Below are 72089 nucleotides of genomic sequence, written 5' to 3' on the forward strand. Positions count from 1 at the left end.
GTGATAAAATGTAATAAATGAAATAAATATTGTATATTTAATAATACTAAATAAAATAAAAAATAAGGGTAATAAATGTCATATGGAATAAACCCATATACGTAAATAGATCTCATATACGAATATTTTTTTTCAGTGCTGGGGCTTGAATTCGGGCCCTGGAAACTGGGCTGAAATTCTTGTCTTCAACGACGGTGAGCTTACTCTCCCCAACAGTGCCACAGAGTTACCCAGACCTTGAGTTCAATTCCCAGGCCTGCCAGAAAAATGTTTCAAATTCCAAGCCAGAGCCTTGATTTTTTTGGCCAGGACTGGGGCTTGAACTCAGCTTGTGACAACTCTGCCTCAGCTTCGATCATCCTAGGCTGGGGTGCAGCCTCTGGACCCACAGCCTTTCCTGAGATCCTAGGACCAGAGTTCAAATCTTGGGACTGGCAACAAAGGAGAAGTGCTGGGAAAAAAGCTCAGTAATATAGTGATTGCCTTGCATGCATAAAGCCCTGGGTTCGATTCTTCAACACCACATAAGCAGAAAAAAGCCAGAAGTACCGCTATGGCTTAAGTGGTAGAGTGATAGCCTTGAGCTGAAGAATTGAGATACAACACCAGAGCCAGAGTTCTGGCCCCAAAACCGAAAAAAAGAAAAAAAAAACAGAGGGGGGAAAATAGGAGAAGTACAAAACTGGGAAGTTCCAGAAGGTAGTATTACATTGTTTTATCCTTTGCATTGCAACCATCCTGGGTCTAAATGACAGGGCCCAGATAGTGTACATGACCTTGCACTGCTGAAGTTTGGTGGGCTATCAGGGAAGCCATAGCCCAAACCAACAACCTAAGCCTGGGGTGCGAATCCCAGGACTGCCAACTATGAATGGAGGGAGATCCTAAGAAACACATTCCGATATACATCCATAAGAATGGAATGTTGTAAAGTAATAATTACATTAGTAGCTAGTGTATGATTATATTATAAAATTATACACAATAATTATAGTACATTGACTAATTTTCAATTAATACTTTGTTATGTATTTAACCATAATATTTAAATAAATAAATGAATAACTTATCGATAATTGGTAGTAATATAGTATATATAATTAGATAATATACCGGCATCTCTGTCTTGTTTTATACATATATATATATATATATATATATATATATATATATGCTTACATATATATATGTATATGTAACAATCTACATATCTATTTCTACATTTGTCATTCCTGGGCTCAGTGGTACAGGGTTTGCCTCAGTATATGAAGCCTTAGGTTCAATTCTACACTATCAAATGCACAGAAAAATCTGGAAGTCTCTTGGCTGCTTGTTTTAAAACAAATACACATTAAAACTTTTAAAATCATATGGCAATTTATTCTTAATGCAAGAACTACAATCACAATTCAGCAAACAACAGACCACCCAAAATTATGCAAGAAACACTATTTTCCCCCAAATCCCAATATCTCCAAAGACTTGAATTGTTAGGGACGTTAACATACCACTTTCCCCACTAGATAGATAAATTCAGAAAAACTCAACAGAGAAAACGCAGATCTAAAAACCTGCATAGATCACCTAGATTTAACAAACATCTACGGAATATTCCACCCAGCAGCATCAGAATATATGTTTTTCTCAGCAGCACAAGGAATATTTTACAAAATAGACCATATTTTAGGCCACAAAGCAAACTTGTCCAAATTCAGAAACATTGAAGTTATACCTTGCATTCTCTCACACCACAAGGGAATAAAATTAGAGCTCAACACCAAAAGCCACCAAAGAAAATCCTGTAATACATGGAGGCTGAACAACACACTGCTGATTCACGAGTGGGTCATGGAAGAGATGAGAAAGGAAATGCAAATGTTCATGATATTCAACAAAAATGAATATTCAAATACCAGCTTCTCTGGGACACAGCAAAGGCAATACTCAGAGGCAAGTTTATAGCTCTGAGTTCCTACATCAACAAATTGGAGAGATCTGAAACCAACAATTTAATGAAACATCTGAGCATCCTTGAAAAAGAGGAGCAAGATAAACCCCAATCCAGTAGACAGAAAGAAATAATTAAAATTAAATCATAATTAAATGTATTAGAATCAAAAAATATAGAAAGAATCAACAAACCAAAGAGTTGATTCTTCAAAAAAATTAATAAAATTGACAGACCCTTAGCAAATGTTATCAAAAAAGAAGAGAACAAACCCAAATAAATAAACGCAGAGATAAGAATGGAAACATCACCACAGAAACAACCAAGATACAGAACATTATAAGGGAATACTTCTAAAAATTTTATGCTAATAAGTTTAAAAACTTGGCAGAAATGGAACTTTTCCTAGCAAATACTGACATGCCAAAAAAAAATGAGTTAAAGCATTTTAACAGGCCCATATCAAGGATTGACATAGAAACAACAATAAGAGACTTCCCATCTAAGAAAAGCCCAGGACCAGATGGTTTTACAGTGGAATTCTACAAGGCCTTCAAAACAGAGCCCACACCAATACTTCTCCAACTCTTAAATAAAATTGAAAGAGAAAGTTCACTACTGAACTCATTCTATGAAGCTATGAAAACCCTCATCCCAAAACCAGGCAAGGACTCATTAAAGAAAGAGGACTATAGACCCATTACTTTGATGAACATTGATGCAAAACTTCTCAACAAAATTTTGGCCAATCGTCTTAAACAACGCATCCAGAAAATCATACACCACGATCAAACAGGATTCCTTTCAGGGATACAAAGCTGGGTCAATATTCGCAAAGCAATTAATATAATTTATCACATAAGCAGGAGCAAGGATAAGAACCACATGGTTATCTCAATATATGCAAAAAAAAAAGCATTTGACAAGATCCAACACCCCTTTCTGATGAAGGTTCTGGAAAAATTTGGAATCCATGGAACATTCCTCAATACAATAAAGGCTGTATATGGCAAAAGTACAGACAGCATTATACTTAATGGTGAAAAACTAAAGTCATTTCCTCTTAACTCAGGAACAAGACAAGGATGTCCACTATCACCACTTCTCTTCAATCTAGTATTAGAATTCTTATCTACAGCAATAAGACAAGATGAAAACATAAAGGTGATCCAAATAGGGAGAAAAGAAATAAAATTCTCCCTCTTTGCAGATGACATGATCTTGTATTTAAACAATCCCATAGACTCCACTCCCAAATTACTCAAGTTGATTAAAAACTTTGGCAAAGTAGCAGGGTATAAAATTAACCTCCAAAAATCAATGGTTTTTCTGTATGGCAACAATGAGTAAAGTGTTGATGAAATTAGGAAAGCGACTCCATTTGTAATAGCACAACAAAAAATAAAATACCTAGGAATTAACTTAACCAAAGAAGTGAAGGACCTCAATGATGAAAACTTTAAAAACTTGAAAAAGGAAATCAAAACAGAATTTAGAAGTGGCAAAAGCTCCCATGCTCCTGGATTGGAAAGATCAACATGGTGAAAATGGCAATACTTGCCAAGGCTATCTACAAATTCAATGCGACACCTATAAAAGTTTCCACCACATTCTTCAAAGAAATAGAAGAGGCAATCCAAAAAGTCATATTGAACAATAAAAGAACCCGAATAACTAAAACTATCCTCAACAGAAAGAATTGTGCTGGAGGAATATCAACACCAAATTTCAAACTCGACTATAAAGCCATAGTAATCAAAGCCATAGTAATCAAAACAGCTTGCTACTGGCACAAGAACCGACCTTATAAGCAATGAAATAGAATTGAAAACCCAGAAATGAACCTACAGACCTATAGCCATCTAATCTTCAATAAAGGAGATAAAAAATAGAATGGAAGAAAGACAGCCTCTTCAGTAAATGGTGCTGGCTTGGTTAATTACTTGTAGAAAGCTAAACTAGATGCTTATATATCATCCTGCATGAGAATCAAGTCCAAATGGATCAAAGACATCAGAGTCAAAGCAGACACTCTGAAAACATTACAGGATGGAATAGGAGAAACCATTTGTCTCCTTGGCACAGGCTGAAATTTTCTTAATAGAGACTCAGAAACATAACAAATTAAAGAAAAGTTGGACAAATTGCATGAAATTGTAGAGCTTCTGCATGGCAAAGGACATAGCTTGCAAGATCAATAGACAGCCCACGGATTGGGGGAAGATCTTCACTAGCCATACAACGCACAAGGGTCTCATATTTAAAATAGACCTGGAACTCAAAAAATTAAATCCCCCAACAACAAATCTTCAAAGAAACAACTGCCCAATAAGTAAGTGGGCTAAATACTTAAAGAGAAACTTCTCTGAAGAGGAATGAAAGAGGGCCAATACATACTTTAAGAAATGCTCAACCTCCCTAGCCATAAAAGAAATGCAAATCAAAACAACATTGAGATACCATGTCGTCCCAGGTATAATGGCTATAATCAAGAACTCTAATAACAACAGATGCTGGAGGAGATGTGGACAGAAGGTAACCCTACTGCATTGTTGGTGGGAGTGTAAAGTTGTTCAACCTCTTTGCAAAGGAGTATGGAAGTTCCTCAAAAGACTCCACATAGAGCTCATCTATGACCCAGCAATTCAACTTTTGGGCATTTACACAAATGCTTACAAACAAGACCACACTAAAGGTACCAGCACGATATGTTTATTGCAGCATTATTTACCATAGCTAAGATATGGAACCAACCATGATGACCCTCAGTAGATGAATGGATCAAGAAAATGTGATATATCTATATCTATATCTATATCTATATCTATCTATCTATCTATCTATCTATCTATCTACACACACACGCACACACACACACACGCACACACACACACACACACACACACACACACATTCACACACACAATGGAATTGTATGCATCCATCATAAAGAATGACATTGCCCCATTTGTTAGGAAATGGAAAGACTTGGAAAAAATTATATTCAGTGAAGTAAGCCAGGCCCAAAGAAATATAGGTCCCATGGTTTTCCTTATTTCCAGTAAATAGTATATGTCTGAATCAAGCAGAAAACCTCAGATAAATTTATGTTAGGGAAATGAACCCTAAATATGTACTCAAATGCTGTTTTCTTTCATGCGATTGTTTCTAACACATTTATAATATGATATATTTGTTGCTTTGTATGTCCCTCCCCCATTGTATAACCCCTGGTTTCACTGTATTTGATTTTAGTATAATTTGTGGAGGGTAAGGGAAAAAACGAATCGTTTATATAGGGATACAGGTGGAAATATTGCAACAATGAGATGTACAAGTCGTTATGTCCAAAATGAACTTTAAAACTTTGGTGGGCGGTGATTGGAGGCTTGGATGGGGGGATAGGGGAAGGATGGGATGGGAAGGGGAAACAAAGGAGGAGGCTAGAATGCTTGATAAGACATGTACTCATTATCTTGCCATGTAATTGTAACCCCTTTCTACAGTATTTTCACAATAAAAACAAATAATAATCTAGAAAAAAAAGAATTACAATCACCGTTACTATGCCAAGAAGATTGGCTTAACACTTTTATAACTTTTAAAAACATCCTAATTGTAGAACATCATTGAAAGCAAGTTACATTATACAAATAAACTTTTTAACCCTCTTTTGAAGGCCTTTTTAATTTTAATTTTAACACATACAAAGGGAAGTTTTAGCAATACTAATCAGATCATCACATCACTCATTTTAACCATGATGTTTTCAGGGTCTATCTGCAGGGAAAAGGGACAGAACAAAGATAGGCAACTCAGCTCCTCCTATGGAATGGGCACGCACCCAATCTGACTCTTTAAGGTTAGATGAACTGCGTTTGTGCTAGCTTGCCCTCTTTTACCATGTGTGGACTCTTCCCAGGGCCAGTCCCACCATCTATGAAGCCCCCACCAGGGCCGGTTCCACCACACATGACCAGCTTAACTACATTTCCACCTGTTCAGCCTCACCCCTAAATATAGATCTTAGGTAGTCTTCTAAATTTTCCCTTTTTTGGGGGAGGGAGGTTTGAATAAAATACAGTTTTAGACAGACAGAATAGCTCATGTTTTGTAACAGTGCTAAATTGACCTTTACATTTAAATTTTTAATATTTATCTTGAAATTTTAGCCAAGGGAACTAAATCCCAAACTGCCAAATCATTTTAAAATATTAAAATTTAAAATAACAGATTTTATAATTTTTACTTTAAGGAATCCTTAAAAAGCCATTTAAAAAATGTGAAAAATTTTTTAAATTTTTAGTAATGTCTAAACCTCTTAACCTTTTACATTTTAAACTTAAACTCACCCAATTTTTACAGCATGATGACAATTTTTATTTTGAACATGTTTACAAACACATAGAAAACACACAGATCTTAAATCATGCAAAAATCAAAATCAGTTTTACATAGATTTTTTTAAAGTTTTTTAACAAAAATTTAAGACAGTATTTTTTTAAACTAAGTACCTTTGTTAAGCTTCATTTTCCCAGGGCTTGCTTGTTTAGCAAGGCAATTCATCAACGGATCTTTTGAATCCACCTGTTGGAGAAGGGCTGGTTCAAGGGGTCACCTGAAACTAAACTGGCCTGAATTTTATCCAATTTTAGACAAGAGCACTTTACAAATTGTTACATTGTCAGGACTTGCTGAAAAATCCAAACCAGGTGCATAGCCTTCCACACCCTCCGCTCAGGCAGCCTCCACAAGGAGAAAAAGCAGCCCAAGGCCTGAAAGGAACCAGACTAGTCCAGCAACTTTTCACACCTCACAGTGAGGCAAGCATAGCAGGTCTGTGGCTGAGCCCAGCCAGAGCCTGGAACTTTTATTTCCCCAGAGATGTTCAAATAAATAACAAAAATATAAATAAACACAAAAACCAAGAATCCACACTTAAAACAGGTACCAATTCTAAAACAGAACTAGACAACAGCCAAATGCTGAGTTGGGGACTAATGGGCCCTCAGTTCATTCCTACCAGAACTGCACCATTCTCACTCAGCAAGCTGAATTCAGAATCTGCTGAGTGAGCTGGCCACCCTCACCTAGAATTTCTGCACCTCAAAAATAGAACAGAAACGACACAAAGTAAACAAGACAGACAAGTGGCCACAAAGACAAAATCAGATCTCCGTGAATTGGGCAACATCTCACCATCAGACGATTTCTTTTTTTTTTTTTTAGATTCCTGCAAATGTTGACCCAGGGGCCTTCCAAGGTCATCTTGGGGCAAGGGAAAAAAGACCCTGGAAGCCATCCCCTCTGACTGTCTCCCCCCCCCCCATACTTAGACCCTCTGGGCCAAGGCCCGAGGCTAAGATCTTGCTGGTGGCACTTGGTGGTCAGTGGCAGATTCATCTGGCTGCGAGTTTTCCCTGCAGGCCCCTTTCAAAGTTATTGCTAGATCCTGCAGGTTCTCCCTTTCCCCACTGCCTCCTCTTCTAGAGAATAAGTCAACCTTTGATGTCATCCTAAAATTCCAAAAGTATTAAAATGGGAGAGCGGCTGAGGTGAAAGGAGCCTCTGGCCACCCCATTCGGGAGGCTCCAGGATGCCCGCTGATCCGAAAATGAAAGTAAAATCAACAAGGAAAGGAAAGAAAGAGAGGCGCTGAATTAAAATGGCAACTACAAATGAGACAAAGAGAGCATGCGTGTTGATCTCAAGTTCCAATCCACCCCTAAGCCACGGTGGTGGAGGCCAGACGAGTTCCTGTTCCAAAGGATGGCGGAGGCCGGTAAGTCCCTACCCGGGAGGTGGATAATCTCCCTTCACCCAGAGTGGCAGAGGCCGGACAAGTCATGGTCCAAAAGACGACAGAGTCAAGCAAGACCCCACTGGGGAGGGCTTCCCCAAGGGCCCAGGGAATGTCTTCAACTTGCCTGCTGGCTACCTTGTAGCACGTCCACCAACGTTTCTTGCCAGCTCCAAAACCCTACTTGCAAATCAAACACAAAACACTCAATATAAAGCAGCTGCACCCCCTCTTATCGGCTAGCTGGACGACTCGCTGATCAAGTATCTGTGTGGCTTATGGGGGGGTCTATCCCGGACAAGCTCCCACATAAAGTGCCCAGTTTTCGGATGCCCCCTCTCAGACCACCAGAAACCATGAGTCGTTTATTGCAAGCTGGAGCTTGGTCCTCTGTGCACTTGGTAACTGGTGATGCTAAGAGGCCCCAAGCATAAAATTGACACAGCTTTTATAGTATCAAACAAACAAGTTTAGGGGGTTTCCACACAAGCAAGTTCACAAGTTCAGGGGGTTTATTTCCACCTTGATCACACTTCCCTTTTTCAGCTGGAACACCTGGGCAACTGTTCTGTTCTTTAAGGGTGGGCAGGGTTGGTGGCAACCTGCGGTTTTTCTGAGAACTATTTTTCTCTTTGGCAGCACAGCTCTCTTTGGGGGTTACTTTGAGGGCAGCAGAGCTCAGGGGGCTTGATCTTAAAACGGAATTACTTTAGCTCTTCAGTTAGGTCCTGAGTTCAAACACCAGGAATGGTGTATGCACACACACACACACAGACACACACACACCACATGGAGGCACCTTTGCCAATAATATATCATTCCATTATGTTCAGCTCCCTAATTGTCTGCCATAAGGACACTTGAATTAATTGTAGCAGTTTGTTTCAACACTGAAACATAGTCTTACAAAGACAGGATGAGTGCAGGGAACTTGGCCTGCCACAGAAGGTGGCACAAATGAAGGTTTCCTATCAAAAAAGACCACTGGGGAGAGAGATAGCTTGGGGGTACAAACAGGCCTTTTTCTCCTGACCATCAGAACCTGTGCACATTCATCCTCATTAATTGGCCCGGATGAATTGTTTGTTATGCAGCTTTACAGGAGTGAAGCTTTTTGTCCGCCTGTTCCAACAATGAAGCCAACTTCCTCTGGTAGCCTGGGGTATGGAGACCCCTCAGGCTACACTGGGAACACCATGGGAGCCCCGAAACATGGATTGTCTTGAAAGCACTCTCTGTGCTATGAAATCATTCTATTCAAAGCAAATTTCCTAGCTGGGTGCCTTTCTTCATGGCAACTCTGGATCTTCACTGATACAAATACATGCATACATACACAGACACATGGAGTTACAGGCTCTTTTTTTGTGGCAGGTCCTGGGCTTGAACTGTGAGCCTAGTCATTTTCCCTGAGCTCCTTTTGCTCAAGGAAACATTTTATTGTGTCTTAAATCATGATTACCCTAGGCTGGGGTGCAGCTTTTTCACCTACAGATGATCCAGGGATCCTAGGACCAGAGTTCAACTCCCAGCACTGGCAAAAATACATTAAACCTACAAAAATGGAGGAGGAAAAACCAGAAAATGTTACACAACAGTTTTTACTTTTGTTTCCTTAGCACTGTGACCCTCCTGAGTCTCAATGACTTGGCTTGAAAATTGTATGTGACCTTGCATGGATGACGGCTGGGGGGCTGTCAGTGAAGCCTGAGCCAAACCCAGACACCTAGGCACTGAGATCGATCCTAGAACTGCCTCCTACACACAGCTGAAGATCCTAGGAAACTCGTTCCTATCTATAGGAACATTAATAGAATATTTGACATGTATTAATTGAATTACTAACTAGCTAGTCATTCCAGTATAAGATTGTATGCAATAAATATATGTCATTGATTAATTAATACTTTGTTAATTCTTCTACCATGATAATTGGAAGCATAATTTTATACCAAATAATTGGTAGTAATAGAATATATAAAAATAAGGTACAGACAACACTCTTTATATTGGGTTATACACTAGATTCTACATAAATGCCTGTCTCTCTCTGTATATATTTATAGATGCATACACATATGTAAATGCACACACACATGCACACACACACACACACACACACACACACACACACACACACACACACACACACACAAACACTGCAATCTAAACATCTACCTGTTTATATATTGGCCATTCCTAGGGCTTGATCTCAGGTCCTCAAATTGCCCGGCCAACTTCACTTGCATCAGACTGGTGTGCTAACATTTAACCATTCATGAAGTGGGCCTGCTAGGCCCTGAGTTCAAGTCAGAGAATTGCCAGAAACTTAATCCTGTTCGAAAAGCCAATTGTTCCACTTGTTTTCTGTATCAGTGAAAGTCCTGGGTCTCAGGAATGATGTAGAATACATAGGCAAAGCTATGTCTTATGTAATAGGATGCAAAATGTTATATGTGTAATCATGCTCACTCTCAAATACATAAGAAATAAAACACAAAATAAAATGAATACACTAACTACAATATGCAATAAGCATGTGTATGTAAATATGAATCATGTATTTCAAATATATACGAATATTATTTTTTCAAGTGCTAGGATTTGAATTCAGGCCCTGGAAACAGGCCTGGCTTTCTTGTCTTCCAGCCCGGTGATCTTCCCATCCCCCACAGTGCTAGAGATTTACCCACATCCTGAGTTCAAATCCCAGGCCTGGCAAAAACAATGGCCTGAATTCCAAGCCAAGGAGCCTCATAATATTTTAAATATTTTAATGTATATATGTATGTATTTTTATTTTGTCAAGCACAGGGCTTGATCTCAGGTAGTGGCAATTCTGCCTCAGCATTGATCACTCTAGGCTGGGGTGCAACCACTGGACTCAGCCAAACCTGGGTTCCTGGGCCTCAAATGCTGACAGGAAAACAATAATAAATAATGCGACACAGAAAAATAAAAACTGGCAACTTACCAGTTTTACATTTGTTTTCTTTGCAAAGTGATCATCCTGGGTCTGAATGACACGGCTGCAAAATGTTGATAACCTGGCATTGCTGAAGGCTGGTGGGCCACCAGGGAAGCCTTAGGCCAACACGGCAACATAGACCATGTGTTTGAAGCACAGTCCTGACCCCTACCAATGAAGGGAGAACCTAAGAATCTCGTTCCTATTCATAGGATTACCGATGGAAGATTATGAATGGCAAAGTTGAATTAGTTGTTTCTGAATACTACTATACAATTAGATGGAGTGATTTTAGGAGACCAATGGATTTTAATGAATATTTTTGACACATTCAAAGAATAGTATTAATTACATGGATGCAATAGTTTTGGGACACTGGTTGCTTTATTAATAATTCATTAAGGATGAAAACAAGAATACTAATTACATGGAGGCATAATAAATACCCAAGAATTGGCAGAAATGCAGTCTATATACATAAATAATGTATAGACATCACTGGCACTCTATAAAGATCTATATTTATTTGTGTATTACCATCTGCATGTCAATCTGTTCTTATCTTGTCAGCCCCTGGGGCTCAATCTCAGGTGCTAGAAATGCTTGTTAGCTCAATATGCCCCAGGCTAGCGTCCTGACACTCACCCATTCATGAATTGGGACTTACAGGCTGTGAGTTCTAATGCCAGCACTCACAAAAATTGAATCATGGAGTAAGAATCCCATGGTGACATATGTTTTCCAATTCTTTGAAAGTCCTGGGTGTAAGGTATGAAGTTTCATACATAGGCAAATCTATATCTTATGTAATATATGGAGTAAATATTTCATGTGTAATAAAAATCAATAAAATAAATAGTAAATAAATTAATAAAACAAAAAATAAAATGAATAACTACACTAAGTGCAATATGTGGTCAACATATGGGGCTCGATCTCAGGGCCTGGGAACTGCCTGGCAGATGAATTGGCTAGAGGCTTCTGTGCTGACAGTCACCCATTCATGAATTGAGCCTTCTAGGCCCTGAATTTAGATCCCAGTAATGCCAAAAATGTAATCGAGGAGGAAGAAGCCGAGCGTGACACATATTTTCTTTTTCTTTGAAAAGTGCTCAGTGACAGGATGTATAATTCAGATGCAAATATATATGCTATGTAATAGGATGTCATAAATGTAAAAAATGTCATTGGTGGAAGAATTGTCACTACAATAAATGAAAAACAGATTGAATTAGTAGTGAATCATTCTAGGATAAAATTAGACACACTAATTATAGGATATGGATTAAGTTTAATATTTTATTAAGCATTAATAGAATGAAAATTGCATGGAAACATAAATACCTAATAATTGGTAGTAACACATGATGCATAATTTAATTATATAGACATCTGTCACATTCTATAAAATATGTAATTTATGTACAGATGTATGTACTTATAATTTTAATTAATGCTTTATTAATTGTTAACTGAGACACATGATTAAATGGAGACATAATTTAATACCTAAAAATTGGTAGTAATATTATCTATAAATTAATAATGTACAGACATCTTTTGTGTATATAAAATTATATACAGCAACCTCTATCTATTTTAACTCTTTCACTCCTGTGGCTCGTTGGTTGAGTGCTTGACTAGTAAGCACGAATCCCTGGGTTCGAGCCCTCAGTGCCACATAAAAAGAAAACCTAGAAGTTCTGCTGTCTTTCAATCAACTGAGTGCTAACCTTGAGCACAAACGCTTAGGGACAGTGTCAAAGCCCTTACTCAAGTCCCAGGACTGCCAAAAATTTTTTTAAAAAAGGTAGAATATACTCACTGCAACTATAGAAGGACAGGACATCAAATACCTCATCACAGAGAAAGCTAGGAGTCTGGTGCTGACAGCTGTCACCTAACCTGACTTAGCCAGATGTAAACTGCTGTAACCCAGCTCCATGGGTTACCCCCATCATCCTGGATTACTCTGCCTTACCCGCGACATCTTGGCTGCTTGGGGGCTTTAAATCCTGGCAGGAAGTCTGCTAGAATCTTTGAAATATGGCTTGAAATGGTAGAACACTAGCCTTGAAAAAATGTTATTAGAACCGTATCCCCATGTTTTGAACTCAAGCACCATAACTTACCTCCCCCAAAATAAAAACACCCCACTAAACTATTAGATATGAAATGTTCCTTGAAGAATGTGAAACCACCTTAATTCTAATTATAGCTTGTGGAACAGAGCTTTGTGCTGAGTCCTTCATCGAGTGATCTGTGCTGAGTCCTGCACGTGCAATGGTGCTATGTGCTGAGTCCTTCACAAGGTGGAGTGTGCTGAGTCCTTCATTGGGTGCTGGGTGCTGAGACTTTCACAAGATGCTGTGTGCTGAGTCATGCAAAGAATGCCATGTGCTGTGTCTTTCACAGGGTGCATTCTTTCAACTTGTCCTTGTAAGAGCTCCACAACTGAGATGATTATTCAGACAAGAATATTGAGGCTCAGATAGGTCCCCATGGCAGGGACCTATTACTGAAGACTAGTGAGTTGTCTCCTGCGGAAAATTGTTTTGTTTTGTATTTTCTCAGTCATGAACCTTGAACTAGGGGCCTAGGCACTGACCATTACCTCTTGGGCTCATGGCTAGCACTCCACCATGTGGAGCCAAGGAGCCCCTTGCACCAGAAGCCATGGCCTAGGGGTCTATAGCGGAGGTCTGTCATCCTGCCTTCTCAGGATGCTGAGATCTGGGGATCTGGGTTCCAAACTATCCCAGGCAAAAAGGTCCCATGAGACTATCTCCAATTCACCACTAAGAAAACTGAAGTAGAAGCTGACTGATTGACGCTCATGTTTGTCATCCTAGCTACTCAGGAGGATGAGATCTGAGGTTCATGGTTCAAAGCTAGCCTGGGCAGGAAAGTCCTGGAGACACTTTGCTCCAATGGACCACCAGAAAAGCTGAAATGGCGCTTTGGCTCAAGTAGTAGAGCACAAGACATGAGCTGAATAGCTCAAGGACAGCACCCATGCCTAGACATCAACTACTACAACAATAAAAAACGACAGAAAGAAAATAACAAACCTGAAATAGAGGGCTGGGAATGTGCCTTAGGAGTAGAGTGCTTTGTATATATGAAACCCTGGGTTTGATTTCTCAGGACCACATCAATAAAAAAAATCCTGAAGTGGTTCTGTGGCTCAAGTAAGAGAGGATTATCCTTGTACAAGAAAATCTAGGTACAGTGCTCAGGTCCTGAGTTCAACTTCCAAGAATGGTGAATGGGCCCACACGCATGCCCGCACACGTACACACACACACACACACACACACACACACACACACACACACACACACACACACACACACACACACACACACACACACACACAGATTATGAGTGATGCTGTTACACAAAATGGTAAGGTACCAGGCTTCTTCACTGAGATCATGGTCAACACCTTAGCCCCGTGTCCCCAAAAGCTAGCCACCCAGGGCCAAACTAGGAGAGGTCAAAAGTTTCAAAACCTGATGTGATTCACCAGCCCTAGAAGACAGGAAGCTTTGTGATATCAGATATGTGCTTGGATTTCCCAAGCTTGCAAAAACCTAGGAGAAGCATCATAGGCCCAACATCGCCCTCAATGAAACATTTCATGAGCTTCAGTGCCCTAGTTGTCTGCCAGAAGGACTTTTGAATTATATTGAGAACTGTATCTGAACACTGGTATATAGTCTCACAAAGGCAAGATAAGTGCACAGGATTTGGCCTGCCATGGGTGGTGGCACAAATGAAAGCTTCCTGTCAAAACAGAGCACTGGGGAGAGAGATAGTTGCGAGTACACAGTGACCTTTCTCTCCTGACCTTCAGAGCCCGCCTGCACTCCTTCTCACTATCTGACCTGGATGCAGTTGTTTATTACACAGCAGTACAGGAATGAGGCCTTTTTTCTGCCTGTCCAGGAAATGAGAGATATTTCGTCCACAAGGCCTGGGATGCAGAGAAACCCACAGGTTATAATGGGACCAGAGAAGGGAGCCCTGGAACATGCAGTGTCATGAAAGCAATCTCTGTTATGAAATAATTTTAATGAATACAAATTGGTGCCGTTCATCATAGCTACTTTGGAGCTTCACCTATAGGAATACGTCCATACATACACAAAGATATGGTGGTACAGGCTCTTTGACGGGGCAGTTCCTGGGGTTGAACTATGAGTCTAGGCATTGTCCCTGAGCTCCTTTTGCTCAAGGATAGTGCATTAACCTTGAATCACAGCCCCACTTTGGTTTTTTCTGTGATCTCTTAGAAATAACAGTGTCATGGACTTTCCTATGCAGGCTGGATGCAAACTAAGATTCTCTACATCTCAGCCTCCTAAGGAGCTGGGATTACAGTCAGCAGCCACTGGTACCTTCTTTCTCTTCATTTTTTAATCTGGACAATATGACTTCTTTTTTTTTTTTTTGGGTCCGGTTGTGAGGTCTGAACTCTGGGCCTGGGCGCTGTCCCTCAGCTCTTCAGCTCAAGCCTAGCGCTCTACCACTTGAACCATAGCACCACTTCCGGCTTTTTTCATTTTGTTTATGTGGTGCTGAGGAATCGAACCCAGGGCCTCAGGCATGCAAGGCAAGCTCTCTACCACTGAGCCACCTTCCCAGCCCACAATCTGACTTCTTAACAGGGTCATTCCAATGCCTTGAATTTATAAGTTAACTAGCCAATGATCTTTATGGCTGTTTTCAGTGAGAAGGATTTTCTCGCCTCATCTTCCCCTCTGGTCACAGGTTTGAAGCCAAAAGTGAGAAATGAATGTCACAGGAATTGGGAGAATATATCCGCAGGACATGCCAGTTCTGTCACTTAGCATTGAGCTGCAGTGAATTTACTGTCTCAGGATGAGAGGACTGAAAGCTGCAATGATTCTCATAATGTCTGCATTGTTCCTTTTGCCAATAAAATGATCTAATATTTATGAGTGTATTGTGTCTCCAACCTTAAGTATCTAGAACACACTAGAAACATCTTCATATATCACTTTTCCTCTAGTGCCTCTCAAGATTTACAATAAGGTTTTGTGTGGAGCAGCTCCTCTGTGTATCCTTGAGAAAAGCTGCTTGAAGCCTCTTCGGGAAATCGCCATTCAAAGTCAGCCTGAGCAGGAAGTCTGTGAGACTCTTATCTCCAATAAACCATCAGAAAACTAGAAGTGGAGCAGTGGTCCAGAGGGAAGAGCTCCAGCTTTGAGAGAGAAAGCCAAGCAGGAAACACAGGCTAGAACAGTCAGGAAATCCTGGGAGGTGCTTATGTCCAATTAACGACCAGATGGCTGGAAGTGGAGCTGTGGTGGCGGTAACACCTCAGCCTTGGGAAAAACATCCAAGGAACGCATCGAGCTTGAGTTTAAGCCCTGGAATGACCACAAAAGTTTTCATAAAGAGAAGGCCAAATTTATTTATCAATGCCCTACCTACTTATGTGTGTATATTACCTCCATGAGTGCAAACAGACTGTATGCAATACTTTTTCTTTTATTTACTCGTTCATTTTTTCAAATATGCTCCTAGTGCATACTGCACCATTTTCTTCATTTCAGACCCATGGCTTTTCTCTTCCAGGTTTGCAGTCCTGTGTCATTATATGATGCACACAGCAGATCTCAGCAGCCTTTATTTACATTAATTATGAGGCCAATGCAGGACCAGTCACAAATCAGGCAGGGGAAAAGAATATCAGGTTTTGTAGAAGTAACCAGTATTCAGAAAATTAACCTAAGGGACTTAAAATGGTAGCATACTTATGTTTAAAAACTACCATTCAGGAAAATATGAAGGGGCTGGGAATGTGGATTAGAGAGAGAGTGCTTGCCTAGCATGCAAGAAGTCCTGGGTATGATTCCTCGGTATCACATACAGAGAAAAAGCCAGAATTTGTGCTGTGGCTTAAGAAGTAGAGTGCTACAGACAGTGCCCAGACCTTGAGTTCAACCCAAAAACTGGCAAAGAGATACCTAAGTAGGTAGGTAGGTAGATTAGATAGATAGATAGATAGATAGATAGATAGATAGATAGATAGATAGATAGATAGATAGATAGATAGATAGATAGATAGATAGATAGATAGATAGATAGATAGATAGATAGATAGATAGATAGATAGATAGATAGAAAGATAGAAAGTTGATAGATAGAAAGTTGATAGATAAATCTGGTCTTGGATGTCAGGAGGAAAGAAGGGAACACTTCCCATTCATGAGGCCTTCTGCAGTGTGCTATGCCACCAGCATCACCTTCACACAATTACAGAGCAGGAAGACTGTCTCTTTCCCACTTCTAAGGTAGCCAAAGGCCCCAGAGCCACGAGGGCAGAGCTAGGTTCTAATTCAGGGGCTTGGAGACAGAAGAGAAACAGCCATGCCTCTAGTTGGTCTGGGGATTTGCATTAAATAAGTGGAGAATGAAGGAAGGAGTATGGACTGGCAGAGGTAGAAGAAGGGCTTCAAATCTGACAGATGGAGAGTCAAAAACCCACTCCCTAAGACGAGAGAGCAGGGTTTTTCTACTCTGTTCCTCCCCTCTCCCCCAATAAACTGGCTCTCTATTGGTAACCTAAAGATAGCCTGAGGCTCCCTTCACTGAAGGAGGAAGGTTAATTAGTCATTGTTTGAAGAGGCTGAGAAAAGCCTGACCCTGGTGTAACTAACAAATATTTCAGGTTTCCCTTCATTGCTGGTTGTTCCTGGAATGAATGAAGTGGTTTTGCAGCTCACTTCCCTGTTTAGTGTGTACATTCTGCCTCCTAATCCTGCAGGCCTAGGTCTCTGCACCTAGCCTGGCTTTTGCAACTGTTTTCTGTCCTTCAAATACAGTGTTACACTGGAGTTCATCCTGCTAACAGGGCTAGAGCTTGGATCCTGAGAACTTCATTTGAACCTCGGATTGGTCATTGATATTTCTTTCCTCCTTTGATAACTCAGGAACTCTAAGAACATTTAAAGTGCCAGTAAATTCTCATCACCAAGGGAAACACAAGAACCTCTTTGAACATCTGACCTTTCAGAAGTGGAAGTCAGAGTGTCATAGACTTCCCTGCCTTGATTGGCTTCACCCTGTGTTCCTGAGACCTCACGCTCCAGAGCTAGGGTGATGGGCGTGAGCTACTGGTGCTCTGGTAGGTTCAGAACTGTAATGACATTGACAATACAAGTCAAATGCTTATCGCAAAGTGTTTGGGGAACATATTAAGCCTTTCAACAATGGACCGTTCAGAACCCTGTAGGACACAAGGTTACAATGCTGGAGTCTGAGAGGCTGGGTATATGGATCTGCTACACTTGAACCTGGAGCTCTACCTCCAATTCTGGTGTACATCAGTGTTCATTTTCCAGAGAATGTTCTCCTAATTAGTAAATAGGAAAAGTACTTTGATAAACCCTCACTTTTTTTTCCAGGTGTGTGTCTCGAACTCAAGCCTGGGCACTGTCCCTGGTCCCTTCAGCTCAAGGCTAACACTCTACCACTTTAGCCACAGCACCTCATGGGGTGTTTTGGTGGTTCACTGGAGATAAGAGTCTAACAGGCTTTTCCTTGCCTAGGTTGTCTTTGAACTTTGGTCTTCAGCTCTCAGTCTACTGACAAACTAGGGTTCCAGGTGTGAGCCACTGTCATCTCGCCTATTGTTTTTGACACTTCTGGGGCTTTATCATAGGGCCTGGGTACTGTCCCTGAGCTTCTTTTTCTCAAGTCTAGCCACTTTAGCCACTCCACAGCTTCTGGCTTTTTCTGAGTATGTGGCACTAAGGATTCATGCATGTTGAGCAAGCTCTTTACCACTAAGCCACATTTCTAAGCCACCTTTCCAATTTTATCCCTCACCTGCCTATCCTCAAAAAAAGGTTTCTGACTATAAACTGACTATAAAAAGAAATCCCAATGGGAAGATGTCCAAAGATAAGACAAAGCTCATACTTGGGGCAGACTCTAAACATGTGAAGACTGTGACAAATGCTTCCATTTAATTATGTACTGTGTTTCAACACTTAATAAAATAATAATGAAAAATGAGTCAATATCCTAAATTATTGTGTTTAATATTATAATATATGTGCAAAATGTAAAAAACATTGTGTATAATAATACTAAATACAATAATCATTAAATAAATCAAAGAAAAATAAAATGCAAAATCAATAATAAAAATCATAATATGAAATTAACATACATATGTAAATATATATCATATATTACATAAGTATAGAAATATTTTTTCTCTTGCAGGACCTTCATTCAAGACATGGGAATTCTAGCCTGAATTTCTTTTCCTCAAGGACAGTGAGCTCTGCCTTCACCCATGCTGCAAAAGAGTTACCTGGATGGTGAGCTCAAATCCTAGCAATGGCAGAAATACTGGCCCCAGTTCCAAGACAGTGACTTAATTTTTATTAATGGAAGCAGTTATGTTTTTTCAGTTCCATACTGAACATTTAAAAAAAGCAGTGTAGAATTTTGTACAGCTATTCAGACATCCTTCCCTGATTGCTTCTCTGAGATATACATTGTTTCCCTTTTTTAAATACGTTTTTATTGTAAAAATGTTGTACAGTTACAGGAGCAAGGTAATGAGTACATTTTCTATTGAGCATTGTTGACTCCCCCTTTGTTTTCCCCCTACTATCCTTTCCCTCCCATCTCCACAACTACCTCCCCCTGCCAAGGTCAGTGACTTAGTTTTCCAATTTTGGTTTGCACAGGCTTTGAATTCATGTAGTGGCAACTCTTTCCTCACATTGCTAAAGATTTACCAAGACCCTGATTCTAAATCCCAGGCTAGGAAAGAAAACCGGCAGAAATTCCAAACCAGGGAGCTTTATTTTTTTAAATTTAGATAAATGATTAATTAATTAATTAATTTTTGGCCAAACATGGGGCTTGAAGTCAGGTCGTGTAAACTCTGCCTCAGCTTGGATCTCCCTAGGCTGGGGTGCAGTCTCCAGACCCATAGCCGATCCTGATATCCTAGGCCCAGAGGGATTTTAGGAAGAAAAAAAGCTGGAAAGCACAAAAAGTGGTGAGGTGCAGAGTGCTGGGGTTTTACTTGTTTTTTTCTTTGCATGTTGACCATCCTAGGTCTGAATGATATGGATGCAAAGTCGACTTGACCTGTCATTGCTGATGGCTGGTGGGATATCAGTGAAGCCATAGGCCAACCTGTGAACATGGCCCTGGATTCAAATCCCAGTCCTGACACCAATGGCAGGGGATCACAAGAGACTCATTCCTATTCATAGGAATACTGATTGAAAGTGTAGTTCATACACCGGTCTAGTCTAAAATTGGATGCAATAATCGATTTGGTAGGAAAGTTATAGGTGTCATTTTATCATAGATAGACAGCCCTGGCACTCTTTACCAATGTATATTTCTTTGTATACCACCATCTGCCTATCCATGTATCACTGTTTTGGCCAAACCTAGGGGTCGATCTGGGAACCATCTGACAGCCTCATTGGCTAGAGGCTGCCATGCTCAAACTCACTCATTCTTGAATTGAGCCTGCTAGGCACTGAGTTCAGATCCTAGCACTGCCAGGCTTGATGGAGAACACATCTAAAATCTAGATACTTTGTGATGGGATGTAAACTATGTAATAAATTGTATATGTATCATCAGAGTCAATAAAATAAATGGTAAATAAATGAATAAAACAAGAAATAAAATGAATAACCACAGCAAACACAATATGGACTGAACATCTGTACGGAATTACAAATCCTAACTTTAAAACGTATGTAAGATGAACTTTTCCAGGTCTGAGGCTTCAAATCAGCCCCCCCCTACAAGGAGGGAATTGCGGGGGACCCTGAGATACTCGTTTGTGAACCTATGAGGAGTCATGGAAAGCGATCGATCTCATCCCTGAATGAGTAGTTCATGCATGATGCGAGTAGGAAATGATAGGCAAGACTCATGGAGTATTGATTATTTGTAGAAAAGAGTTGATGAAGCATGATAATTATCATCACAGTCATGAAATGGAGGCATCCAGAAAGATCCAAGAAACAGTAGTCACACAGAATGGATTCCATTACAAGTCACCATCTCTCCTACTCTACACAAATATGTACTTATTTGCATACTACCTTCAGCTTATGAGTGGGTGACTATTATCCTCCCCAGTTTCCCCCTGTCGGGGGCCTCAATCTCAGGTCTTTGAATGGACTAGGTCCTTCATGGCTCACAGGCTGGTGTGCTCATGTGGACCCATTCACCAATTGGGCCTGCTAGGTCCCACGTTCAGATCCCAGGCCTGCCAAAAGATTCAGCTTGATGTCAAAAGCCAATCATTGCACCTGTTTTTCTTTCCTGTGCAAGTCATGGGTCTCAGCTAGGATGGAGAATAAATGGGCCACCCTGTGGCTATGGGAATAAGTTGTTATCCATGTCAGTCAAGGTATACTTGTCATTATATACTCAAGAAAATACACAATATATCCATGAATAGCATACAAAATAAAGAGAATAACTACACTCAATGCATGATGAAGTCCACACATGGATGTGAATATACATACTTTGTTTCAATGATGCATTGAGGACAATTGAGGCCTCCCTGGGGCTCAAACTCAGTTCCAGGGAATGACCCAGCTCCTTAGTGGCTCACAGTCTGGTATGATCACATGATCCCATTGGGCAGTTGGGCCTCCTAGGCTTTGAGTTCGAATCCCAGCACTGCCAAAAGTTCACCCTGATGTGAGAGGCCAGTTGTTGCATCTGTTTTCCTAGGCTGTGCAAGTTCTGTGTCTCACCTAGGAAGGAGAATGTATAGGCAAGTCTATACTCATGGGAATAGGTTGTCTTCCAGTTCACCAGAGTTATATCTGTCATTCTATACTCAAGAAAATACACAATACATCAATGAATAAGACACAAAATAAAGAGAATGACTACACCGAACACAAGATGCTGCTCACCAATGTTTAGAACTATAAATCCTCTGTTTAATTATGAATTCATGGCTATATTGGCCCCCACCTGGGCTGGATCTCAGGTCCTGGGAATGGCTTAGCTCCTTAGTGGCTCACACGTTGGTGTTCTCAACATGTCCCTTTCACTGATTGGGCCTGCTGGACCTTGAGTTCAAATCCCAGCACTGCCAAAATATTCAACCTGATGTAAGAATCCAATTGATCCACCTTTTTTCCTGTCCTGCGAAAGTCCTGGGTCTCAGCGCAGATGGAGAATGCTATAGAGGCAACTCTATAGCCATGGAAATAGGTTGTCATCCATGTCAGCACAGTTATATCTGTCACCATACTCAATAAAATACACAATACATCCATGAATAAGACACAAATTAAAAAGTATAACTACAATGAACTCAAGATGCATACCACTCCTGTAGGTAAAGAGAGATCTTATGTTTAAAAAAGGTGGGCTTATTATTTTGTCCAGTGCTGGGCCTTCAAATCAGGCCCTGGACCATGCCTGACATTCTAGTCTTCAAGGATGGCGAGCTTCAATTCTCCCACAGTGCAACAGAGCTACCCAGACCTGAGTTCAAATCCCAGCACTGACAAAAGATTCATTCTGATGTCAGAAGCCAGTTGTTGCACACGTTTTCCTCTCCTGTGAAAGAAGAGGATGGAAAATGCATAGGCAACCCTATAACCATGGGAACAGGTCGTCGTCCATGTCAGCACAGTTATACCTGTCACCATACTTAGTAAAATAAACAATACCTCCATGAATTAGAGACAAAATAAGGAGAAGTGCACCATACACAAGATGCTGTCCACACATATATGTCAATTTAGATCGTATGTTTAAATTATGAACTTATGAAATTATGAACTTATATTGGACCACCCTGGGGGTCAATGTCAGATCCTGGGAATGACCTAGCTCCTTGGTTGCTCACAGGTTGGTGTGTTCACCTTGATTTATTGGCCAATTGTTCCTTCTAGGCCCTGAGTTGAGATCCCAGTAACATTAACACATGGATCATCGAGTAAGAAGCTGAATGTGAAACTTGTTTTCCTTTCCTCTGAGAATTCTAGGTGTCAAGCATGATGGAGTACATTTCTACAAACCTAGTGCTCTGTGATAGGATGTCATCAATGTAATAAACGAAATGGGTTTCATATAGTAAAATCAATGGTAAATAAATGAATAAAACAAAAAATACAAGGAACAACCACACCAAACATGTATGGACTGAACATCTATAGGTAAGTATAAATCCTATCTTTACAATGCATGTAAATAGTATGTTTTCCAGGGATGGGGCTTGAATTCAGGACTAGTGAACAGGCTTGACATTCTTATCTTCAAGTACGGTGATCTTCCCCTTCATCCACATTGCTGCAGATTTACCCTGATCCTTAGTTCAAATCCAACACCTGGCAGAATAAATAGCTGGAATTGCAAGCCAGGGAGCTAATTTTTTAAAAACTTTTTCTCAGCACGGGGCTTGAACTCAGGTCGTGGTAACTCTGCCTCAGCTTCGATCACCCTAGGCTGGGGTGCAGCCACTGGACTCACAGCTGTTCCTGGGATCCTCGACCCCCAGGCCTTGCAGGGAAAACAATGTACAGAAAAACTGTGGCCTTTTTAGGTTTTCTTCCTTTGCACATGACCCTCCTGAGTCTGAATTACACTGTTGCAAAGAGTACTTCACTTTGCATTGCTGAAGGCTGGCAGACTATTGGGGAAGCCATAGGCCCACGTGGCAATATAGGCCCTCAACAACCAATGGCAGGAGATACTAAGAAACAGGTTTCCAACCATAGGAATAAAAATGGAATGTTGTCAGTGTCACAGAATAAGTTGTTCGTGAATAATGCTCCTATAAAATTAGACAGCATGATTTCAGGAGGCTGATTGATTTTATTTAATATATATGAAGCATTAAAAGATTATTATTACTTACAGAAACACAATAATTTCAGGACACTGATTTCTTTTAAGAAAGAAAACAATTACATTACTTACATGGACACATAATAAATACCCAAGAATTGGTAGGAATGTAGTCTATATAACTAAATAATATATAGACATCTCTGGCACTCTGTAAAGACATATATTTATTAGCTTACTGCCATCTGCACGTCAATCTGTTCTTATTTTGTTAACTCCTGGGCTCAATCTCAGGTCCTGGGAATAGTCCGTCAGCTCAATTTGCCCCAGGAGGGCATGCTGACACTCACCCATTCATGAATTTGGCCTTGTAGGCCATGAGTTCAGATGCCTGCATTCCCAAACATTGAATCGTTGAGTAAGAAGCTGATGGTAACACATGTTTTCCTTTTCTGTGAATGTCCTGGGTGTCAGGTATGAAGTGGAATATATATGCAGACCTATATCCTTATGTAATCAATGTTCTATGTGTCATAATAGTCAATAAAATAAATGGTCATTACATGAACAAAACAAAAATATAAAATAACTACACTGAATGCAATATAATCAACATATGTATGTAAATATAAATCATATATGTAAATTGTACATGAATAGGATGTTTTCTAGTGCTGAGGATCGATATCAGGCCTAAGGAACAGACTTGAATTTCTTGATAAGAAGGAGGCAAGCTTCCACTTCCAACACAGTGCAACATAGGTACCAGACCATGAGTTCAAATCCCAGTCCTGGCAGAAAAATAATGGAACCTTTATAGTATGATTGGCCCAATTCTTAGGTATTTCATTATGCCTCCATTTTATGAATTTGATTGTTTAAATGCTTAATAAAGTATTAACTAAAATTGATTAGTGTCCTATAATATAATTGTGTATAATTTTATCATAGAATCATTCAAGAACTGCCCATTCAATCATGACATACATAATATTCCATTGGGTATCATATAGATAGGAACAAGTTTCTTAGGATCTCCTGCCATTTGGAGGTGGCAGGATCACGATTCGAACTGTGTGCCCCAGCTCCCACCATTTCACTGCGAGAATAGGGTACTCACCAGTCTGTCCAAGAACATCAGCAAGACCAGTGGATCTCAGCAGTCCTCCTTGATACTTACAAGGCTGTGAAAGGAGGATCATGGTCAAAGTCACCCAAGCCAAGAAAGTTCTTGAGACTCCTTTCCAACTTCAGTGCCAACATATCAAGTGTGGAGGGCCAGCCTTGAGCAAAAGCAGCTCACAGACTGTGTCCAGATCTTGAGTTTAAGGTCCAGGATTGGCAACAAACAGACATACACAACAATCTGTGCAGCCATCCAGCTAAAGCAGGTTACTCTTTTGTCCCCAACTGCATTGGACAGAGTTCCCTGGGAATAAAGGCTAGGCGAGCCGCTGTCATCTTGCTCTGCCCATACTGCTTGCATCACAGGATTACAGCCCCATTCTTTCATGCTCCTTTCTGACCAATGAGATACAAGAATGGTGACCACACCCGCATTCTATGATGCTGGGGAGCACTAGGATTCCCTCTGTTTGTTTACAACACTACCAGAAGTTGAGGAAGGTAGAGGTGGTTGAGTGATCAGCAAGAGACTTGAGGAGAGTTTGGAGTATAGTAGGAAATTGATGCTCCCACCAGCACCCCACCTCCCTCCCCACTTCCTGCGGTGCTGGGTTTCAAACCTCAGGCAATGGAGCACTGCCAGCAGTCATAAGGCCCCAACCAGGTCCCTGCCCCTGGTCTTCTGCTCTGGGCCCATGTATCCACAATGCCACCTCCATCACTGGTCTTCCCACCTGGCACAGCTGCCAACAGCTTCTCTGAGCAGCACAGGTGAGTGGCTGCCCCAACACTACCCCTGCCGCTGGTCAGACACTCCACTGGGGTCCCCCTGACCCCCTGCTTGTTTCCTCTCCCTGGCTCTGAGGAGCCACCTTTCTGTCTTGGGCATTTCTGAGAAAGAGACTCAATAGAGACTCAGGCTGTGCTGGATCGGGGTCCTCCTATCTGTGACAGGTATGCTCCACCAAGCATGGTCCTCTGTAGTTGGGATGGTAGACATGTAGCGCCATGCTCAGTTATTGGTTTAGATAGATTATCCCAAACTTTTAGTCCATGCCAGCAGATTCTTGACCACAGATGAAGTTCTGGATAGTGCCAAAACCATCAGACTTCAGTCTCCTCAGAGGACAGTTGTGAGGAAACAAGGGATTTATACAGAGGGTTCTGTGGAGCATGGCTAGGCACAGAGGGAGCATCCTTCAGATAAGGTTCTCAGCAATTCTGTGAGCATATGACAGGAAGATACCCGGAAAAGGCTCAGGTGGGGTCTGTTATTAATTGTGCAACAGGTGTGGGATTATGAAACAAAACATGGCTCTCATCATTACCCTATCCCCAAGAGGAAGGGGATCCTTCACTCTGTTGAGTTTTGCAGCTGAGGAAACAGATGCACGGAGAAGCTGGGTGACCTACTTATGACCTCAAGGTCACAGGAAGCTCAGCCTGACTTCTCTACCATGCTCCTTGGGACAATGGGTGCTATTCAGTCCACTTGATGTGGTGGGAATCACTTCTTGTCAGTTGTGGGTCTTGAACTCTAGGCCTGGGCGCCGTTCCCAAGCTCTTCAGATCAAGGCTAGTGCTCTACCACTTGAGCGCACTTCCGGTTTTCTGGTGGTTGTTTGAAGATAAGAGTCCCACAGACGTTTTTGCCCGGACTGGCTATGAACCATGATCATCATATCTCAGCCTCCTGTGTAGCTAGGATTAGAGTTCTGAGCCACTGGCACCCAACTTAAGCATAATTCTGATTTTCTTTCTTCGTCTCTCACATAGTAACTGGTGGAATGTTTTCTGGATGAGGTGGCCCAGTGTCCCTATGTGCCTGGAACCCAAGGTAGCCCTCTCATTGAGGAAGTGGGCTGTGGGTCAGGAGCTGTCTAGCTCAGACTGTTGAAACAGCTCCATGACGTAAGCCCCTCTGTGCCCTGGCTAGACCATGATGGTTATTCATTTTCCATCCAACCTTCCTGGACTTATTGTATTGTATTGTTTTTTACATCATTTTCTAGCACCTGGCCAAAATTATGATATAGTTATGGAATGAAAATGTAATGCCATCTTAAGAAAGTCATTTAGGGCTTTGTGAATGTGGCTTCATGGTACACTGATTGCCTAACATGCATGAAACCCTGGGTTCAATTCCCCATTACCACATAAACAAAAAAAAACTGGAAGTGGTGCTGTCCCTCAAGTGGTAGAAGGCTAGCCTTGAGCAAAAAAAGAAAGACAGAAAGACAGAAAGAAAGGAAAATAGAGAAAGAAAGAAAGAAAGAAAGAAAGAAAGAAAGAAAGAAAGAAAGAAAGAAAGAAAGAAAGAAAGAAAGAAAGAAAGGAAGGAAGGAAGGAAGGAAGGAAGGAAGGAAGGAAGGAAGGAAGGAAGGAAAAAAGAAAGCCCTGGGTTTCCCTTATTTGCAATAACTAGTGTATGTCTGAGTCAAGCAGAAATGATCAGATAAGTTGCTGTTAGGGAAATGAACCCTAAGATATGTATTTAAATGTTTTTTTCTTTCATGTGATTTTTTTCTAACACATTTATAAAATTATTTCTTGGTTGTTTTGTATTTCCCTCACCCAGAGTATAACCCTTGCTTTCACTGTACTTGATAATGATATAATTTGTGGAGGGGAAGGGAAAAAACACGTCATTTAAATAGGGATACAGGTGGACCCATTGCAACAATGAGATATGCAAGTCGTTATGTCAAAAACGAACTTTACAACTTTGGTGGGGGGGATGGGAAGGAGGATTGGGTCTGGGGGCAGATGGAGGATGGGAGGGGGTCAGAAGGGGAACCAAAGGAGGAGGATACAATGCTTGATAAGAAATGTACTCATCTTGCCCCTGTAATTGTAACCCTTCTGTACAGTATTTTCACAATATAAAAGAAAAAACTAGTAAATGCAAAATAAAGAATCCTTCCAAACTGAAACCTGACAGTAGTCCCTAATTCATGAATTTTACTTATAATAATGTTTTGAAAAAAAAAAGGTTTGGTCATTAGGTCACAGCAATTAATGCCAGTAATGTGCTTAGATTTCAGGTGAAGATTAATTCTGGAAATTCAAAGATTCCAGGATTTTGTGTGGTCACTGCTAATCACAAAGAGAAGGGTAATCTAAGTGACATTTGGAAACCTTTTTGGTCAGTGACTGCAAAAAAAGGCAGAGGCTAATTAACAGTTGTGACACAAGAGAAAAAATAACTCCAGATGGAAGGAATAAATGATAGTAACTAAGGTATACCAGAAATTGTTCTAGAAAACAATTTTGGTTATTGAAGAACTAGTTTTCAACTAGGCTTATTCCTCATTGCCTTTAGCATTCTAAATCTCTTAGGCTAGTTATTAATCTCTGTGTGATAAATGTATCTCTCTCTATGCTGTTCTTTCATACTCGATATCCTTTGCTTTCTAAAAATCTGTCTTTCTATATTTCTCTATGAACATTTCCTGATACTAAATACACCAATACAGATGGTAGAGGATGTTAATGGAGGGATCCCATAGCTAATGAGTCATTAATGTAACAGAATGGAAAAGGAGGACATATTATTGCTACCTCAAATTTTCTGAAAAGCTGCAATGGCATCATTTGGTTCAAATTTCCATTGTTTGTCTACATAGTGTCATTCAGTGCACATAAATGCAAATATGAGCCAGGTGCTGGTGGTTCACTCCTGTAATACTAGCTACTCAGAATGTTGAGACCAGAGGATTGTGGTTGAAAGACAGCCTGGTCAGGAAAGCCCATGAGACCCTTATCTTCAATTAAGCACAGGAAACCCGGAAGTAGTTCTGTAGCAAAAGTAGTAGAGCACTCAACTTGACCTGAAGAGCTGAGGGACAGCGCCCAGGATCAGAGTTCAAGCCCCATGACCAACAAATAAAGTGAAAGATGACTTTGTTTCCCCCAAAGGAACGACAAAATTAATAATCTTCCCAAGCAGAAAAATAAATTCCAAAATGATTCAATGCACCTACTTTTGCTGAATTACTTACTTTATGGCTTCTTTGCTGGACATATTCTCTGCTTTTAAAAATAGTCAAATATTAGCTTTAACAAAAAATTTCATCAAATATTAGTTATTTCAAAAGAGAAGTCTATTCAGTTGATGTCACTTAGCTTTCTTACTATCTTAGTTCAAGGCTAACCCAGGCAGGATAGTCTCTCAAATTCATTTTTAATTAAACACCAAAAAAGCACAAGTAGAATTTTGGCTCAAGCAGTTGAGTACTAGCTTTGGGGGCAGGTGGGCAGGAAAGAAAATTGTTCAGGGCAGGGTCCAGCTTCTGGGTACAAGCCCCAGAACCAGCACAAACGAACCAAACAAGCAAACAAAAAAACCCAGATATTTCTTTGGGACCCTCCTTAAAGGAGTACTCATTTGATAAGAGGCTCCTTTTGGTGATCATACTCACTGGATCCTGCTTTTCTGGAATCCTTATTGCTCTGGAGAACTCAGGACCAGACTAAAGAAATTGATAACTGACTCCTGCAAATAGAGATTCCTCTCAGGGGTGAAATATCCATCCATAAAGCACTTTAAACCTCCATGTCTTTGTTTCTTTGCAGTAGAACACTTTTTAAACGTTATTTCCTTTTGTTCTATGATGGCTTTCAAATGGCACATTATTTTTGTAATACTCTCAACTAGAACTTTACAGAAAAGTTTTATATGAGTAAAGAACATATTCGAAAAAGTCAAGAACAGAGTTTCCTTCAAGCCTTGGGATTCTTTTCTTGTACAGTAAAAAGGAAAGCACAAGTTAACTTGAACTTTGTCATTCCTCTATGTTCCATTCCTCTCCTGGGATCAGTTTCCACATCCAGTTACCATTACTTCCAGTAACAATTGATGGTGCTGCTTGAGGTATAATAAATGTTTACTGGCTTCACTGAAATAACACAAGGATACCTTTGGACATGAGGTAACACGTGTTTCAGAGAAAACTTAGTAAAGAGAAAATATGAAAATTATATTGCTTATAAATATATTATCCATGAGTATATTGAGTTCAAACTTTTTAAGGTCTCTGTAAATTAAAGTGAATTGTAAATGGGAATAAGGTTCTCAGATCATTCCTTTTGTGAGTGTATGTACAGCACATTATTTCCCGTGTATATGAATTAACAGTAAGGGAAACTATAGCAATAATAGGAGAAAGAGAAGTTCTGTGTTAAAGTATATGGGTTCAATACACTATAGAAGACTCTACAAATAAGACAACATTGAAACAATAAAGCCAAGTCCAGTATGTAGATTTATTGGAGTGATGTAGAGAAAGCATTACTCCTAGGTGGAACACGAAGTATGAAGCCACTCCCTTTCTAAATCACACTTGCTAATCACACAACTCTGTAGAAAGTAGAATGGAAGTATAATTCTGGTTCCAATGCAAGTCAGATATAAAAGCATGGAATTAAATGAAAAAAATCCATCTTGAGAGAACAGGGCTTATACTAGCAATGAACTGCTGGCTAAGATGATATTTCTTTTTCTTTCCTTATATATTTATTGTTGTTGGTGGTGGTCTTGGCACTTGAACTCTGGGCCTGGGCACTGTTCCTCTGCTATTCAGCTCAAGGCTAATGCTCTACCACTTGATCCACAGTGCAACTTCCAGTTTTCTTGTAGTTAATTGCAGAAAAGTGTCTCCAGTACTTTCTTACCCGGGGTGGCTTTGAACCCCAATCCTCAGATCTCACCACCACTCAGCTTACGATCACATTTCTAACAGTGTACACTCAGGATATGTAATGGGTATATTAATCTATCTTTATTTTAATTCTTGAGTTAAAAACCTCGGCTACAGCATAGACTTTATACTCACAAAAATGTTTATAGCTTAAAAGTTGATACTTCTGGAGAAATAAAACCTAAGAATGTAATGGAGTCTGGGAAGTTCAGTTTGCAACCAGCTAGGCTAGAACAGTCTTTGCAACAGTACCTATAATTGAGGAGCCAAAAGCTGTATTGGAAGAATGGCTCAGGTGATGGAATACCAGTCATGAGCAAGATTTATGAATAAGAGCTTGAGGCTTTTGTGTACATATAAACAAACATACACATACACACAGAGGCACTTATATGTGCACACACAAATGCACAAATGACTCTCATAATATGTAGAAAAATTACAAAACAATAGAAAATATGTCCTGAGAAAGACTAGAATTATGTGATAATTTTTAATATTAGAAAGTCCTCAAGTTACTTTTTTCAAAAGTGTTTGAGAATATTACATAGGTAGGGACCAGAGATAGTAAGAGAGTAAAGTGATCATTATTAAAGGTATCGGATCCATTGAGGAATGAATCAGAGACCCCGCAGGTGCATCTGAAAATGTTCATATCCTGTGTCAAATGTTAGAAAATATTTGAAAATAGTACAGGAACAGTCTGAGCAGTGTAGTGGGTAATATCACTGGAGAAATTCAGAATTGGTAATCTGTATTTAGATTAAATAAAACAAGAAACTATGGCAGGGCAATGTGATATAAGCCTAGAATTCTAGCACTCAGACTAAAACAGAAGATTAGAGAGTGGAATTACATAGTGATACCTTCCCTGGACCAGGTAGTATAATTTTGTCTTAATAAAACAAATCAAACAAGAAAGGAATATACAGTTGGAATGCTGGGCTAATTTTGTCATTTTTTGCGAAGTCAAGTTTCCTATTGAAATGCAACTCATATATAATCCTCACTTGTGTTTTAAATTCTCTCTCCATTACAGAACATTCCTAGATGCAAAATGACTCATGATTACCTTCCAAAATTTGAGAAAGTAAGTAATCATCATTCTGTTGGATTCCAAAGAAATGATAAAGGATTACAAAGGCTTAAGCCTGGAGAAATAGCAAAGTTTATCTAATGTAGGACTTTGTAAATGTTGCTAAATTAGAATTGAGATTTAAAATAAATATTTTGGTTTTGTTTGTAATTTCATATTCTATTAGATATTTCAAAATTCTTTTCTTTTTTTGTCAGTTGTGTGGCCTGAACTCTGGGGCTGCACACTGTCCCTCAGCTCTTCAGCTCAAAGCTAGTACTCTACCACTTGAGCCACAGCACCACTTCCGAGTTTTTTCGCTTATGTGGTGTGGAGGAATCGAACCCAGGGCCTCATGCCTGTAAGGCAAGCAGTCTACCACTGAGCCACCTTCCCAGCCCCAAAATTATTTTTAAATAGAGGGTTTAATTGACAAATTCACAAATGATTCTTGCAGTCTACTTGCCTAGAATATTCTTTCAAGAGAGATATAATTAGAAATTAGTTAATAGATAATTCCAACAATTCATGTATAAAATGATAATGTGAATAATGTAGACAGAGTTGCCAAGAAATGCATGATATTAATTTATAAATTTATCAAAAGCAATTTTTTGAAGCTTTGGTATAACATAGTATGAGGAGAATAATTGTGTGACATCTTTTTCTTCTACCTATGTAACACAGGAAGCAATTCCCTTAATTATGTGCCTCTGTATACAATGAGAAAAATGCTAGATTGGGGGTTTGTTTTCATTTTTTTGTTTTATTGGTTTGTCCTAGTGCTTGAACTCTGGTCCTGGACACTGTCTCTGAGCCTGTTCATGCTCAAGGCTTGTGCCCTAACATTTCAATCTCAGTGCCACTTGTGTCTGGCTTTTGCTGAGAAGTTTATTGGAGATAAGCATCTAAGGAACCTTCCTGCCTGGGTTTGCTTTGAACTGTAACATTGCGCTCTTAGCATCCTGAATATCTATGGTAATTAAAAAAGTATAAATATAAATAATATTTGCAAATGGTCTGATCTCAAGAATACTAGGGGTGGGAAAATGATGCAACCCAGTTTATTGTGGTGTTCTTTCCAGAACATGGAGGGCATCACATTAGCAGAGGTGTAGTATTTTTCACAATAAAGATAAGCTATTAGTGTTGTAAATTAAGGGAACCTTTGAGGTGCACCCTACACCTTGGAAACTGTTGGGCTATGATGACTTTATGGCATAAGTCTTCGGATTGATGGTCACATAAATAATAGCTTACCCTGATAAACAATTGCTTACTCTTGAAAAATTAATTATTACAGATGCTTCATAGTTTTATACTTTACCAGAATGTGGCTATTTTTCTGTTTATTTCTCAATCTGTAGCAACCCATTGGAATATGAATCTATTGCAGAATTACATAACATGCAAACAGGTATTCTTTTGAATCTCTCAGGTAGGAATGTTCAGAATTTGAAAATGAGTAGATATTAGTCATAGGAATTTTGAAGAACACATATATTCTGTCCTCTTAACAACTTATTTACTTTTAAATGTTATGGGTTTCCATTGAATGAAACTGTTTACTGTTTTTGTATGAGAAAGTTTAAATTTATTCTTTTTTCAAAATATTGGCAAGTATATTGTGAAAATATTGTCTAGTTGGATAACATTCAAGTTGATGGCCCTCTGATTAAAAAGGTGTAATTAATTCAAATTTAATGCCAAATAGTATTGATTTTTAAAAGTTACTAAAAAATAATAATATTTACTATACCAATACAGTGAAACTTTATTTCATGTAGCTTATTTATTTAATTTAATTTTCTTGTCAAAGTTATGTACAGTGGAGTTACAGTAATTGTAAGGTAGTGAATACATAACGTTTCAAACTTGTTATCCCCTTTCTCATTTTTCTCAGTTTTCCGTCACCACAATACCCCTCACAAGTTGTAATGTACATTTTCATCATATTGTCTTGAGAGCATTGCTATTGCATTGGTTTGCCCTTTGTCCTATTTCTCAACATTTTGTTGTTCCTATTCCTTTCCGTAATTAAGGTAAATGTATACCAGTACACAGGGTATCCAAATCAAATACAGCAGGGAATAAGCCATAGGGAAAAATGTCAAAAGAAAATAGAAATCACATAGTACATTAAAAACAACAACCGCAAATAAAAATCTCTGTTTCCATATCTTGGATTTTATTTTGCTTAGCATCAGCATATATGGTCATATATATAACATAACAAAGGCCCTGGAAAATAATAGTTGCATGGACATGATATCATGAAAACAACATTTTAACTGTTTAATATGGTAAAGATGGAATTAGGATTGGTGAATTCGCGATTCTGTTAAAGGAATTTCAAAAGAGTTTTAAAGTTATGACAGGTAAATTTTAATTGTTCAAACTTTTTAACAACTTAGCCTATTAAAAAAATAAAATTGCCTGGGAGAATAGGCTTTCATGCAAAGAAATCCATGGAGACTTAGATGAGAGGGAGTGATGTGGGTGAAGATGGCTCTTTTTCACACTAAACAGACAAACCTCACAAACCTTGCTGTAAATCCTGTAGGTTACCTTGAGAATTTTCCTTACCCAAAAAATATACTCTTACTGTGTGAAACAAGGTTGTAGTGGAATTTAAATTCAAAGTTCTTTAAAAAAAGACATCAAAGCCGGGCGCTGGTGGCTCACGCCTGTAATCCTAGCTACACAGGAGGCTGAGATTTGAGGATCGCGGTTCAAAGCCAGCCCGGGCAGGAGAGACCGTGAGACTCCTATCTCCAATAAACCACCAGAAAACCGGAAGTGGCGCTGTAGCTCAAGTGGTAGAGGTCTCGCCTTGAGCTGAAGAGCTGAGGGACAGCGCCCAGGCCCAGAGTTCAAGCCCCACGACCGACAAAAAAAAAAAAAAAAAAAAAAAAAAAGACATCAAAATTGTGATTTGACCTTTACTTACTAAACAGTAATTCTCTGAAAAAGATAATTGTGTTCAAACTATTTAGGGGAAAGTGCCCTCCACAATGAAAGAAGATAATGGGTTTACACTTTTCTGTTTATAATACTTTCCACAATGTCTTTGCATATAAAGCACTGAAACACAGAAAAAAATCTGATTGGATACTTCAAACGAATGATTTCACATTTCTAAGTGGCTCAAAAATATAATATCATTATTAACATAAGACTGTGAAGACTTCTCTTATTACATAAGCCAAAAAGTTTTGGGATCAGAAAAGAAGAGCAAATGGAAAAAGTAAGAAAACAGTATTCTTCGAAGCCCTAGATAAGCGTATTAGCTTCAGCAATGGAGGGAGGCCAAAACTTTTTAAAATAGATTGTCTTAATATTTTACCTACATAAAGTGGTTTTACAGAGCCTATTTGTCTCACTTCAATGCACACTAGATCAAATGAAGACATAAAAATAAGTTCCACATCCAAATAAAATAGTTTTAAAAGAGAAACCATGAAGACGTAGCAGTGGGGGAGGTCTTATAGTCCTTCCACTTCACTAGACATTAACCCAAGAAGCTGTGATTAATTGGAAATCAGGTATGAGCTAAGAGGAGGAAATAGAAATAGGTCATCGAAGTATTGTCCTTTGTAACAGACACTGTCATCCAAGGTATCGGTGATTTAACTCTATTCTTCTCCATACATCTTGTTAAGCAAATGCAAGACGAAGAGAAAAATAATCTATTGAAGTAATTTTGAAAAGAATAACTTCACTGTTCCTGATATGGTATCTAACGAGAGTCTTAGGTGAGAAGATAAAAGTGGAGTATTCTTCGGTTTCCTCTAAGCATCTTGTTAGCAAATTATATCTTTGAGGTTAGAAGTAATTGAACCAAAAAGTGGTGGAGTACTTATTTTTGTGGGCACTTTAGACATAAGAATACTTTCAAGGTAAAAGAAAAAACAGTATAGCTAAATATTTGTGATCACAGCTTCTTGGATTGGTTTTTTGGAGAAAAGGTTTTACCTGAGAGTTTGTCCTCATTATCATAGATGTTGGGTTTTCGTGGCAACCAAATGCAAGAGGGAAGTTTAATGGACTCGCTTGGACAAATAAACAGCATAATAGAAAAAATGGCAAATAATCTTTAGTGAATTACTTTGACCGATTATTTTGCCAGAACAAAGAAGGAAAGATATAATTCAAAATCACTTGACTGAAAAGTATGAAAAAGAGTAGTAAAGAGAGATGAGAGAAAACATAGAGGACTGTTTTCTCTCCAACAGAGTAATGGGTTTTGATCTTGTTTCTTCCATTCTATATTCACCAGCTATCAAATGTATCTCAGGACTGGAATATCCAGTTCAAAGAGATCTCCCATTAGAAAATATTTGCTGCAGATGTAGGTGATTTATAACCTTAGACAATCTATTTAAATCTGTTCAAAATTCTCCCCTACCCCAAACTGCCCTCTTTGAACAGTTGGTTTGCTTTTCCCATACTGCCCTTGATTAACTATTTAATATTTTGAGAGGTCATATTCATACTCTGTAGAGTTTGCTGTTTGGTTGTGATTTTTATGTGTTTGATTTTTGTTGTGCTTTTAACTAAATTTCAAAAGGTTGTGCAATTGTGTTACAATTAAATATGTCCATGTAATTGTCCAATGCTCCTGGATCAGAGTCACTCCTTCTATCATTCTCAACCAACCTCTTCTCCAAGATTTATTTCAGATTTACCACTTCCTTTATCACATGTGTACATTGAGTATTCTAGTTGTGCTTGCCACTTTTTCATTTTTCATTCATTCTGTTTTTACTAATATTCTTCTCTGGTTTCAACTTCTTGATAGTCATTCTGTTAAACTGTCTGTTCATACTTTGACAGGTTTATATACATTCTATGGCATTTCAATCCTGCATATACTTGAACTGATATCAGCTTATATTTCCATAATTAATTCATCTGCAATAACAATTTGCAAGACTGGAGACGTGAAGCACCTAGACATGATTTTATTCTCATCCATTTGGAAGATTAATCTTTATTCAACAAGAAAGTTTAAAAATGGCTTAGAATGTTTTCCTAACTACCAGTTTTTATAAATGGCTTTGTACAATGGTTTGTGATTATTTTACTTTACATGGGATAATATTCTCTACTACGTATAACTTTTGGGAAAAGAAGAAAACTAAAATTTATTACTGTGGAGGAATATGATAGAAATAGAAGACAGATTTTATGTTTGTCACATCTCTCATGAGTACCCATATTCAAGATTTAAAGTCAAATTTCTTAAGGAAAACATCAAACAATATGATAAGGCAACTATTCGTGATCTTTTAAAATGTACTTTATTATTTGATGAAATTTACTTTATTAGCTAATGTTTAGGCTTGAAATATGGGAGGCTGATCTAGGTAACACATTTCTGGAAGGCATCTACTGAACAACACAAATGGTCGGGGCTACTACTTCTATAATTTAAGGAATGGTTGAACCTGTTTGGTATTAGTGCAGGATAATAAATCAACTCTATTGTAACTTGCTCCTTCCACTTGAAAAACTTGTAATGTTACTAAGTATCTAATCGTCAAATGTCATTTTGGCGAATGTGCCTTTAAAAAGTTTATTTGAGGGGCTGGGAAGGTGACTCAGTGGTAAAGCACTTGCTGGCATGCATGTTTTTCTGAATTATATTTGACTTCTAAGTCAAGTTTTCCTATCCTTGGTAGAAAAATTATGGATCTATCCTTCCAGGAACTATTTTTTGGCCTACTTATACTGGACTGAAATCTTTCATTAATCATTAGGAGAGGGGTATTAAAAATATTCTTGTGACATTTGTGATCTTGTTCACTAATATGGGCTGGTCATCTGTAAATTGAAAGTGTGAATTACAGTAGTTTCTCTCAGATTTTGTGATCTCATCTTTCATTTTAAGTTGCCTTGCATTTCACAATTGCTTACTGCTAAATCCTGTGTAATTGGGGCCCTGAATTATTATAGGAAATGAGGAGTTGAGATGAGTCTTCAATTACTTTCTGTTGGCATGTGGCATGGGCCTAGGTGTGAATACTTGCCCTTCTTATCTGATGATACAGATAACTAGGACCTAGGATCCTAGGACGCGTGGATCCTGTAGAAGAATAATACCTTTTGGACATCATATCAGCAAAATTTGGGTATGATCAGAAATATGGGGAAAACCATTCTGAGTCCAGCGAGTCAAAACAATATACAGAGCAGCAGAGTAAAATCCCTTACAGATTAAAGGAAAACAACATTTTTTTTTTACCATGTGAATTCAGGAGACTAAGAACACTTAGAAGGTATCACAAGTTTATATCGAAGACATTGCATTGATACTTCTTATATTCTAATAAATATTCTAAACCTAATTATTTATATTCCTATCTATTTATTGTAATAAATATCAAATTATTTGTCAAATTATCGATTAATTCTAGCAAGTTTCATTGTGTGAAACATAAAATTAGCACATACAAATATAAAATATATAACTGTATGTAATCTAAGGAAATGTTTTTCATTGTTCTGTTGTGGTTAGGTTATCAAAGGCAACTCTGTTTTACAGTATTATTCCATTATCTCTACCTCAGAGTTGGGTAGAGTTAGACCTAAAGCTTTACCATTTGTAGATTTACAGCCTAGAGGCAAGAGGAAACACTGTGATTAAAACATTACCAATTTAAGGCCTAATATCAAGGAAAAATATGGACTTCTCCTGGAGCTATGGAAATATTTGGCGATAGAAATTCAGTAGTGTAAGTTCCTGCCTGGTTGGATGGTAGACAGGTCAGGACATTAGGTAATCATGCATAAGAACAATTTTTTTTCACCTTCTTGGCTTTAGCTACTTTTGAAATGGTAGGTATAATAAACAATTATATTTTGATAAAATACTTTCTAGTCAGAACTGTTTATTTCTCTATGATCCCTTGTAACTAAGATTAGTTTTTTTTTTCCAGTAAGATAATCTTTGCTGTCAGGGTAAGATATTCTGGTTGGTCTGTTACTACATGGAAGAAGGGTAAAGGGTCAGTAGACATTTGTGCCAGTAAGACCTCATTTGGGAAATTTTAAGCTGCAAAAGTTTAGAAGTAGCTCTTCAACAAGGCTTACTTTGAATCCATTAGCTCCAAGAAGTTAACTCAGTTGATAAATAAGTACTTGAAAAGCCATATCTTTGAACCTAGCTATAAAGGCTACAAAATATGATGAAATTTAAAATGAAAAAGACTTAAAATAGTCATTGGCAAATAATTGCAATTGTGAGCAATCTACCGAACAATATGTTTTTTCCACTATACACAGAATTTCAGAGAAATAAGATCAATAGCATTGTTAGTAACAATAAGGTTTCCTTGTTACAAATAGGCAACCAAGGATATATGCCTGTATAAAGATTACATCATTAACTACTTAAATTTACAGGATACTACATGCTTCGGCAGCACGTATACATAAATTACAACAATATAGAGATTAACATGCCACTTGGACAGGGATGATATGAAAATATGCGAAGTATTCCATATTTTTCATCCTTCAGATGCAAGAAATGAAAAACAGTTATTAAAAAGTTGATTACAAAAATACAAGTGTAACAACACATGCGATTCATATAATTAAAAGTTAGTTTTTTCACAATAATTTATTTTCTCTTTTTCCATTTTTACTATTCTAAATTATTCTAACTGGAGAGTAGAGAACTGATAGAAAGCAGAGGAAAGATTTTCCTGTGTATTAAAAGGTACAGACTGAAAATGAGGACCAATGGTGTCTTCATGTGCAGCTTATTCTAGGAATGAGAAAATAGGAAATAATACCTTCTATGTAAATGATTTGGGAAATGGCAGAGCAGAAAGTGAAATGATGCAACCAAAAATATAAAAGCAAAATAAGTTAGGATAATTATGGAGCAATCATATTATCTATGAGAACCATGAAAGAGAGAGAGGAAGAGAGACATGTGCAATGAACTAACTAGCCACAAAATCCATGCCTCTGATCAATTTATAAAGCAAACAATTTTATTTTTAAAAGAGATGGAAATAGAATTTATAGTGTTTCTCTTTATGATGTGCAGTGTAATGTATTGATATGCATTGTGTTGATCACTTTTCTGTTACTGTGAGGAAAATACCTGCAAAGAACATTTCTAAGGAGGAAACTATTATATTGACTCATGGCTTAAGAGAACACAGTTTAAGATAAAGTGTCTCCATTGTTTTTAATTATATTTTTATTATCTTAAATAATTGTACAAGGGAATTTCCATTCAACAAATCAGTTTTTAAGTACAATGGATCTTTACATAACTTCACCACACCCTTCCAAATCTCACCCCACTTTAATTTTTTCTACTGTCATACTATCTGTATTGAATATTATGCCTTCACTCTTTTCCTCCATAACTCTTTTTAATCCTTCCCTTTGAATTCCCCTCATATCTTAAGTGATAGTTTCCTGGTATTCATTTTGGTGGATTAAAAATTCAATTTTATAAGAAAATACACCTTTTAAATTCTCTGCAAATAGAATGCTTTGGTTGATATTGTTGTGAAAACTTGTATAAAGTTCTATCTTCCAAATATGAGACAGAACATGGGTCCTTTGTGTGTGTGTCTCTGACTTAGTTTACTTAACATATTTTTAGATCTATCCATTTCTTTGCAAATAATGTAACAGTCTTCATAATGGATGGGTGCAATACAATTGTGTATATGTGCCACACTTTCTCTAACCATCCCTCTGCCAAAGGGCATCTGGGCTGTTTCCATAAGTTTTCTACAGTGAATAGTGCAGCAGTGAACATGGTTGTGAAAGTGATTTTACTGTAACCTTTTGGAAGAATTCATCACTATCTTTCTGGGAACAATCTTCTAGCCAGTTTTCCAGAATAAGCACATCCCTCTCTTCATCTCCATTAGAACGTATTGCAAATCCTCAAAAACACACTACCCCCTACAGGTCACAATAAGCTAAAACCACATGGTGCCCATATTTTTTCAATAGTGTTTTTCATAATTGTACATATTATTTAGTGAGAACTTTCTTTTTTTGGTTATTTATATTTTATTTAATTTTTTTAATTTAATTTAATTTTATTTGTGAACATACTGTACAGAGGAGTTACAATTACATGGGCAGCATAATGCGTTTAGTGAGAACTTTCTATGAACTTTTCTAATGTGGGAATGAGGGACATGACAATAGTGTAAAGGTAAGAAATATGCAATTCAATTAGCTATTATCATATTTAAAATCATTTTCAGCTTTAACTCATAGCCTCACTTACTATTATTTTAATCTTTATTTGATTACTTCATCTATCCTCTAACTTATAACAGGTGAGTTAAATACGAAGGCAGAAACTGTGGTTTGATTTTGACACTCATGTGTGAGGATGCACAATAAGGGCAAATAGATAAATTGGATTTAATAGTTATTATCCATTTTGTTAAAGTAGAGATGATTTTGCCAAACTGATTCTCACAATTCATATTATATTGAACAACAAGAAACGTGTGACAATTCCCTGTGTTTTGCTCCTTATTAACTTTTGTTTCCATTTAATTTAATTTTTATTTATTTATTTTTCGTCTGTCGTGGGGCTTGAACTTGGGCCTGGGTGCTCTCCCTCAGCTCTTCAGCTCAAGACCAGCACTCCACCACTTGGGCCACAGTGTCACTTCCGGTTTTTGAGTGGTTTATTGGAGATAAGAATCTCTGGGACTGGGCTGGGAAGGTGGCTCAGTGGTAGAGCGCTTGCCTTGCATGCTCAAGGCCCTGGGTTTGATTCCTCAGCACCACATAAGCAAACAGAAAAAAGCCGGAAGTGGCACTGTGGCTCAAGTGGTAGAGCGCTAGCCTTGAGCTGAAGAGCTGAGGGACAGCGCCCAGGCGCAGAGTTCAGGCCCCACGACCGGACCCAAAAAAAAAAAAAAAAAAGAATCTCTCGGACTTTCCTTTCCTGTCTGCTTTAACTTGCAATCCTCAGATCTCAGCCTCCTGAGTACCTAGGGTTACAGGCATGAGCCACCGGCGCCCGGCTACCATTTTATTTTATAATGAAGGATTATTTCATAAATCTATTGTAGATACAAAAATATGCTAAAATATTTCTATCCGTATGCATTGATATATACATACACACATATATTACACAGGTTATAAAGATAATATATAACTTCTGGAACTGCACAATTTACTAAATTATTAAAATCATTGATGGCTCATGGCTGGAATCCTGGTTACTCAGGAGGCTGAGATCTGACGATTGTGGTTTGAAGCCATCTTGGGCAGGAAAGTCCATGAGCCTCTTATCTCCAAACAACCGACAGAAAATCAGAATTGGAACTGTGGCTGAAAGTGGTAGCGTGGTAGCCTTGAGAGAAAAAGCTCAGGGACATCACCTAGGCTCTTAGTTCAAGAAGTGCAATCTATCCCAAAAAATCTATTTAATTTACCCCTGTGTAAGTAGAGTATTTCCGTCACCCAAGTGCACATCCATACCCATTTGCAAGGTAACTGTTTTGTCTGAAGTACCACAAAACATTATCACTTAAGTAGAAAGTATTGCAATGTGGGTTCATTCTATCTCTCTCATGGATTTTTCTCCACTCAAATACTCAAATCTTACATTTATTCCAATTATTTAAAATCATAGTTTTTTCTTTAATACCCATAATATTAGAGTTTGAATTGAATGTCTTGTGCCCCCAAAATGGTTGTTCTTACCACTTTGTCATGTCCTCAGACTTAAATTATCCTGATTATTTTTCAGATAGAATCTGGCTTCCTACTTGTATCTGATTTTGGGCTCAGTACACTTTATGTTATTCTTCCTGGAATTTAAAATAACAGGTGCATGGCACTGTGTACAGATCTTTCTGTCCAGTCTGGGTTTTAAGCACTATCCTTACAACAGTTCACTCCCATGTAGTCAGGATATTCATAAGCTTGTCATAGTTTTTTTAATTTGCATTTTCTGCAGGTTCTTGAGTACTGAATTAATTTGTGTTTTCATGGGTTGTTTTGTTTGATTTGAATATATGGATTATTGTTCTTCACTTTTCCTTTTGTTTCTTACACTCATGTTCTTACCTAAAGTGCTGAGAAACCAATTCTTCTTTCTCAAGATAGTCAAGATGAATATTATTTATTCCAAAGAAATTTCAGTAATATTTAAACACCTCATACCTATGAATAGTATACAAATGCTAAGTTCTGAGAAGGATCTTTTTATTTGCATAGCAGTCTTTGGCATACAAAGACAGATCATGAATTTTATGAAGTTAGTAAAACTACAGATGCTCGCCAGGTGGAGAAAAACCTATTATTAATTGTTTGACAGGGTCTTCCCTTCTCGTGAAAGAAATATGCTGCTTGATGCAGGATTACACAAAATCATATTCCTAGGAGGAACCTAAAAATCATCTAATACAACAGACTTGAGAGAGATGAATTGACTTCCTGAATAATTTACTTTTGGGTCAAATAAAAGCAGACTTCCAAAGAGAGAGTAGACTTTAGAGAAACATGAGTTGTATGTAAATAGGTGCTTAGCTGATTTTGTTAATTTGTGAACTAATACAGGGAAATAAAGTACAGCAAGGTTAAAATTAAAGAACTTCACATTGAAATACTCATTTGTGTGTGTGTGTGTGTGTGTGTGTGTGTGTGTGCACGCTCGTGCACACATGTGCATGTGCTCATGCATACATTCATTATTCTTGAGGCTTGATACTGAGTAGGCATTATTCTTAACCTTCTGTGCCCAAAGGTAGTGTTCTACCACTTGAGCCACTGTTCCACTTTTGTTTTTTTAGAGATAATCGCATGTATTTTCATGATTTGACTAGCTTTGAGCAGTGGCCTTCAGATCTCAGCCTCTTGAGTAGCTACCTAAGCTGATTCAGCCTCTGAGTAGCTAGTTAAAATTCTGTCTGTTCTCTATGCTTCACTGCTCTTTTATTCTTTTCCTGAGGTAATCACAAGCGTAAGTCATGTATATGTCTAGTTACTTTAAAAAATACTCTTACTGCTTGGCACCAGGGGCTTCCACCTCTACTTTTAACTACTGAGGAGGCTTGAGAATAGAACCAGGCCAAAAGTTTAGTGGACCTCCTTCTCAATCTATAGCTGGGTGCATTGGATCATTTCCACCACACTGCACTATCTACAGGCTAAGATTGGAAGAACTACGGAATCCAGGCCAGCCAAGGTAGGAAGCTAGACAAGTTGGTCTGCAACTCTGATGCCATTGATGATGGGAAGGCTAAAATGACAGATCAGGTGCATGTTATTGTGGAAAGGGAACCCCTATCCTAAAATTAACCACTGATATGACGCCTGCCTAGCAAGAGCAATAACTCAAGTCGAAATCCCCACAATTTCCCACAACCAAAATAAGTATATACATTAACATACAAAAACTTAGTAGAATCTGTTCTTTGCTCTAATATCAGCTTTATCTGATTATCATATGATGTGACAGAATAGGTTCTTTATTAAACTTAAGATATATTTTAAAAGACCTAGAAAATTCTTTCTCACTTATTAAGTGCAAATGTATGGCAAATTGTCTCATTTCTTACATATTTGACTATCACTATAAATTCAGCTTATGATTATTATGAATAGTAACATATTCTGATTTATTACTTTGTAACAGTTTTTACACTTTTTGCTTCTCTACTGAAGTTTAATTATTAAAGTAGCATCATCAAAATATATTCCTTGGGTACTTAGTGCAGTTTTTTACAAAGTTTTTAACCAATGGTTTATATGAATCCTTAATTCGTATATTGTTTGGTTTATTTTTAATTTCAATTTAATTTTATTGTAAAGGTAATGTACAGAGGGGTTACAGTTACATAAATAAGTACATTTCTTATGGAAGGAACATTGTTATCTCTTCCATCGATTTTTTGTATGCTCAAAAAAAGAACTACTGATTCTTTTGCTGTTGCTATTAATCAATTGGTACTTTTTCTTTCTTTGTTCATGCATTTTTATAAGAAAATTTATATGCAGGGGGTTTACAGTTACATAAGTCATCTAAAGAGTACACTTCATTTTATTTTCTAAATTTCAAATTTTGAACTTAAATATTTTCTTTTGTTTCTTTAGGGTAATTCTTTTTTCAGAGTTGTAGGATTAGTTAATATAATTTCTTTGTTTTTTCACATGTAAATTATTCAGACACATATATTTTGCTTTTAAAATATTTATGATGTGAATATTTAAAATTATTTTTTGAATTTTTATACGGTTGGTAAATTTAAATAAATTTATTTCTTATAGTTATAAACATATTTGTCCAGGTAACAAATACTGTATTTTCAAGAAGCACATACTTTATTAAGAAAAGTTACATTACCTGGTGACTTTTTGGAAATATTTGTACTTAAATTAAAAAAAAAGTTTGAACTGGGCATGGAGACTTGTGGCTGCTATTTTCTAGCTACGGTGGGAAGTGCAAATAGGGTTTGTAATTCGGGAGAGACAGAGCAACTATAATACCTTATCATAAAAATATTCAGAGTGAAATGATTAGAGATATAGCCACCCCTAGAGAGATATAGAGCACCTGGTTATAATATTCTAAATCTTGAGTTAAAACACCACTAACATCAATTTTTTGTCAAAATAAAAGGATACATGTTTCAAAATGTTTATTATTTAAAACTTATTTGAAAAGGTTCTCATGTCTTCTATTGCTTAATTTTCAGTTTACTTAATCTATAAGAATCCAAGTGTATTGTGATTATTTTATTTCTACTAAACTTTTAGATAGTACGAGAAATATTCTTATTTCATATATTAACCTACATTTTCTATTTGTGATAATTTCCTCTGTTTAATATGATAATATCAATATTCCAAATGTGTGTATGTGTTGTGTGTGTGTGTGTGTGTGTGTGTGTGTGTGTGTGTGTTCATGTGGTTTTTGTGTGTGTGCTTTGTGTGTACTTTGTAATGCTTAGGAGATCACACCATTGCTTCACATATGCTAGGCCAATGTTTTACCACTGAGCTATACTGTCTAGTTATAATCCAAATAGTGTTTTAATTTTGACTTTTAAATTTTCATTCCTAGTATGTTTTTTTTTCAAAATTATATATGACAAAATGTGATCCATCTTCTATCCATGTTAGCAATTTTTATTATTTAGAATATTTCCGCTGCTTTTCCAGTTCCAAACTCTTGTGTTTTTAATTGATAAAGGTTTTACTGCTTCTTTTCTCTCTTCATTCTTTTTCCCTTTAGAGTTGACCTATTCTTTCTCTTCCCCAGATGTCAGGCCACATTGAGGCTCCTGCAACCCACAGCCTTGCTCCTAGTATAGTCACCAATAGGCCAGTGTCCCCAGGATCCAACACAGACTTCTGACTTGGGTAAATAAAGAGGCTGTGCTTGAGTAGCCCACAGTCAGCAGTAAGCAGTCCTGGCACATGGGCATCTACTAAGGCCACCCTAGTAGCTATGGAGACTCCGACCTGAAGAAAGAGGCAGGCACACCCATGCAGGCTGACATTGGAGAAGCTCCTCTTCCAGGTGTAGCATGGTGACGTTTGAAGCAGAACATGGCAGTGCACACACTAGTAGATCACAGCACACACTAAAACAACTTGGTAAGCAATGGTCCTGTGCTCAGAGAGCTGACAGAGGCAGGAAATCAGAAAGAGGGAGAGAGAGAGAGAGAGAGATGGAGAGAGAGAGAGAGAGAGAGAACGCAAGGCTACCTCTGATTTGTACCGGTTTCGATATCCTTGCCGAGAAATGCATATTTTCACCAAGAAATAAAAAGGAAAACTCCTAAGTCTAACTCTGATGGAGTAGCTGAGATCAATCTAGACTTCCTACCATAAACAATCACAAAAGTGGAAGTTATGTGAAAAAATATATGTATATAAATGTATATATAATATAAATATGTAGGCATATATGTATATTCAAATATACAATGTGAATATGTATTGTATGTACAATGTATAACATACAGTGATTAAAAAAAAGAAATACATAGTATTTGAAGGAATAATGACCAAAACCTTCCCAAATTTGATTGAAAGCATGAACCCTTCTATGCAGGAATCTAGCAGCTTAAAGAAGACAATTAACATAATTACACAGGTCCACACTAAGACACATTCTAATTAAACAGTCAAAGACAGGAAACCTCCCAAAGCACAGAGACACAACTCATCACACAAAGGATCTTCAATCATATTATGACAAATTACTAATCAGACACTAGATTAACAATTAGACATCAAGAGCAACAAATTTAAGGTGTTAAAAGGACATATCTAATACCAACCTTTCTAACAAATATATATACTTCCCCCAAATGTGAGAAATGAGCTAAGTAACTAACGATGGCTCAGGCATATAACCTTACCTACTCCAGAAAGTGAATTGTGAGGATTGTGGCTCAAAGACAGCCTGGGCTGGGTGCTGGTGGCTCACGCCTGTAATCCTAGCTACTCAGGAGGCTGAGATCTGAGGATCGCGGTTCAAAGCCAGCCGGGGCAGGAGAGACCGTGAGACTCCTATCTCCAATAAGCCACCAGAAAACCGGAAATGGCGCTGTAGCTCAAGTGGTAGAGCGCTCGCCTTGAGCTGAAGAGCTGAGGGACAGCGCCCAGGCCCAGAGTTCAAGCCCCACGACCAAAAAAAAAAAATTTAAAAAAAGACAGCCTGGACCTTGTCCCCTCAGGAGCAAGTTGTAGGAGAGCTGTCCTTGAGAAGGACGGAGATCTTCTTGCCATGTCATTGCTGGAACAAATATAGGATAAGGTGGCCATCAAGAATGGAGGCTATTGGCCAGTGTCTCCACAGAAGCAATTTATGAGATTCAGGAGTCCTCTACAAGATCAGAGGACTTTGACCACTGTCCTAGTAGTTTCAGGAATGGCATAACAATGACCAGAGCAGCCTCAAGCCCACATGGAGTCCTTAGCAACAGTCTTTGAAGCTTATGGGCTAGAGTATCAATGCTGGCAAGCTATGATTGCTCCATTTTCTCTGACTTCACTGGCCCAGACTCTGATTGGTCCATTTCTTCTATGATGTCACTATGATGGGCTGTGATAGCTCCGTTTTGAGAGGTCATGCAGGGTATATAGGAAGCCACTGTGCTCCAACCTATGTCAGTTAACACATCTAGGAGCTCTTGATTGGTGAAACGCTGGACTGATTCAAACAAAATTCATTATTTTTCTGATTTTGGGGGGATGAGTTGTCGTTTGGTTTTGCTATTTCTTTTTTTTTCTGGGTTTCCATTATTTTATTTAGTTGATTTTAGGTATACTTGCTACCCACCATCATAGCAGAAGAATGGAAGAATACAAAGAATCATCCTCCATATTCTTGAATGAAGAGATCATCAATCAATACCAGATGAAAGAGCTCATCGACCATGATACCAATAGACAAGTGAAGTTGGCCATCCACACCTCACACACATGGAAGTGGCAGTTAAAATACTCCTGAAGGGATGAAAGGTGACCACTTGTTGCTTGTTCCTGTGTAGCAAAGCAACACGTGGTGGTAATCCAAACATCTGGTTGATTGTGTGCCTTTATAAGACCTGCAAATCCTTAGCTAGGGGCTCTCCTCCTAGGCTCCACTGTGTCGAAGTGTAGGACAAGGCCCAAGCTGCAGCTCATTTAAATAAAAAAAGCTGTAGAGTCTGACTCTCGGTGGTTTTTTTGCTGTGAGTGTCCTGCAACCATGGCATAACATATTAGTGGGGCTCATCTCGGATACCCCCCAAAGACCCCCGAGACCTCAGACTCCAAAGGTAAAACAGGGCTGTCTTTGTTAATTTGTCTTGTCCTCTCATTTGTCTGTTTTACTTTCATTTTCCCTTGTGAGGATATCCCCTCAAATTTGTAAAGGGCTGTCCAAGTTGGCCCACTTGCACGACAACCCTGGAGGAACTGGGAGACATCCAGGATCCTCTTCTGGGGAGGGGGTAACCCTGCTGTGTGGAGCAGGGGTCCTTGGAAGCCCACTGTGTGGGGCGGGGTCCTTGGAACCCCGCTGTGGGGCGGGGGGGTCCTTGGAACCTTGGCATGTGAATTGTGGGGTGAGGATTGGTTTGGTGTTGGGCCGGAACTGACCAAGAGAGCCTCCTAGCAGAGGCCCAACTCGCCCACCATGGGACTGCTTCTTCTGCTGTGGGGCATGGGTATGGAACCCCGCCATGACAGGAGTCAGCAGACCAATTTGGGAGATCTCCACTTTGTAAGCTTTTTTTTTTTGTAACTGTCAGGCCTGCATGTGTTTTGTTTGTGCTGTTTATTGTTTTTTGGACTTTATGACTGACAGGACTGGAAACCATGGGCAACACTCCATCTAGCCTCCTAGACTTACAAAAAGAAACTAAGAAAGAGGAAAAGAAAGTGTACCCCCTGGTTTTTCAGGGAGATAACTTGGAAGAAGAAATGTTTCCTCACCCATGCTCCCCTTCCCAGGTTCCTTTTGCAGAACCTGAGAATTATCAAGAAGAGGAGGGAGCTATAGAACACTTGGCACCTGCCCTTAAAGTTTTTGAGGGGCCAGTCACTCAACGCTGCAGTGGGATCACCCCCCATCTAATGCAGCTGATTTTTCCTTACATGCCATAGGTACTGTGGATGTGAATGGTCAACAGCAACCCAATAGTGTCCATTTTCTACCAGTGATCTATAAAATTGGTGCATCCAAAATGCCCCCTTTACTGAGAAACCCCAGGATTTAATTCGTTTGCTTGAAACTATTCTCTTTACTCATCAACCCACTTGGGATGATTGCAGTCAGCTTTTACAGGTTCTTTTTACCACTGAAGAGAGAGAACGTATCTGAGAGGCGGCCCAGAAACATATCCGTGGCCCCACAGGAGAGCCCATCAATGATCCTGCCCTGATCGCTGCCTATTTTCCTGAGATCCAACCAACATGGGACTACAATATAGTTGAAGATAGGGAGTGACTCCTCATCTACCGCCAAGCTCTGTTGGCAGGTCTCAAAGCAGCGGCTTGCCAACCTACTAATATGGCCAAGGTTTATGATGTAAGACAGGGAGTAAGTGAAAGTCCAGCAGCATATCTTGAGCGTCTCATGGAAGCTTTTAGTCAATATACCCCATATGAACTTGAGACCAGGAGTCGACACAGATGATTATGTTTGCCTATATAGATCAAGCTGCACCAGACATAAAGTTGCAGGCTCTAGACAGCCTTGGTGAAAAGTCTATTAGGGATCTAGTAGCCACAGCAGAAAAGGTTTACAATAAGAGAAACAGAGGAGCAAAGTCAGGAAAGGAAGGACAGAGAACGTAAAATGGAGCATGAAAAGAGAAACTGGGCCAAGGAAAATATGACAGATTTGTTGGACTCGCCACTATTGCATGCTGAGCATACCAGGTTCACAGATGGCAGCAGTTTCATTCGAGATGGAAAAAGGTACGCGGGCCCAAAAGTCACCAAGGACACTGTAATAGTGTGGGTAGAAGCACTGCACCAGGGAACATCTGCACAAAGAGCAGAGCTAGTGGCACTAACAAAAGCCCTACAAATGGGAAAAGGGAAGAGACTAAACATTTGCACAGACAGTCGGTATGTTTTTGCCACCATGCATGTCCATGGAGCCATTTGCCAAGAGAGGGGACTGCTGACAGCTGAGGGAAAGACTATTAAAAACAAACAAGAAATTTTAAGCCTCATCTGGGCCTTAGGGGAAACAGCAAATATTGCCATTATGCACTGCCCTGACTATCAAAAGGGAACTGATTCAATAACCAAAGGAAATAACTTGGCTGATCAGGCAGCTAAGGAGGCAGCCCTCCAGCCCAGAGCAGAAGTAGTGACACTAGTAAACCTAGGGCCACAAGCTTTGCCTCCTGAGCCTCAGTATTCCCGAGAAGAATTGGAGTGGATAAAGAAAATTCCCAAGGCCTATAAACCCCCGGGCAGAGAAGGAAACAAAGACTGGTGGAAAACTGGTGAGGGGAAACTTACCTTGCCAAAAAGATTGGGCAAGGGGATTCTTAAGAGAATCCATTGGGTCTCTCACATGGGAACCTGAAGAATGCAGGACTTGCTCCGACACTCAGAAGTAAAAATTAGTCAAGGGAACCAACTCATTGAGGACATTGTTAAAAATTGTAAAGCCTGTCAGCTCACCAATGCCCCCAATCAGCCGGTTACAAAAGGAGCTTGCCTCCATGGAGATAGGCCAGGTGTGTATTGGGAAGTAGACTTCACAGAAATTAAAACTGGAAAATTTGGATATAAAAATTTGCTAGTTTTTGTAGACACCTTTTTCAGTATGGGTTGAAGCCTACCCAACAAAGCATGAGACCACAAACGTCGTGGCTAAGAAGATCCTGGAAGAAACTCTACCCAGGTATGGCTTCCCATCCCCCAATGGATCAGACAATGGACCGGCCTTTGTCTCAAAATAAGTCAGCAAATAGCCGTGGCATTGGGGACGGATTGGAAATTGCACTGTTCTTATAGACCCCAGAGTTCAGGGCAGGAATGAATCGGATTCTAAAAGAGACCTTAACTAAATTGGCCTTGGAGACTGGTGCAGACTGGGTGTCTCTCCTTCCTTTTGCCTTGTTTAGAATAAGAAATTCACCCTATCAGCTTGTCTTTAATTGCTTGCTAATTTGGATGATACTAAATTTCTGTGTAAGCTTGACTATTTACAGCTGGTGCATAAGAGTATGTGGCCCCAGCTTAGAGCATTATATGATTCTGCTTCTATTCCTACCCCACATTTGTTTAAACCAGGGGAGTAGGTGTTTGTTCGAAGGCACAACTTGCGATCTCATGAACCACGATTGAAGGGACCTTACATGGTGCTACTGGCTACACCCACTGCCCTTAAGGTGGATGGCATTGCTGTTTGGATCCCCTTTTCCCTGGATGACCATGGGGAAACATGGGAAGTCTCCAAGCATCCTACCCTATCCCTCCGCATACGCCTCAAGAAAATAAAAATGGGCTGATTGTTATTGGTATACTCATTCCAGATCAAGTGCTGTTGAAGTTTAGTTTTGGGCCAGAGCCACAAGATTGTGGCTCAGGACCATAAATCAAGGGGGAGGGGGGAAATGAAAGGTTAAAGTTTGAGACAGTGACCACTTGTAGCATGTTTCTGTCTAGCAAAGCAACACACGGTGGTAATCCAAACACTTGATTGATTGTGTGCCTTTATAAGACCTGCAAATCCTTAGCTCGGGGGTCTCCTCCTAGGCTCAGCTGTGTCAGAGTGTAGGACTAGGCCCAAGCTGTAGCCAATTTAAATAAAACAGCTGTAGAGTCTGACTCTCGGTAGTCTTCCTGAGGGGCGTGGGGGGGGGATCCTGCGACCATGGCCTAACAGCGAGAGTCCTCCAGTCATCAGTTAAAGAATGAGGTGGACATTTTAAAGAAAGTATGGCACAAACACACCATCAGGTTGTACCAGGTGATGGAGAAGGAAGAGTATGTATATCTCATCAATGGAACTGGCCAGTAGGGGATACCTTCTGGGGTGGATCTCAAAATCCTGCCGCCTATATGAGGATGCAACCAAGAGGCTCTTTAAACAAATTGTAAGTGCTGTTCACTACCCACACCAGAACAGAATCACACACTGAGACCTTAATTCCAACAATACTCTGTTGGATACCAAAGGCAATATCAAAGTCAGTGGTTTTATCTGAGCATCTGGTTCACCCTGGGGCAGTTGCTATCAAATGTATGTGCTGCTGTGCTATTCCACCCCCCTAAATTTTCCTGGAGGAAAGAAATGATGGCCGGGTGCCAGTGGCTCACTCCTATGATCCTAGCTATTCAAGAGGCTGAGGTCTGAGGATCAGGGTTCAAAGCCAGCCCAGGCTGGCTCTATCATCTGACCAGACTCATACTGATACCAAAGACTAATTTGAGGTGGAGATGGCAGTGGATAGAGCTGGCTAGCAAATAGTTACAAATCTTCTCAGAATAAGCTGCTGAATGTGGGCCCAGGAACAGAGCAGTTCCAGACAAAGGGGAGAAGAACTCTAAGAGATATCAAAGATAATTTCACTTGAAAGCCAGAAGGCCCTGTTATTGAGATGGGAGAGATTTGTAGGTGGTGTACTAAAAAAAAGAGTTGTAAGTGGGATCCACGAATTGAGATCAAAACACTGTTTGCCTAGCAAAACCCTCAGTCCAGCCAAGAATACAAGTGCATCAACTGCCTTAGATTTCCTCAGGAGGAATTCCAGCCACGGGGCACCTTGTACTGCAGTGTAAACTGAATGTTGTGGTTATCAAAGCATGTAATTTTTGTGCATACAAAAACTACTTTAATTACACTTAAACTACACCCTAGTCATTAAAATTTTATTCTATGTTATTTAAGATGCAGTCTCATTATGTAGCCAAATCTGATCTTAACTTCATAATTCTACTGCTTAGTCTCCCAAGTGTTGTGATTACAGGTGTGTCCCTCTTTGTTGTCCAACATATTTTATCTGCATGCTTACTTAACTTTCAATACTTTATTTTATACCTTGGCAGTACTGCGGTTTTGATTCAGAGGCTGGTGCTGGGCAACCTAGTGCTCTACCCCTTGACCCCTGCCCCTGGCCTTACTCTTCATTTTACTTTAGATTAGCTCTTATTGTATTATTTTTTTGTATTGTATTGTATGTGTTTTGGTCAGAATCAGACTATGATTGTAATGTATTTTCCTGCTGAGAAGCTTTTTTGTCCTTTTTTATTTTTTGTAAATATAATTTTCCTTCTTAATAAAAAGAAGGTACACAGAGGTGTTACATTTATATAAGTCATTTTAAAATTCAAAACCTTATTTTAGAAGAGTAAAAATGCATATAATCACTAAATTTTATCTCTAGAAAAAATGGCTACTAGATTAAATGTTTTTGGAGGCTAGTTCAGTGGCATTTAGTATTGTTCTCACTTCAGTTCTAGAAAATGCTACATAGATCCAGGCCTGCGTGGCCTAAATCAAAACAAGTAAAAAGTAAAAAAAAAAAAAAAAAAAAAAAAAAAGATTCTTTCGGGCACATCTGTGGAAGATTTGAAATACATTTTATTGACCATTTGTACATTTCTGTGCTGATGAAAAGTGATATAGCAATTATGGTACAATATGACACATTCTTCTAACATAACATAGCATTACCACATTACCCAGCGATTCCATTGCTCATTGCATAACCAAAGGAACTGAAGAGAAAAAAACTAATAGCTCATATGCCAATAATAGCAGCAAAGTTCATAATAGTCAGAAGCTGGAATTTCCTGGAGAGTCTATCAGATAAACAGGTTTACAAAATATGAGGTATGCATTAATGGATTATGACATCCACAAAAATGCTGCAATTAAGCATTATTTACCGTAGCTAAGACATGGAACCAACCCAGATGCCCCTCAGTAGATGAATGGATCAAGAAAATGTGGTATATATACACAATGGAATTCTATGCCTCCATCAGAAAGAATGACATTTCCCCATTTGTTAGGAAATGGAAAGGTTTGGAAAAAATTATATTAAGTGAAGTAAGCCAGGCCCAAAGAAGCATAGGTCCCATGGTTTCCCTTATTTGCAATATCTAGTATAGGTATGAGTCAAGCGGAAAAGGTCAGATAATGTGATGTTAGGAAAATGAACCCTTAAATATGTATTTTAATGTTTTCGTTTCTTTCATGCATGTGTTTCTAACGCATTTATAAGATTATTTCTTTGTTGCTTTGTATGTCCCTCCCCCACAGTGTAACCCCCGCTTTCACTATATTTGATGTCAGTATAACATGTGGAGGAGATGGGGACAAACAAGTCGCTTAAGGATTCAGGTGGACCTGTTGCAACAATGAGAAGTACAAAATGTCATGTCAAAACCAGCTTTACAATGTCGGTGTGGGGGGGGAGGGGGGTATAATTGGGTGGGGGGAGGGGGGTATAATTGGGTGGGGGGAGGGGGGAGGCGGGGAAGGGAAGTGAAGGGTAAAAAAAGGAGGAGGCTGCAATGCTTGGTAAGAAATGTATGCATTATCCTGCCCATGTAATTGTAGCCCCTCTGTACAGTATGTTCTCAAATAAAATAAAATACAATTAAAAATGCTGCAATTAATATATGTCTGTCACGGATGGACACAAAAATTAATCTACTATTTATGGGAAACCTTGACTAAACCATTTTATAAGAGAAAATGGAAGATTAAAATTTCTGGGGCAGGTCATTGGGGTGATTATTACTTAATGATTGTGTGGATTTCATCAGTATCAAAAAGATAGTTCTCATATAGAGGTAATGGTGTGGATATAATTAATGTCACCAAATTTTATACGTGCCTAGTAAGCATGAAGCCCTGCGTTCATCCCCAGCACATCCAAAAAATGCTAAATCTTCTTTCTGTTACCTACCTTGAGTGTTAGGTGCTTTTCTAATGTTTTGATTGTATTCCTCAGAAGATCTCTGGTGGATCTCTGATGTTTAGTCATGCTTTACAGATAATCCATTATTTTAATATTAAATTTGAATTTTTAAGGAAACCTCATTATTAAAATGAGGGCAATGCCTGGAGATCTATCTCAAGAGGCTAAAACAGGAAGACTCTTACACAGTCTAGGCTGCATAGAGAGGTCATGTCTAAATTTCCATGGTAGCTGCTGAAACTGGAGGGACAATTATTTGTAAGTAATTGCAAGTGATAGATAAGTGAGAGATAAGTTTCTGATCACATTATATTTTGGTCATGTCAGCTTGTATTTAATATTTACATGAATTTTTAAATTTTTCCCTTTTCCCTTACTCTCAGCATGTCATTTTGAAACTTTATACTATGTTCTCATTTGCTAGTTTTAAAAAGAAACATAGTTTTCCTTTGTATCATATTAAACATAGTTTTTGATTTTTTTCTATATTATACAACTACTATTATTTACTTTTGAAAATGTTAGGGAAATGAACCCGAAGATATGTATTCAAATGTTTTTTTTTTCATGCATTTGTTTCTAACACATTTATAAGATGATTTCGTTGTTGCTTTGTATGTCCCTCCCCCACAGTATAACTCCTGCTTTCACTGTATTTGATATCGGTATAATTTGTGGAGGGGAAGGGGAAAAACAAATCGTTTAAATAGGGATACAGGTGGAACTATTGAAACAATGAGATGTACAAGTCGTTATGTCGAAAAAGGAATTTTACAACTTTGGTGCAGGGGAAGGTGGGTAGCGGGGAGGATTGGGTGGGGGAGTGGGGGAGGATTGGAAGGAATGGCAAGGGGAAGCAAAAGAGGAGACTACAATGCTTGATAAGAAATATACTCATTATCTTGCCCATGTAATTGTAACCACTCTGTACAGTTTGTTCACAATAAAAAATAAAAATTTTAAAAAATGAAAATTTTTATGTTTTTTTTCTGCATGTAAGGACTGGCCACTGTCTCAGAGATTTTTCTCAGTTCTTCCAATCGAGCCACAGATAAACTTCCAGCTTCATTCTTTTGTAAAGTCTCATGCGAAGCCCAGCACAACTAAGGAGGCTGAAATCTGATCTTGGTCTGAAGCCAGTCTGAGCAGCAAAGTCTGAAATTCTTATCTCCAATTAATCACCAAAAAGCTGTGGGTAGTAGAACTCTATCTAGCCTCGTGTAAAACAGGGCAAATTCAAGCCCTAGTATTGTAATTACATTAACAAGTCTCATGGACTTTCTTGCTTGGGTTGGATTTGAACTACAACCCTTAGATTTCAGCCTCCTGGATAGTTAGGATTTAAAGGCATGAGCAATCAACCGCAGACATTTTAATTTTTTTTTTTTTTTGGTCATTCGTGGGTCTTAAATTCTGGGTTAGGTTCTGTCTCTGTGCTCTTCAGCTCAAGGCAAACAGTCTACCACATGAGCCATAGAACCACTTACAGTTTTCTGGTGCTTTATTAGAGATAAGAGTCTCACAGAATTTCCTGCCTGGGCTGGCTTAGAACTGTGATCCTCAGATCTCAGCCTCCTGAGTAGCTAGGATTACAGGCATGAGCCACTGGTGCCCACCTTATTTTAATATTTTTAACCAGCTCTTTCTTGCCTTCAAACTCAGTACTTTTTTATTTTGTCCAGTAGACCTGATCTTTGGGCCACATTGCTGTTGCTTAGTTATTTTGAAAGGGGGTAGGGGTTGAACACACTGTCTTTGTGTTCTTCAACTTAAGGCAAATGCTCTACAGTCAGGTTATCTGGTGGTTAATAGGAGTACAAGAGTCTCATGAGCTTTCCTGACCAGGCTGGATTTGAACCATGGTCTTTATATCTCAGCCTCCTGAGATTAGAGTGTAGAGCCAGCAGTGCCCTTCTGTTTCTTAGCTTTTTGACTCAAGGACGATGTTTTACAAATTCAACCACAGCTTCACTTCTAGCTTTTTTTTGTTTATATGACATAAGTTTCTAATGTACTTTTCTGGGTAGTCTGGCTTCAAACCGTGATCCTCAGGTTTCAGCTTCCTGAGGTGCTCCGATTACACACATGAACCACAAACCCACTGGTCATTTAAAAATATTAATATGTTTTTTCCACTTTATCTTGTTAAAATTTTCCTTGTTATTTTTTTTTTTGGGGGTCCAGTCGTGGGCCTGAACTCTGGGCCTGGGCGCTGTCCCTCAGCTCTTCAGCTCAAGGCTAGCACTCTACCATTTGAGCCACAGTGCCACTTCCGGCTTTTTTCTTTTTACTTATGTGGTGCTGAGGAATCGAACCCAGGGCCTCATGCATGCAAGGCAAGCGCTCTACCACTGAGCCACCTTCCCAGCCCTCCTTGTTATTTTTAACTTTTGTATATGTTCTAGTCCTGGGACTATATATCAGGGCCTGGATACAATGCCAGAGCGTTTTTTCTTCAATACTAGTGGCTTTGCACATAAGCCAAAGTATAGCTTGTGTCAATACTTGTTTTGTCTTTGTGCTTGAACTAAAGCCTTGGGTGCTGTACTAGAATGTGACTGCCCAGTTTGCATCTTGGGCCACACCTCAACTCCAGGTTTTTTTTAACTCTTGGTAGTTAATAGGAGATGATTCTTATGCAAAGCCCAGCATGAATCAGTTGGCTGAAATCTGAGGATCACGGTTCAAAGCCAACCATGGCAGGAAATCCCATGAGAATCTTAGCTCCAATTAATCACTGAAAAACTGGGAGTGGTAAAGCTCTATCCTTGAACAAAACAGCATAAATTCAAGCCAAACATAACACACAGATGCACACACAGAGAAAGCCTCATGGACTTTCTTGCATGGGGTAGCTTTCAACAATGATTCTCAGATTTCAGCCTGTCTTCATCCTCTCTCCTTTGAAAATTTTATGGGTCCTGTGGCTTGACCTCTGAGTCTGGGGCCTATATCTTAGCTTTTACACTCAAGATTGGTGCTTTACCACCTCAGCCCTAGCTCAAGTCTTTGTGCTGTGTAGCTGGGGATAAGAATCTCAAGCATGTTCTTTCCTAGACTAACTTGACTCTGCAATTGTCAGTTGTCAGCCTCTTGTGTAAAAAGGATTACACATATAACCATCAACATTTGGGTCATTTTAAAACATTAATATGTGCTTGCCTCCACCTGTTTATCTTTTTTTTTTCTTTTTTACTTGTTCTGGGAGTGGAAATTGAAGCTCAGATGTTGTCTAAGGGCATATATGGGACCAACCATAACATTTGGCTTTTGTGGGGAGGTTAATTGGAGAGAAAAGAATCATGTATAGCTAAGCCAGATTCAGGAGGCTAAAAATTGAGGAGAGTCCATGACACTCTTTTCTCCAATGAACCACTAAAATCTGAGAGTTGTAGATTATTGAGCAAAATAGTGCAAGTTCAAGCACCAGGATTGGCACGCACACACACACACACACACACACACTCACACACACACACACACACACACACACACACACACACACACATGTCTTATGAACACCTATACTTGAGCTGAGCTTTAAACAGTATCCTCAAATTTTAGCCTAAGGAGCTAGAATTACAAATATGAGTTCCCAATGAAACTTCTGTTACTTGGTCTTTCTTGTCTTCCTCTACACTTTTTTCATTTACTTCATTGTTTTTGTTTGTGTTGGTCCTGGAGCTCGAACTCATGCAAGTATTGGCCTGACTCAGGAGGCTGAAATTTGGCCATCATGGTTTGAAAGGAGCCTGGGCAGGAAAATCAATGAAATTCTTATCTCCAATCAATCAACAAAAACCTATCCCCAGAGTGGCCACCACAAACAAAACAGTCTCCTGGAATTTCTTGATTGGGTTTGCCTTTACATAAGATCTTATATTTCAGCCTCCTGCATTTCTAGAATTACAGACATGAACCAACAGTCCTGGGTTCTCTACTTCCAAGCATTTAATTTTCTTATTGTGATGCTGAGGCTGGATCTCTGAGTCAGGGCATTGTTTCAATTGGTTTTTCATTCAAGGCTGTTGCTTTACAACTACAACCTCAGTTTTATTTCTGGCGTTTTTATCTGGTTAGTTGCAGACTTATGCACTTCCCTGTACAGGCTGGCTATGAACAACAACCTTCAGATTTCAGCCTTGTGACACTAGGATTACACAAATTGACCAAAATTTCATGTATTGCTCATTTTGAAACATTAACTGGATTTTCTCACAACAGTTTTATTCTTTTTCATAATCCTGAGGCTTGAACTCAGGGCTTGAGCACTGTCCCTGAACTTCTGTTACTCAAGGTGAGAACTCTACTACTTGGGCCACAGTGCCACTTTCAGTCTTTTCTATTTATGAGGTACTGAGGAAACAAACCTAGGGATTCAAACATGGTAGGCAAGCACTCTGTTACTAAGCCACATTCCCCGCCATTCTTAGACCTTTTTATTTGTATTTTTATTTCCTTGTGTATGCTGGTCCTGGGTCGAAAAATCAAGTGCAGTCCCAGAAGTTTTTATTCAAGATTAGAACACTAAGACATGAACCACTGCATAACTTGTGGCTATTACTTTTTGCTTTGTTGTAAGTAGCTACTTAGATTTGAGTCCATGAATTCTCCTACCAGGGCTGGTTTTCAAATGTGATCCTCAGATTTGAATCTCCCAAGTGGCTACCATCAGAGGTGTGTGCCACTTATGCTTAGCTCATTTTCATCTCTGAAATTGTCTGTTTCTTATCCTACCTTCTCTACACTTATTTATTTTATACTTTGTGTGTGTGTTGGTGTATATCAAGGTCTGGATGCTGTCCCAGAAATGATTTTCTCATTTCTGCCATTGCAGCCACAGTTCAATCACCAGGTTTTATTTTTCTTCTTTTTGGTGGTTAATTGGAGATAAGAATCTCATGTAAAGCCCAGAAAGACATAGGAGGCTGAAATCTGAGGAATGTAGTTGAAGCCACCCTTGGCAGGAAAATCCATGAGACTCTTTTCATCAACTAACTACCAAGACGCTGGGAGTGGTAGTGCTCCTACATCAATTCAAGCACAAGGTTGACACACACAGATAAAAAGCCCCATAGACTTTCCTGTTTGGACTGGCTTTTAACTGGTATCTTCAGACTTCAGCCTCCTGAATAGCTAAAATAATAAGCAAGAACCACCAGTCCCAGGCTTAAATTTCAAATGGTAATTTCTTCTCTTCTTTCAGTTTTGTTTTTGGTTGACTTAGGGCTGAATTGGGAATTGTTTCCCAGGTTTTTCACGGAATTTCAGTACTTTACCACTACTATCACACCTTCATAAAGCTTTTGCTGGGTACTTAGAGATAAAAATTTCAGTCACTGCCCTACCCAGGCTGGCTTTGAGCTATGATCCTCATATTTCAACATTCTTAGTAGCTAGGAATACACACATAAACCAAAGGCTCATTTTGAAATTATAATTTTTGCTTTCTCCCATATTTTATAATTTGTGGTCTTTTTTCTTTCTTTTGGTAAGTGCCTTTTTGTAAGTGAATAACTAGGAATAAACATGAACCAAAACCCATACTCATTTTGAAACTTTATGTTTCTCTTTACCCATCATTTTTAGTTTCTGCTTTTTTGTTTGTTTGTTTTTTTTTAATGTGTGTCTAGATTTTCAATTTAGGGCTTAGGTGCTGTTCCAAGCTTTCTGTTTAAGACTACCACTCAACCGCATGAACCAAAGCACAGCTTGTAACTTATTTTTGGTGCAAATTAGATATATGAGTCTCATGGACTCTCCTGCCTGGGCTGGTCATGAACCTGTGATCCTTAGATTTCATCCTCCTGACTACCTCGTATAACATGTGTGAACAACAAATGTTTGATTCACAACTACTGTCACTGACTCTTCCTTTTGTACTTCTGTTCTCCTTTTATTTCTTCTGTGTGTGTCCTGTGACTTGAACTCAGGGTCTGGGCGCTGTCCCGGAAACATTTTCCCAGTTTCGCCAGGAGAACCACAGCTCAATTCCAGGTTTTTTTCTGTTTTGATGATTAATTAGAAATGATTATCATGTAGAGCCAGACCTAATTCATGAGGATTCAATCTGAGGATCAAATTTTCTACCAGCATGGGCAGGAAAGTCCATGATATCTCCAATTATAACCACTAAAAAGCTGAGAATAGTAGAACCTTAAGCAAAACAGTACAAGTTCAAGCAACAGGTCTCACACACAGACGCACACACACACACACACACACACACACACACACACACACACACACACACACACACACATCTTATGAACTTTCCTACATGGTCTGGCCTTTATTATCCTCAGATTTTAGCTTCCTTTGTAACTAGAATTAGAGTTATGAGCCATCAATGATTGGCTGATTGGCTCACTGAAGCCTCGGTTATTGGTTCTTCTCTTCTTCTACCCTTCTTTACATTTAATAATTTCATTGTTTTGGGTGTGCTGCTCCTGGAGCAGGAACTCATGCAATTCCTGGACTGTTTCAGGAGGCTGTGGTCTGACCTTCATGGTTCAAAGCCATGTTGAGCAAGAAAGTCTAAGATCCTTACCCCCAATTAACTTCCAAAAACCTGGGAGTAGTACAGTACTAGCCCCAGGATGGCCCACAAACAACTGTCTTCTGGACTTTCCTGCTTGGATTGGCCTTTATACTGGATTCCCATATTTCTGCCTCCTGAGGTTTTAGAATTACAGGCATGAGTCACCAGCACCAGGTTCTCTTCTTATAACTATTTTTATGATCCTGAGGCTGGATCTCTGTGCCAGGGTACTGTTTCATAGCTTTCTCACTCAAGACTGGTGCTTTACAACTCCAATCACAGCTTCACTTCTGTTTTCTTGTTTGTTTGTTTTGCTGGTGATTTGATGATGAGACACCATAACCCTCAGATTTCATCTATCTTTGTATCTAGGATTACACACATGAAACAAAAATTCATGCTCATTTTGAAAATTTAGTTCGATTTTCCAACACATATTTTAATTTCTATCTTTTCTATTTCCACATGTATACTGGGCTTGGGGTTATAAATCAGAGCCTATGTATTGTCCCAGTAATTTTTTTCTCGTCTATCTTTTTTATTTATTTATTTTTCTTTTTATTGTGAAAATGCCGTATAGAGGGCTTACAATTACATGAGCAAGGTAATGAGTACATTTCTTATCAAGCATTGTTGCCTCCTCCTTTGTTTCCCCTTCCCATCCCTAGCCATCTCCCCAACACACCTCCATCACCCCGAAAACCACCCCCCTGCACCAAAGTTGTAAATTTGTTTTTCAACATAACATCTTGTATATCTCATTGTTGCAATGGCTCCACCTGTATCACTATTTTTTTTGCCCATCATGGGGCCTGAACTCTGGTCCTGGCACTGTCCTTCAGCTCTTCAGCTTGAGGCTAGAGCCCTACCATTTGTGCTACAGTGCCACTTCCGGCTTTTTCTGCTTATGTGTTGCTGAGGAATTGAACCCAGGGCATGATGCATGCAAAGCAAGCACTCGACCGCTGAGTCAGTTCCCCAGTTCAGTCCCACTATATTTTTAATGCTAGACCTCTAATATGTGAGTAATAGCACAATTTGTGGCTTTGTTTTTAAACTGTATTTGCCTAATTAGAGTTGAGTCCACGGACTCCCCTGCATTGGCTGGCCTTGAACACTGATCCTCAGATGTGAGACCCTTGAGTAACTACAAGAACAAGTGTAACCTATTTCAGTTTTGCTCATTTTAAGCTCTGAAATTGGCTCTCCTTTTTCTTCTTCCACCTTTCTTTTCATTTATTTATTTTATTCTTGTGTACACTGTTCCTGGAGATTGATCTAAAGGTGTCGGTAATGTCCCAGAAATCATTGTCTCATTTCTGCCATTGGTGCCACACGTCACGCTCCAGCTGGGTTTTTTTCTTCTTTTGGGGGGTTCATTGGAGATAACAGTTGAATGGAAATAACAGAATGATTCAGGGAGCTGAACTCTGATGACCTAAGTTTGAAGACAGCCTGCATAGTAAATTCCATGATACTCTTTATCTCCAATTAGCTGGCAGTGATTCCATTAATGAGATTGATAAAACTCCAGCCTAGAGTAAAGTAGAACAAATTCAACCCACATGACTAGCACACACAGAAAAATGGCCAATGGAATTTCCTGCTGGGTCTTACCTTTAAATGTTATTTTCTGACTTTATCCTCCTATGTAATTAATACAACATGTGAAGGCCACCAATGATTGATTAATTTAAAACTCTGTCACTCACTATTTCTTCTCTTCTTCTACACTTTTTTATTTCTTTTGTGCTGTTCTTGAAGCTCGAACTCGGGGCCTTCGTGCTTGTCTTTTTATATGTTTTATATAACTTGTTTCAGTTTTGTTGTTCTAATGTTACGTTTGTTTATGTTGCTTTATATAACTTACTTTAATATAACACAAAAGTAACTTTTAGCTTGGTACTGGTGGTTCATGCCTGTAATCCTCCTCAGGAGGCTGACATCGACGATCACAGTTTGAAGCAAGCACAGGCAGAAAAGTCTGGGAAATTCTTATTTCCACTACACTACCAAATATACAAGAAGTGGAGCTATGACTCAAATAGTCAATTGTTGGCCTTGAGCAAGAGAACTCAGAGCTCTGAGTGCAAGTTCCAACCCTGGACTGGCACAAAAATAAAACTTTCTTTACCTTATATTATATTAGGATTATGATGTCAGAATCAAGTCCTAGTTTTAAGGACCAACTTTTGTAGCAGGTGCTACTTTTGATTTTTTCCATAGGAAATTTTATGCTTGTTTTTTCCTTGCCTTATATTTGCATTCCACTAATGACATTCTTATTTTTTGTTTGGAGGGACATTTCCAAAATTCAATGACAAATAAAAAAGCATGTCTTGAATTTTTCTTTATTTTAAATAGGAAAGGGAAACGCTGATTCTGAATCCAGCAGAGAGTGAATGATGGTTTGATTGCAGAGCTGTTAAATCTATTCCTGGATGTGGGAGGCTGCGATTTGCAGTGCTTTGGTGGATGAGTTTTCATGCAGCTTCACAATAATCTTCTATGATGTCACAGTCAACTTTGCCATTACAACAGATAGGTGTCAGCCACTTATCTCACCCTTATGTGGACTTTAGATACACAAAGTAGGAAAAAAATAATTAGAAGAATGTACCATTAACCACAACATCACAGCTTGATGAGCTTTCCTGACTGAATTCAGAGATTACATGAACAGGGCAGTTTCATCTACACAAGGCTACTAAGCACTAAGGACCAGGCAATGTTGTAGGCAACTGGAGAAACAGTTGTGAATACAGCTGCAAGAAGCCTGCTCCATGAACCTTTCATGCTGAAGGAGAAAAACAGAAATTACAATGATAATGTCAATATTTCAGAAGGCTGGTAATGTGGGGAAACAGCTTCACATTGAGGTTGGTTGGAAGGTACATATGATCTAACATCAAGGGACATCATCCATGCAATTATTGCTTTTCCATGCTGGCTCCAGTCTCAATCCCAGATCTCATCCTTCTGAGTAGCAAATTATAGGTATGAGGCACCTGCAGTGAGCTATTTTATATAAATATCTATAACCAATTTTTGCTAAATTTCTTGGAAGTTTCTTGAGAGGAAGGGTCAAAATTAAATATATTATGTGTTTTAAACTTTCTTTTCATTATCTTCTAATTATTTGAATATGAGCTATCTTCCTCACTTTTGTGAAAAATCAAGGCATTTTTTTTTCATTGTTCAAATCCTGGTGAGGGAAGGAAAACCACAGCTTCTTTGCCAAACTAGAAAAAAAATTGTGAATTCAACTTACCAGTTTTTCCAAATATATGTCATGTCCTTGATGGATTTTTCATCTTCAACAATGTTAGATGAGTGAAATTATAAATGGGAGAAAATCAACCACATAGTTGCAAGTTTATCACAATGACAGATATAAGCTCTCCACTTTCTACTGAATAAATCATTTGCCACAAGCATTAAAAATCTTGAATAAAAACTTGGAGATTCTTTCTCTTTATATAAAGTTGGATTTTTGTTTTGTTTTGTTTTGTTTTTGGTTCGACGTGGGGCTTGATCTCAGGGCCTGGGACAGTCCCTCAGCTATTAGATCAAGGAAAGCACTCTACCACTTGAGCCACAACACGACTTCTATTTTTCTGGTGGTTATTTAGAGATGAGCCTCACAGAGTTTGCTGCTCAGGCTGACTTTGAACTGCAATCCACAGATCTGAGCCTCCTGAATAGCTAGAAATACAGACATGAGCCACCAGAACCTGGCCAAAGTTGTAATTTATCAGTTTTGCTGGCTTGAATGAATATCAAGGAAAAAACAGAAACTAAAATTGTTAGTTTATGTTAAAATTTGCAATAGTTTTACCATGAAGAATAGTGAAATATTTAGAATTACATATTTTGAGAGTATATAACTGATTAAATCTTTTGTTGTAAAATAATAAAATACTTCTCTTTTTTTGTAGACACTGAAGTCTGAGTTCAGAACTTATACTTGTTGGCAGACACTCTCCTTTATGAGCCACATCCTTCTGATCATTTTAATCAATTATCTATTAAATAATTTGAAGCTCACAAGTCATCTTTTGCTAAGATTTAGTAAAATAAGCCTAAACTCCTGCCTTTTGAGTAACATAAGAAATCCTAATATCTAGATGTATAGACTCAAAAAATGAAATACCCTAAGAACAATCAATTAATAAATAGGCTAGATGATTAGATTAGAATGACTAGATCATTCCCAAAACAGATGTAGGTTTCTAAGGAATACATGAAAATATTCAACATCTTTAATAATCAAGGAAATGCAAATCAAATCTATATTGAAGTTTCATGTCTGCCTAAGCAGAATCCTTATTAAAAAAGAAAACAAAAATACTCATAAGGAAGTAGGGAAAGATACCCTACACAATGTTGGCAATTAAATGAATCAGTGCAGCAACAGAAACTAGTGTGGAAGTTCCACACAAGAAATCCTACATATACACCTGAAGAAGTGTAAGTCAGCCTTATAGTAGAGCTATCTGCACACACATATTTTATAGTAGAATACAAATGATCACATTCCAGAATCGGCCTCCACAGGCAGAAAAGTGTGTAAAACTGTTATCGCCAAATAAGAATTAAAAAGATCTGGGAGTAGAGCTGTAGACCAAGTGACAGAGTACCAGCTTTAATGGAAAAAATCCAATCAAGAGAATAAGGCCCCAGGTTCAAGCCTCAGGACTGGCAAACATACACACACACACACACACACACACACACACACACACACACACACACACACACACACACACTCACACACACACACACACACAATGCTGCCTATATTTTTAGTAAGTTTCTTAATACCCTAAAATTCATGTACCTATGACAAAGCTGAATATAATGGGAAAGTGATATTTATAATGATAAACTCTTACTGAAGAACCCAGGTTTTTTTTCTTGATTTGTTTCGTTTTTGTGCTCATTGGACTTGAACTCACAGCCTAAGTGCTGTGCCTGAGCGTTTTTGTTCAAGGTTGGTGCTCTACCACTTAGTTACTGTGCCACTTTCCTGGTTTGTGGTAGTTCATTGGAGATAAAGAGTCTCAAAGACGTTGTCCTCCACACACTGATTTCAAACTGCAATTCTCAGATTTCACATTCTTGAATCGGTAGAATTAGAGGCCTGATCCACCAATGCCAGGCTAGAACCTGAGTATTTTCACCACTGCTCATTGAAAGAGTTCAAATCTTTTTACTCCAGAATACTTACCAAGCACAATTCTCTCTGAATGGCAATTAAGCAAATACAGAGGCGCCCATTGTTCACACCTGTAAATCCTAGCTACTGAAAAGTCTGAGATCTGAGAACAGTGTTCAACGGCAGTCCAGACAGGAAAATCTGGGAGAAATTTAGTCCCAATTAAACAGAAAAGTGCCATATGTTAAGCTATGGCTGTAGCAGTAGAGCTCTACCTTAATCAATTATCTCAGAGACACCTCAGACCCTGAGTTCAAAGCCCTAGACCAGTGCACCTGCGCACACGCGTGCACAATTTTGTAACATAGTTCTCAAACCCAGCAAGGTGCCATATTAATCCCTTAATGTCATGATTTACTATGAGAATTGGAAAAGTCTAACCTCTGGCATGGGCTGCAGTCCATGCTGGTAAACATCATCTGGAGAGAGTAATTACCTCAGAGCCAGTCGGAACGACCCAGACTGGAAGTATGAGTGAGGTGGTGCAGGAACAGGGCCCTACTCCCCTATTCACCTAGACCAAAAGCAGGAGTATGGTGACACAGACACGCAACCCCCATTCACCCAGACCTGAGGCAGGAGTGAGGAACCATAGGTACATGGCCCCCACTCACCCAGAAATGAAGCGTGAGTGAGGTGAAAAGGGGATTAGCTTCCACTTATCCAGCCAGGAAGCCGTAGTGAGGTGGTGCAGGCACATGGCTCCTACCCACCCCTACCAGAATCAGCAGTGAGGTGACACAGGCACCATAGCCCCTACTCCCCTACTCACACACACCAGAAGCAGGAGTGAGGTGACACAGGCACATGACCCCCCACCCACCTAGACTGGAAGTAGGAGTGAGGTGATACGGGCACTTGGCCCCCACGCAGCCAGACCAGAAGCGAGAGTGAGATTGTACAGGCACACGGCACCTACCGACCCAGACCAGAATCAGGAGTGAAGTGACACAGGCACGCAGCCCCAACTTATCCAACCAGGAAACAGAAGTTAGGTGATGGTCTTATGCCACCACACCATAAGAGCCTAACATTCTATGGTGGCCCCTTCTCTTTCGGCCTTTGTGAAGGGTGGCTGGGTTTCATGATGCACTCCAGATGTCAAGGGTCTAGAGCTAAGGATGCTGCCACCCTCCCCCAACTGGAACTGCACCTGCTGCAGCTATGGTAGCAAACTTAATTAGTTCTAATTCACAGAACATATACTATGATCTATGAGTTTCTTCAGGTACTGCCTGCCACTTGCTAGTCAATTAATATTATAGTTGCCAATGTCTAAGTGCTCACTGACTTGTAAATATGCTGGAATGGAAATCCTACTATCACTGCTGTCTTTTCATTTCTAGAAATGATGATTTGAAATGGCCCTTGTGAAGAGAAGAGGGGACATGGACCCAACTATTCAATAGCGCATTTGGGTGACACTATATTGGCCCAAGAATGAGTCGACACAGCTGGTATCCCGGTGTTTTGGGTTAGTCTTTTGGATCATGCTTTCTATTTGGCCTTGGAGAGTCTTAGGCTTCTCATTGTAGACACAGAAGATGGGAAAGTAACTGCCAAAGGCTTATACATACAGGAGCCATTTACTTTCTGCCCTTCTGAGATGGCATCTTACTACCTATCCAAAATGGCCTTTAACTTACCAGGCTTCTGCTTAAGCCTGCCAAGTGATGGAATTACAGGCTTACCATACCACACCGAACTATGTGTCATGGGCCATTTGAAATAGAAAATTCATGACATGTGTGCTGTATCTACTAACACACTTGTGCAAAGATCAAATAACTTACAACCCAGTTGTTAAGAATATAGACTCAGATTCAACTGAATTTCAAATTCAATTTTGGTTATTTACCTGCTTTTGGTTAAAGAGGAAGAGACTATATCACTGTGCTTTATTCACTTGTATAAAAATGTGGATGGATCCATGGACAGATGGCTCATGCCTATAATCTTACTCAGGTGGTTGAGATGGAAAGATTATGTTTCAAACCCAACTCGGGCAGAAAAGTCCCTATGAGATACTTAGGTCCAGTGAATCACTCAGAAACCCGAAGTGGGGGGCTAAGAAATTGGCTCAGTTGTAAAGTGCTTGCTTTGCAAGTATGAGGATATTGGTTCGATTCATCAGCACCACATGAGCAGAAAAAGCTGGAAGTGGTGCTAAGTTTCAAGTTGTAGAGTGCTAGCCATAAGCTGAAGAGCTGAGAAACAGCGCCCAGACCCAGATATCAGGCCCCATGAACAACAACAACAACAACAAAAAAAAAAAACCAACACAGAAGTGGGGTTTTAGCTCAAGTGGTAGAGTGCTAGAAATTGGATCAGGGACTGCACCCAGACCCTGAGTTCAAGTACCACAAAGTACAAAAAAAATGTGATTGGATAGTGGTATTTTCCATCTCCTAGGTTTATGATTATTCAATAATCAGAATTTATTGAGCATTTCCTATGGAAAAGAGGTATTTTTCCTCACCAGCAAGTGATTTTTGATGCTGCAGAGCATGCAATGGATACCCTCTACTTCAGTGGAGAATTGAATGTAAATTTTGTGGATCCTATTAGAATAGCAGCTCAGGAGCAAAACTGATAAGGATTCAAGCTCTCTGTTAAACCATACTGTAGCCATTATGATTTTTTTAAAGGAATAATTTATTTAGACATTGGTGGATCATGCCTTTAATTCTCACAGCTTAGGAGGCTGAGATCTGAGGAGCATGATTTCAGACCAGCCCAAGCAGGAAAGTCCATGAGACTTGTCTCCAATTAATCAGTGATAAACCCAGAAAAAGAGGCATGGCTTAATAGAGTATTATTCCTAAGGAAAAAGCTCTATTTAAGCTGCCCTAACCCTTCAATTCCTATGTTGGGACATTCCCACATACAATGCTGCTAGACCATGCCTTCCCTTGGTATTTTTGTCTACAGCCTATAGGCTGTTTAGCTCTTGACTTGGTAATGGCATGATACCTGTATGGAATATACTGCCCAGAAAAAACAACTATGATATAAGCAATGCTTGACAACGTGTTGAATCCAAAGTTGCAGTGGTAAGGATGTTTTCTGTTTAACTTTTTACTTCATTTAATTGCTTTGAAAAGATTATCTCCTTATTTATTTTACTCGAGGAAATCAAAAGTTAATATTTGGGACTTTTGCTGAAATTTGAAACTAGGCAAGTAAGAGCACCCATTGTCCCTAAATTCATCATTTAAAATTATTAAAACTTTATTCATATGTTTTAGTCGTCAGAAATTTGAGCCAAGCATGGGAACTCACACTTGTAATGCTACCTGATGGGACTTGACTAATGCAGAGAGGACTATGATTTGATGCTAGCCCAGGCAAAACATTCACAATATTGGATCTCAATCAATATCTGAAACCAATGCATTGTGCTTTTTATTTCATCTACACAGAAAGGGTAAAAAGAAGGATTGTGGTCCATGATGTCCTGGTCATAAACATAAAACCTTAACACAAAAAATGTCTCAAGCAGAGCTGGATGCAGGTGATTCATGCCTGTAGTCTTAGCTACTCAGGAGGCTGAGATCTGTAGATCACAGTTCAAAGCCATCCCAGGCAGGAAAATCCATGAGACTCATCTCCAATAAACCATTAGAAAACCAGTAGTGGTGCTGTGGCTCAAGCAGTAAAGCATTCGCCTTGAGCTGAAGAGCTCAGGGATAGCGCCCAGGCACAGAGTTTAAAACACATGACCAACAAAAACAAAAATGACTAATGCAAAAAAAGCAGATGTATGGCTCAACTGGTAGAGCACCTACCTAAAGTGCATGAGGCCCTGAGTTTATGTTCTAGGATAAAAACGAGGGAAGGTGGATATATGGAAGGAAGAAAAGAAGGAAGGGAGGAATTATTCTGTATATTGTACTTGCCTAGTTATTTCATTAAGGTGGCTTCTCATTCCTTTTTCTTTTTTTTTCTGTCTGTTGTGGAGCTTGAACTCAGGTCCTGGATCCTGCCCCTGAGCTTTTGTGCTCAAAGCTAGTGCTCTACCACTTTGAGTTACATGGTCACTTATGGGTTTCAGTGGTTAAATGAAAATAAGAATCTCATAGATTTTGCTGACCAAGCTGGTGTTGAACCTTGATCCTTAGAACTCAGCCTTCTGACTAGCTAGATTTACAGGTATGAACCACTGGCTCTGAGCACTCACTTGTTTTCTTTCTTTCTATTTTTTATCAGTCATGGGACTTGAACTCTGGGTGCTGTCCCTGAGCTCTTCAGCTGAACTGAAGCACTCCACCAGAGTCCACTTATGGTTTTCTGATTGCTAACTGGAGATAAGAATCTCATTAGAGAGGTTCAGAAGCTGACGGCAGAGGAGAAGCTATAGGCTAAACAAGCTCCAGCATAGAAAGCAGTTTTAGTGTTCCTAAACACTGTTTAGTGAAAAGTCCTAGGCTACAGAATCACCCCAAGGGTGACATCACAGTACAGAGAGTTTGGCCCGAGAGGGAAAATGCAGGCAAGGAGGCAGAACTGAGCACTTGCTAGTAGCCAAGGCTGCAACTGATGTGGCAGTAGTGACACTGGCCATAGCGGCCATAGCTATAACAGAGAGAGTTCTGGAAAGCAGCACCAGACACAGGGGGTGAGCAGATTCTACTCATTACCAGCAAGAACTGCCAAGGAGCAGATATCTTCATCCTGCAGATCGCACACCAGAGACGACTCAGGAACCAACACTCTAGAATGAGTAGAACCCTGACATCCTCACTCATTCTCAGGGAGAAGAGGAGGGAAAGCCATCCCTCCCAAACCACCAGAGATCTCCATTTTCCATACTGACAAAGGCCCCGCTGAGCAACTAGCTCCAACTCAGGCCTTGGAAGAAAAGAAAAGAGTCATTTAGCAGGTCACAAGAACCTTACCTAACCTGCCAAGCTCAGCTACACCCAGGGGAAATCACACAGCCCAGATAGAGGAAGATCCGTCTCCCACCTCAGGAGAGACTTTCTTTACTGTGTAAACACAACCAGAGGCTGCCCCTCCCTACAGCAGCTTAGAAAATCAACTAAAATTCAGTAAACACAAACCCTGAGAATGGATCCAGGCTGGGCCCTGTGAGTGTCTCTGGAGCTAGCCCATCAGGGAAAAGCTAGTTTGTTGAAAGGCTTCAACCCTACCCAGAACCTAGCCTCATCACAGCATCTCCAAACTAGAGGAAATAGCCATCTCCCTCTTTTGTGATACAAAGCAGATCTCCCTCCCTTTGAACTAGCCTGGGAAGAGGATCACAAAATCCTGGGTAAAGCAGAGCATTATTCTGCCTGCTCAAACAAACTGACTGAAGAATCCAATCAAGCCACAGGAAAACCAAACACCACAAGCAGACCAGAGACTCCACCAAGAGACTGGTTATGGACACAGTGGAGATAAATGACCTTCCAATCCCCCCTCGAAAAATAGAACTGTGTTTGTATCTTTTTAA

General features: G+C 39.2%; 1 long non-coding RNA gene and 1 pseudogene across 1 annotated transcript; both read left to right on the forward strand.

The window, feature by feature from the left end:
* Positions 1–25249: 25249 nt before the first annotated feature.
* LOC138804433 (uncharacterized) lies at positions 25250–36487 on the forward strand. The gene is made up of 3 exons (XR_011365262.1): positions 25250–25458; positions 31426–31476; positions 36298–36487. It is a non-coding gene; the product is annotated as an uncharacterized lncRNA (long non-coding RNA).
* A 2389-nt stretch (positions 36488–38876) lies between these two features.
* On the forward strand, positions 38877–38976 carry LOC138804437 (U6 spliceosomal RNA; annotated as a pseudogene).
* Positions 38977–72089: the final 33113 nt, after the last annotated feature.

The sequence above is a fragment of the Dipodomys merriami genome, unplaced genomic scaffold (genome assembly GCF_024711535.1).
Source record: "Dipodomys merriami isolate MVZ:Mamm:240054 unplaced genomic scaffold, mDipMer1.0.p SCAF_364, whole genome shotgun sequence".
Lineage (NCBI taxonomy): Eukaryota > Metazoa > Chordata > Mammalia > Rodentia > Heteromyidae > Dipodomys > Dipodomys merriami.